The sequence below is a fragment of the Amblyomma mixtum genome, chromosome 1 (genome assembly GCF_055824585.1).
Source record: "Amblyomma mixtum isolate Tamu chromosome 1, ASM5582458v1, whole genome shotgun sequence".
In the NCBI taxonomy this organism is placed as follows: Eukaryota; Metazoa; Arthropoda; class Arachnida; order Ixodida; family Ixodidae; genus Amblyomma; species Amblyomma mixtum.
The window spans coordinates 145,918,970-145,990,564 of record NC_143012.1 but is presented as its reverse complement, the minus strand read 5'-3'; the positions used below and the strand labels follow the sequence as shown (position 1 = coordinate 145,990,564).

At 49.7% G+C, this 71,595-nt stretch overlaps 1 protein-coding gene, 2 long non-coding RNA genes and 1 pseudogene across 5 annotated transcripts; 3 read left to right on the top strand and 1 right to left on the bottom strand.

Moving 5' to 3' along the window:
- Positions 1-14,924: 14,924 nt before the first annotated feature.
- LOC149367853 (uncharacterized) lies at positions 14,925-19,589 on the bottom strand (annotated as a pseudogene).
- A 17,268-nt stretch (positions 19,590-36,857) lies between these two features.
- On the top strand, positions 36,858-39,281 carry LOC149367852 (uncharacterized). Its single transcript, XM_089576667.1, has one exon. The coding sequence runs from the start codon at positions 36,858-36,860 to the stop codon at positions 39,279-39,281; it is 2,424 nt and encodes an 807-aa protein (XP_089432793.1).
- A 13,741-nt stretch (positions 39,282-53,022) lies between these two features.
- Positions 53,023-65,121, top strand: LOC149367851 (uncharacterized). 3 transcript variants are annotated; one of them, XR_016285190.1, is made up of 4 exons: positions 53,046-53,547; positions 54,325-54,534; positions 55,312-55,634; positions 64,732-65,121. It is a non-coding gene; the product is annotated as an uncharacterized LOC149367851 (long non-coding RNA). The 3 variants fall into 3 exon arrangements; XR_016285189.1 differs by having other exon boundaries at positions 53,023-53,547; positions 54,325-55,634; XR_016285188.1 differs by lacking the exon at positions 54,325-54,534 and having other exon boundaries at positions 53,069-53,547.
- Positions 65,122-65,575: 454 nt separating this feature from the next.
- LOC149367850 (uncharacterized) lies at positions 65,576-68,318 on the top strand. The gene is made up of 2 exons (XR_016285187.1): positions 65,576-68,021; positions 68,104-68,318. It is a non-coding gene; the product is annotated as an uncharacterized LOC149367850 (long non-coding RNA).
- The last annotated feature ends 3,277 nt before the right edge of the window (positions 68,319-71,595 follow it).

The following is a 71,595-nucleotide window of genomic DNA, read 5'->3' as shown; positions in this document are numbered from 1 at the left end:
AGTCTCTCTCTACATCTTCCATGCCTTGTGCTTTCGCTTGGAGAAGTTCGACAACGTCTGTGAGAATTCCTGGTGAGAACTTGAGCCATTGGAGGCGACGAGCCAGGGTTCTTTCTGCCGGAAGTGGGTAGCCGAGCTGTCTGAGAGTTCTGTAGCCCGACTTCCCACAAGAAAACTTCAATTAAAGCCCCTGTTTAATAGTCTCGGCGACCACATGCTTCCCTTGTTGCTTTTTCGAGAAAGTGCTCGAACTTGATCTTTATTTAAAAATTTTATCTTTTTTTCGAAGTGCTCTACGGCGCTTTTTAGCTTTCGTACCTTCCTTCTGAGAGAGTTAATAGTCAATCTGGCTTTCCTATGCACTTCTTGAAGTTGTCTGGGGTTCTTTCTCGCATCTTCCAGTTGTTTTCTCAGTTGAGCGCAACACCTACCGGAGGAATGTATATCGCAGCCTTCATTTTGCTCTGTTTGTCCATCGCTAGGCTGATAGACAGCCTCTTCACTCAAGTTCGTTCCCTCAGGCGCTTTTCCGGAGCTAGTTGGCTGTGAAAGATGACCTGATGCCGAAGGCTCATCGCAATCCGCAAAAACGCCAGGTCCTTGTTCCTGCACTGTTGAATTTGATGTAGTTGGTAGAGCGGGTGTGCCTCTCTCCTTAGGAGCCTTTCTTTGGTGGTGAACCATAGCTGCGCAACCAACAGGAAATGTAAGAGTATAAATGAGTGAAGTTTCTCAGAATTGCTCATTGTCGGCACTTATTTCGTAGCTGTGCGAACGATAATCTTAAAGCGAAAAGTTTCAGCTAGAAATGTTTGCACTTAGAAGTCCAGTTTTTAAGCGCTATTATTCTAACTCATGAGTCACAACAGTGATGCACATCATATTTGGCATCAATAATGAAAATATAATGCAGCTTACGTCTGAACGAAAAGATGGCTGGAACAGCGTTTGCCTTTAGCAGCTTCCTTCCATCCGCGCGGTGATTCTCGTAGCAGTTGTCTTCGAAATGGGCCTGCATAAAAAAATTAACTCAGGCGTCCAGTATGTAGTAGAAACAGAAAGAAATCCCCCCTTTCAAAGATACACAAGCTCTGGCACTGCTTCAGCGATATTAAGCAGTCGCGCACACTCGGCAGCTGCATTTATCAAATCCTAAAAGTCAGACTAATAATAGATGTGCATAGGATAAATAGCCGGCACTGCACAATAACTGCGCCAGCGTTAGAAATGCCAGATAGCTAGAAGCACATTCAGTGGAGTTTTACCGAAAGTAACTAATTCCCGGCTTCGTCACACAGCCTCGGAACAAATAAAAACTCTAAAAAACTACTGTCTAAGTTTCTGACTCGTGTCTCTTGATGCGTTTGCTTTTAGGACCATTTGGAAAATTAATCAAGAACCACTCGGCTCTAAGCTAACCGATTAAAAGCAAGCAGTATGTTATTGCATAAATGCCGGGCGCGACTGTATATAACTAATATTACTGTCAGTTGTGGTTATTAGCATTTCCACTGAAATACAAAATGCATGTCCACACCTGCGAGTTATGAAAATGATTCTCCGCCACTCATCTGCTGTATCATTTCGCCTTATATATGTTTCATAAAAGGTGCAGTCACGCAGCGTGCGGAGTTACAGCCTTTCCAGGAACACTAACACAACTTCTAGCGCACATATAAAATGCAAACCTGCAGCGACAGGCATAACTACAAAAACTCTCAAGCGTTCAAATAATCACTGTACTTACACTGCATATGCGCGAAGAGTTTGCAGGCTGCCATTTGTCCCGCTTTATCTTCACCGTCCAGAGGAGCCTTCTTTTGGGGTCTCTTGGGAATGAAAACATCCTCCAGCCATTTCTTGAGTGGTTTGAGCACAGTGGCACGCAACAGCCAGGCATCTTGGCAGTTTTGCAGCCGAAGAAAACTGCGACCGGGCGGACGCGACACCCCGCACGTGCAACTGGCCCGTGGGGAAGCGAGGAGTGGGCTCAAATATGGCTGCCCTCCTCCGCGGCGGCGACACTGACCCTTTCAAAGGAAGTCCCCACCCTGCACGGAGCGGGGGCGAGGGCGCGCATCGAGGCACCCTAGCGCTGGGTAGAGTTACTGTATATGCTAAGCATATACAGTAACTCTAGCGCTGGGATTTCAAGCAGGCGAAGGGGAACAGGAGGGAGAGCGCTGTGCTAATAGGCGCACACCAACGAAAGCCGTGTCCACCACGAAGGCCCGGCTACAACGATGGTGGCAGATGACGTGTCCTATTCCGCGAACTGAACCGACACAGACGTAGTCGCGGTGCACATACGTTGTGACTTCTGGTTGCGTGTGCTTCGTTCTTTTTTATTTCTCTTCGTTATTTTTTCCTTCGGCTAGGACACAAACTCTGTGCTCGCCCGCTACAAAGGGCAATGCCACAATATCATCATCATCATCGGCGGTACCTTTTTGGGGGAACTTTGCTCTTTCCTCGGAGGAGCTGGCTTTGCTGTTGAGCACGTCCAAAGAGCCACGTGCATTCACACATCGTGTTCGTTCACGCGTAGTGTTCGGCCAACATGCACAAGACAACCTTTAACGAGGTATAATTACATGAAGATTATTTTGATTGTAGTGTCCTGTAATTTAAAGGGCATATTATATATGCGGTAACAGATAATTCACCTCGTTGGCAGTTTGTGTTGTCTGGTAACCCGAAAAAAACGCGGCGCGACAGCGCCGCTTCATTTTTCTCGTGCGGGTGCTCGCGCGTCGGCGGCAACGCGGGCGTTTGCCGCGCGTCGCGTTTTTCGCTCGCGAAAAACGCTTCATGCGGTTGCAGCTTCACTCGTTACGCTAAAAAAAAAAGAACGCGTTGCCGCCCTACGTTACCTACAAAAAAAGGTAACGCGTTACCGTTACCGAAAAAAAGTATCGCACGTTACTTTGCCGTTACTCCATGGCCATAAATTTTAATCAGCGCGTCTTCGCTGTAACTGTAACTCGTCTTTTCCTCAAGGCTCGTTTTCCAACCAAAAGATCTCAAACCCTGACGACACGCTCATATTCTTCAAGCGAATGAAAACTCCGGTTGGTCGCACTCTGCTTGCAACAGAGTCTAGGCAGGAAAAAGAGGGAGGTCGTCCTGTGTCACAGTTTTGTGGGAAGTGCGTTGTTCCTTGTTCTGGCTAGGGGAAAAGGGGAGGGGGGGGGAGAGGAGGGGTATGGCTATGAAGGGAGAAAGTTGGAGCAACGGTGTTGTTGAGCAGAAAATTTTTAGAAAGTTTAGTATGAGGTAGTTCACTACTGGCGGCAAAGGAACAAAGGCCCATTTCCTTCTTTTACCTCTACTTCGGTGCTACAGCTGGTTGACTGCAATCCTCTTTTCTCTGCTGTACCATTGTTCTCTTTCGACTATAGTGAACTAGAATACTTCCCACGGCTCTCTAGGGGCCATCTTGAAGTAAACTGGCGACATTCCTGAGTTTACTCAGAAGAGGGAACTGCTTCAACAAAGAATGCGATAGTGTCGCCTGGGAACGAGACCTTTTGGTTGGAAAACAAGCTTAGGAAGAAACTGACTTAAAAATTTCTGCAAATTGTCCATTGGTGGCTCGGCATGCGTCCACTCTTTAGAGAGTTGTGTGTGGGAGGGGTTTGGGAGTGAAAACAAGTGTGTTTTTTTAGTTGAGTGCGTCGTCAAGGGCAGGTGTTTCCTGGCATGCATGCAGGCCGCAACAAGGGTCGTCGAGAGCGCCTGTAGATTTTGTTTATTTGCAACATTATTTTCGGCGTTTTTTTTTTCTGAAAAAGAGGCGGAGGGCGAGGATTTAAAAAAAAGTAACTAATAACGTGACACTTCACATTCCTAGAAAATGCTAACGTAAGTACGTTACCCGTTGCAGTTCCTTAATGTTAACGAGTACGTTACTAAGTAACCGAAAAAAGTAACGCGTTACCGGTAACGCCGCTACCTTTAACGCGTTACCGACAACACTGCCATGGATAAGGATCCCAACCTGGGCCAGGCGGCGCTCCATGCATGAATGGAAGAAGCATACCATATCGATACTGGAAAAAGCAGACCAGGAAGGAATCGTTCTATGATTACTCAAGAGGCAGTGCCCTTCTCTTTGAAGCTAGGTCAGGGTGTCTTAGAACGCGCAGCTACAAAAAGAAATTTAACGAAGAAGATTACGCATGTGCAGTGTGAGGTAGATCTGTAGAAACAATTCAACACCTCATACTCAAATGTGAGGATATCCAACCGGATGTCGGTGCAGGCATGGTAACTCTTCCTGAAGCCCTTGGGTTTAGAGATAAGAATGGTAATGCAAAGAAATCTGGGGTGGAAGTTAGCAAAAAGCGATTGGAAGATTGGTGGCTGAAATGCAGAGCTCGGTGACAGAAGGTTAGAAGTGCAGGAAAAATTATTTGAAGAGAATGGAGAATTTTAGTAATTTACGATACAGTTAAACAAAAATAAATAAGAAAAAAAAGCCGAGCACGGTGGCAGTTGCCACCTCAGCGTTTCAAAGGGGACGCTCCAATCTTCCATCCATACATCTGATTAGAGAACCGAAAGCGCGGGTTTCCGCTACGTAGATTGCAACGACGAGCGGTAAGTGCCGCGGGACAAAGCGCTCGCGTTAGGCCAGCTGCAGACACGCAAGAGAAGGTTTTCGTCGAGGCAGAACCACAGGACTAGTACCACGTACAAGACAACGAACAGCAGGCAGTGCCACGACTCCATCGAAAAACGAAGCGCATGTCCCAGGAATGCAAGACCAAAAAAAGCACGAGGTCACATCCTTCCATTCAACATATCTAAGCAAAACTTTGGTGGCCGTCCTGCGTTTTTTTAGAATGCACTTCGTCCAAACATTTTGCAGCTCAACCTAAGATTAAAGTATCAAACGTTATATCACAGTCAGGTATGTAATACCGCTCGGAAATCAACGGCTCTGCGCAGATACACAGTCCACAGTTATGCAAGGAGCACCGCAGACGCGCCGCAGCTGTCGAGTGGCGCCGAGCCACCGATCACTTCCCCGCGAATGTGCCTGAACTACATGCGGCTCTTCGGTTTCACGAAAGCGCTGCTGTCATTCACTGCTATCCCAGATTATATCGCGGAATCGAGGGGAACTTAACACACGACCAACTTTCGTCGCTGCGCCTGTTTTCTCGGCCGGCACGAGAAAAGGCCGGCTCGAGACCAGGGTAACTGGTCAATGATGTTGGTGGCCATCCTCCCAGGTGATGTCGGCGGCGTACTAGCGCGCCTGTCCGTCGAGGAGGTCGACAATTATGAGTCCGCGAAAAGAGCACATTACAGGTACTTTGGCATTCGTGGAGAGGCGGACTCTAAAGTCCGATGTGATGGAAGCGGACAGCGCTCCCATCTGTGTGTCAGCGATCAGCGTATAGTAATACCGCTTGGTCAGCTGGGAACACAGCCGTTGCTGAGGGAAGTAACGACAGGGCAGGTTCAAGCTCAGAAACAAACGCCAGTTCGGCAGCTGCAGGGGCAGTATTTGTCGACTTAGAGGCGGTGAAAAAAGTTGTAACAAGCTCGCCGTCTACATCTCTGAGGCAGAGGCTGCTTTGACGAGTGGGGCCGATGATCTCCCTCAGGAAGACAGTATAGTGAGCTCGCAGGCCAGTGCAGTGAGGGAATCAAAGGGGACTACCCTTCGATGCGCCTGGTGAACAATAAAAGCCAAGTATTGGTGACGCTTGACTGTAATCAGAATGACAGTGAGTCACCTGAGCGCGCCGCTGAAACCCCAGGCCAGAACGCAGCGTTAACCAAAGAGTGTGGTTCAGGTAGAGTTGCGGGCCAGGTAGCTAGGATCATGGGGTCGGATAGCAAGCCTCAGGAGAGCGTGCAGTGACTAATCGAAAGCGCGAGCCGATAGTTCAAGTGGGAAGTGCGGCTCGGTGCTGAGTCAAAGAGCGGATGTGAAAGGTGAGGGCACCGTGTGAAAGGGGGGTGCGCAAGACAGGACAGGTGGGGCAGTTTCTGGAAAGCGGCCGCACGCAAGGAGAGCCAAGCGAGGTGGTAGTCCACAGAGAAAGTACGACAGATGGGCCCAAAACATTGTAAGCGTGAAGGCCGGTCCGAGACTGACACCGCAGCACTCCAGATGCGATTGGCACCGCACGAAAGCCAGACTGTCTAGACGGGTTCGCACAAAGCGAAAGCCACCTGCTCCATCATGGCGACGTTGTGGAAGTGGTTGCAGTACGAGTTAAGGTACGAACACACTAGAGGAAAAACGCGCGGCACGCGCTGGCTGCGCAACCCCCGCTGCGAAAGGGGCGGCCGAACTCAGCGGCAAAGAGTACGCGGGTAAACGCCGCCGCGCAAAGCTGCCTGCAAAGGTCCGTGATTCTGCAGGAGCGCGCGCGGCATCGCCGCCACCGCTGGCAAGTTACTTCAGTAGGAGCCGAGAGGTGGCGACACAGACGCTCCCCACGTGACAAAGCCGGGCGCCCCTCATTGGTCTCCCCGCTCCGCGGCACGCGGCAAGCCGCCGAAGATGGCTCCTCGACCCATTCGCTGGGCGGCAGATAACCCTCCGCCGCGGCAGGTTTCGCGGCAAGCAGCTTGCCGCGGGCGGCGTGCTGCGCGCTTTTTTCCGCCAGTGTGTCCGTACCTTTAAACTTGCAGTGGGCCGCAGAGAAGCAAGTACAGCTGCCACTCGAAAGAACGCAACAGAACGCGTGCCTGTAAAAAAAAAATTGGCAGAGGTTTAGCTTGGTTAAGCCTAGTGGATTGCGAAAGCAAGCAGCCAGATAAAGAGAGTTGCACGCATTCGCCTGGCTGCATAATATGCACGCCGTTTAGCTAAACGTTGTTCCCGCTCTTCATCCGTTTCTTCCGCACGCCGCCGCTTATTAGCTGCAGCACATCGTTGCAGCTTCACCTTATACACATCATCCGACATATGGTGGAGGATTCGCTAGGACGACTGCGACGAGCCGAGCTGGGGGCCGCTTTTCAACAGCTGGCATGACGTCACGTAGAGAGAGCACCTCCCCTACGGCAGCGGCGCCTGGAGTAGTAGCAGTAGAAAACTTTATTGACAAGGAAAACGAAATGCTCGAGGATAAATGTACAATGGGTGGTGTCTTCATTTCAAAACTCCACTGGCCTTGGCCGCCGCTCTAGCCTGCGCAACGAGTGAGCGCTGCTGATCAAGCTCCGAGCTGTGCAGAGAGGTCTCCCATTGCTCCTTCGTTCCATGTGTTGTGATGTCCGGGGGTTTCGGGCCCTTACATCCCCATGTAATGTGATATGCACCGGGCCGGTCTTCGCACCACGGGCATTCTCCTCAAGCCCAGCTTTGCGGGACATGGCCGTTTCGTTCGGCAGAGTGCCACCACGGGCCGCTTCAGCCAGAACTCCTCCCCTTCATTTCCCCTTTCCTGCCTCGCATAGCCGCACGCGGGCAGGCGGGAGGGAACACCGCGGCGGGGTTGGGCAGGTTGAGCGGTCGGGTTACCCTTTGTTCGGAATACCTTCAACACTGTGGGAGGAATGGGGAGGAGGAAGGGCTTTGTAGTATCAATGTGGCGTGAAGCCTTCTCTGTGTCTGACGAACGCATACTGAGTAATCTGATACTCAGAAAGGCGCCTAGTGGGAAAAGAAAGAGGGGACGGAAAAGGCAAGATGCTTGACGGGTTTGTTGAATTGCTTGAGGAGGCGAGGATGCTTTCCGAGATTCTTTTTGACGAGTTGTAAGGTTTCCAAAAGGCGCCTCAAGGATGTAGAGACGCAGTGATACACAATCAATACAATATCGCTACCCACGCACTGTGCTACACATACGCACGCACGAACGCAAGGTGGAGCATATCGTTAGTTAGAGCATAAAAATATTGTTAGCCTTCTTTATGGTGACAGTTACTGAGGAATAAGGGAGCACGATGTCTGCCTCATCGACCAAGTAAAATTATAGTAACAGAAATAAGAGAGTGAAGGAAAACGAGAATATCGTTTCCTAGACTCCGGCCATGCGATGAGGTGATATATTTTGTTTTTGTGCGATGCTGCTCACTTGTAGCCGTGAGTGTATTGTTCAAGCGTGTATTAATACAGGCATGCATTTCGAGGCTACACCTTCGACTTCACGCAAGAAGTCACCCGAAAAAAAAATAAGCCCAAGTTTCATCGTGTTTCTAATCTGCTTTAAGTGCGCAACCATAAAAGTGTGTGGCTTTGTAAACAGCTCGACTATCACCATAAGTCACCGGTGATTGTATCTAGGAGGCATTTACACTTGCAAAAATTAGCACTCTACGCTGAGCGGTGGGCAGCGACTCCTTCGTGGCAGAAAAGCAACACGAAAAGACTAGAAGCGGAGCCGATAGACATAAACACTAAATGGATGGCCTAGGCTCTACAGAAAAGTAGAGTTGGCGACATGAATGGGAACAGAGGAGGAAGGAGTCCGAAGAGGCGCGCTTTCGCCTGGCGCCACAACGAAGCGACAGCAGGCCGGGGCATACAGGTATGTCGCGGTGAAGAGGCGCCGATACCACCTTCGCAGACAGCGACCGAGAGCTTAGACGCGACGTTCATTTCATGCAGTAGCATTTCCAGCATGTAGTCTAGCCAAGCAATCACCGTTGGACACTTGGCCATAGAAGCCAGAACACAAATTGAGGTTTCTCTTGAAGTTTACCTCACGCAAAAGGCGCCCTTGGCGACAGCACGAAATGCAAGCGCAACGATACAAATTCATAAATGTTTCTGTTGTGACAACGCTCGATATCTCTACATTGCTACAAAACACGGCACACTATGCATGCATTAATGTGGTAGTCCAGGTGTAGCACGGTTTGGAACAGTTTTTAATGCGAGAGCACTATACTACACTTCACTTTCAAGAAGTGACATTTGCTTAAAGTGTCATTGGAGCACTGTCACACTATGAGCTTTAGTGACACTCGCTGCAGAACGCACTTCCCTCGTAGTGAGTTTGGTGGGCTCCCTCCACTTCGTCCGGAAAGGCGAGCGTGTAGCCTCAACAGCAGTTCTAGGCATTCAAAAATTTGTTCTGAGAATTAAAAATCTCCATCTTATTTTCTTGACCGCGCCTTTTAATGAAAGCTTGCGGAAATAATGCGCATACTTGAACAGCTACTCTCGCTTTGCAGACGACGCGACCCCCTTAGGCCTAATGAGTCCACAGGGTGTGTGTACGCAATTTCGGTGATTGGGGAGAGCGAATTCTCAAGTTTCAGCGAACCCAAATGTACAGTTAGTGTAGTTTTGCTAAAGGTGACCTCAAATCGGCTGTCGCTTACATTACAGGACGCGCACGCACTGAACGGGAAGCGCCGGTGGGACTCAGACTGCCGCTCAATGTTTTGGGCAGCCAGCAACAGCCGCTGCCGTCCCTTGTGGATGACAAATAACGCCGTTTGAATGTATGCGAACGGTCACCGAATATGCTTCTGCGTAAACTGATTCAAAACAAGGTATTCGTCTCATCGGAGAAAGCAAGGACGATTACCGACAAGCGTCGGACGTACGCGATGTCAGTAACCAGGCTACCAAGTGTTTCCTTGGCGCGCAGTCGCATCGGCGCTTCCTTCAGTGCTGTCGCACTTTGTAAATAAGCGATGGTACCAGTGTTACAAAAATGAGATTAATTAGGATAACTAATCCGTAGCTCGAGTATTATGCCAAGCAAACGAGCACTAGCAGCTAAAGTGGCTGTCTGGGCTTGTTGGTCAGTGATCATGGTTAAAGAATGCAGCGCGAAAAGACAACGACAAAGGAAGAAGTGGACAGGACAGCGCCAGTCCTGTCCACTTCTTCGTTTGTCCTTGTCTTGAGCACTATAGCAGTTTGTACACAGCGATGTAAACAAGAGTACTGGAGTGCAGTCGTCCTCATCGGTGCATTCCTGGGTAAATTTCGCGCTTATGCGGTGAATATTCAGTCATATACTATGGTCTTCAAGCACTAATTTAGCGTGTACACAAAAATATTTGCTAAAAAAGAAGCAAAAAAGTGAACACACATGAAATTATTACATCTCTGAATGATTGTCTTTGGCTTCGTCACTGACAAGCCGCAATTAAACTACTTGTTTTTTTCGGCCTGTTACTGCTTTATTTTTGTTCTCAACGTACTTCCCGTTCCGTAAGTCCTTTCTCCTTGTGACCACGCTTGCTTTAGTCGTTTTATTGTTAAGCACTGAAGTTGCTTATATAGGGCGAGTGAATGGTATTTACGATTGTTCTCTCTAGCCTCACTCGACTACAATTGTGTATGCATTTTTGTAACTTTTATTCGCTCAGTGAATTTTTTTTGTCCGTTGACTGGAATGTATATCAGCTGAATGCTATTAAAAAAATTTGTCTAGCAGCACAATGCGGCAGTCGAGTCGAATGACATTCAGTTGGAAGGCATTCGAAACTCCCTTGTAGCAGGGGTATTACTTGTCACGGATCGTGATGCTTTTTGTCGTTAACAATTATTCAGATGTGGAAATAAATCTGAAAATTGACTCGAAGTAATCACATTTGCGAAAAAATTGTCTTTTGTACGTATTTACGCGAAAAAGAAAAGAATTTCTCAAAGGTGCTGCAACATCCCTCGCCACTGCCATTCCCCTTTCCTTGTCTGCTTAATTGCTTAACGAGGGCTTCGGTTCTGGCAGCCTTGATGCCTTAGGAAGCATAAGAGGGTTCTCACACAGCTTCCACCCTCGCCGTTCGATGACGTTCTACGTCACATCAGCGGTAACTCAGGACGTACTACTACAGTGCTACGTCCGCCTCTTAAGAACGTGGGTGGCGCTGGTGAACACTCCCAAGGTTAGGTTATTTGTAAACTTAAATACCCCCAAAAGCAGAAGGTTTGACAGCCGTCGCCGTAGCTCAGCGGTAGAGCACCGGACGCGTAATTCGGAGGTCGTGGGTTCGGACCCCACCGGCGGCATGTGGTTGTTTTTTCTTCTGCTTTTATAATTAATTAGCTTTAAGCGATAATACATTTAGTTTAAAAATTCCCTGTGCCCCTTGGTTTCTGTGGCTGTTGGCTTCTCTTACTCCTATTTGCCGTGTGACAGCGCGCACCGAAAGTGTCAATCGTTCAAGAGAAGTGCATTTCGCGAAAGTGTCACTATACCTGCCTGTGTGACAAGGCACTCGGCTCGTTATACGAAAACCCCGATGTAGCCAGAAAGCCGTGGCAGGCCAGAACTACCTAGACTAGAAGGCACGCGTGGCCGAGACTCCGCACGCGAGTGACGTCATCATCATAGTGCGACTCTTCCCTTTCGAGAACGGCAAGACGACTTCCGTGATGAATGGAAACAGGTTTGGGGGCGCCCCACCGCATTCCTGGAGTCGCTATACAATAACCCTCACTCGTGTAACAAAGCAGACCAGGCTCAAGATGGGAGCGGCTGGCCCCTCTCCCGCAGGCACTGGGCGAGATGCCACTGTCACGGCCGCTCAATGGAGGCGCACTTGTGCCACTGTACCGCTTGACTTGATGTGGTACATGTAAAAAATGGCGTGTTGCCTCCGCGAGATACGCCATGAAATACGATTCGCCACTGTCGTATTCATGTAAACGCGGCTAGATACTACACAAAAGGTAAGTTCCCGCCGCCGCCGACCTTAAGCTTTAGGTGAATGAGGTTGCAGTGCTATGGAGCCTTCACCGTCCATTATGAATCGCTGGCGTCTACATCGACAGGCGAGACAGGAAAGCGTGGCCTGAGGTGGCAGTCAGCTGCCGATGAAATGCGCGGCCAACGCAACGCAGGGAAACGTGCGAAGTGAGCTGCTGCAGCGAAGGAACGTTCAGCCTCCAAGCTCCCAGCAACAACTCGGCGAAAAGCAGTCCTCACGCAGTTACACATCGTAAGAATTGCTTAGGTACCCCCTAATTTTTTGTGTGTTTGTATTTCATGTTTTTTTTTGTTGTACCCCTAATTTGCGGAGAAATGTCTATGGACACACGGTTTGCTCTTCAAGACGCGAGAATTGTTATCCATTAACTGTCTCTCCAATGGCGCACTCGGCTACGCATTGTACTAGTTTTATTTGTGTGCACCTTTTTCATAAGATAAATATTCCTCGTTCCACCAAAAAGAAAGAAATGAAGGCCTAATGAACGAAATCCTTTGTGGGAAGTGCCTGACGACATGCACTGATGAAACGAAGAGCAGAAAAATAGAATCAACGTAAGAACTTCGTTCGGAACTTCTTGAGGGAGCACACGGAGCAACTGGTCATCCAGACTGCAACGACCAGAAAGGTACCCTGAGAACACGACCAAATTTCAGTCCAAGTTTTAAGTTCCAACTCCAAGGGCCCTTCCTGGGCGTACGCGCCCAGCGTCTGTTTTCTTGGCGAACCTTGGCGAGACGCCGATGTCTGTCCGTGCTAGATATCAGCGCACGGGCGCTCGCGTACGCGTCGGAAGCTGGGTACGGTTTGCAACACTCGGAGGACCGCGGGAGTCTCGGTGACTTTTTTTCATGACTTGAGCCTCTTTCGGGTTCCTCGAACTTTTTTTCGCGGTTTAATTGGTCCTTTCAGCACCCCGCAACCCTTTTTCTTCAAGGCTTGAAATTCTTTCCCTCGTCTCGAGAGGGGGAACGAGCCAGCACCAGGGACATGGAGGTGCATGCCCCTTTTCGACGCCCGTTCCAGCGTACGCCAAGAGCGCCGACGCCCAGGATGTGTCGTTGGAGTTGGGGCTTTACACTGTGGCAATTCACTTCGCTTACCCAGAACACAAACACTGGGCGAAATTCCAAGACCTGCCTCATGCTGCGCGGAGCGACTCGCGGAAATGAAATAGAGAACAATGAGTGCATGGTATGACTCACAACAACACAAGGCGTCGCCACGCTCCTTCAAGAGCCCCTTCCCCTCGCTCCCGCAACCGGTCGCCCCCGCACCACGTAACAATTGTGCCATTGAATGCCCAACACTCGTTCCTTCCTTCCTCACGCGCATCCAAAGTCGCCTCTGTGTGTTGCAAATTTCCATAACTGCTGAGGTAGGAACCAAAAAGAAAACGTCCACTTCCAATAGACCTTTCCCGGAATACGTCATCGGCGTACGTGTCTGTGGTGTGGCGGGCAAATCATGGGGCTTCTGACCGGGAGGGACACCAGGTGCTACTCATACCCTCCTCATACCAAGGCGCCTCTAATCGGGAGAAGAAAGGCGGCGGGAAAATGATCGACACATACACAACCAGTTTAGAAGCAAAAGTGCGCGATTTTTTCCACAGGGACTTGCTCCTTTGACGTCATGCTCTTTGACCAGGAGAGTTCCCTTTTTTTATTGCCCATCCTAACATATGTTCCCAGTTTTCATTCTTTTAAGATTCTTAACAGTATTTGTATTGGCTTGGGCAGGACTGTTTAGTTGTTCCTTTTCTTCCCCTTCGACATACTCTGACCTGGCTTTTCGCGATCAATTTTTTATTCGGTTTCATTGCATTTTGAGCAGGAAGATGAATCGTAAAATAAAGCTGTGAGCGATAACGCAACTAATCTCGTACACTGGTAATATAGAATAATTTATTTTTTCAAAAATGATTACTGCACAGCTTCAAGAGTACAGATGGAAACGCTCCTAAAAAAAGGCCCTCAAGCCAATGGCATCAACCGATTGACATGACTTCGCGGCTAATCCTGTTAATCCGCGGTTAAGCCTTTTGCACCTTCCAGCCCCCTGCAATGTAACTGTTGGAGGTGCGGTGGAATTAACCGCGGCACCATGACAATCGACCGCTGCCATTCGCTGGAGTGTCTGCTTTGTCGGGCATTTGCCACTGAATTCTTGAGCTGTATCCGACTGTATGCGATCTCCCGACAGGCAGCGTAGCAATATGCTACAGCCGCTATACTTACCATTTATATGTGCCATTTATAAACTGCTTTCTTGCCGAGGCCCATATAAGAGCTCTTTTCCGTAGGACGGAAGTCGACAAAATTAAGTTCACCACTTTCTTCGCAACAATTAAACAAAGTTGGTGATATCTCGTGGTATAAGGGAACTTTGGTGACTCAAAAGCGCAGCCTCATTTCTGCAGTGATACCCCACAGGTAGGATCCTGGCTACACGTCATGCATGCATATGAAAGAATGTTGAATGAAAGGACACCAAAAATAAGTCGCCTATAACTGTTTTTTTAGTGTACGAATGATTATAATGCGCGAAATTGTTCATTGACACTAATATATTTTCGAGGTCTTGAAACGAAAACTCTTTATTAAAATCGGTTGACACAAAAAAGGTTCTCAACACAGGTTAAAACCCCAAGTCCAAACCCCAGTCACCTTATTCCGACAGCGCTACAAATCACTAATTTGAAAGCATCAAGATGGAAGCGACAGTTGACCTTCTAACCAGAGGCCATCTGCTTCTAAACTTATAATTCTCTGTTATTCCCGACGACATGTAATAAGCTGAACAGGTACAGAACGTCTCTGAGTAAAGCTCCGTCAAACTTCTTACATGAGCAATAAGAGAAGAAACTCAAACCCTTTCATCCGACAATACTTTTTGATGCCGGCCGGCTCTTCCAAACTAACAAGAATATCCAAATTCAGACGAGCTAGCTCTCATATCCTATTATACCATGATCACAGACGCAAATATACTTTTTGAATAATAGCACAGGGCTAACAATTCGAGAAGTTGCTCCACTACAAGCGTTATGAACACCCACAAATACTTTTTGCAGCTACGTTAATTTCCATCCTAATAACTTTCTTTGTTTAAAACTCCGGTTCATACACTAGGTTCGAACTCTCGCATGTGTTCTCTTCTATAAGGCATAAGTCACCTGACAAAAAGATAATCATCAAAATGGAAGGAAATTCATCGCTTGCAGCCATTTCTGCAGCGTAACTAGCTACCAGGCGCCATCTTTCGTATGATCGGCATTACCAGGTTTCAGATAAAAAGGCCTCGGGACGCTTCTGGATGAAACCTATGACAGATCGACGCACACCATTTCAAACAGCATATGTTAGGGTACCTAAAACCGAGGGTCATTTTCGATATCTGTCTGTGTTACGGCGCTATACAGTTTTAAAGTTTGAAAAATGGGCGAAATGTGGCCCTCTCCAATAGGCAGCACCGTATAATATTCAAACGCGCTGGGAAGCTCGTGTATTAACAGCACAGAACTGAAACTTCGGCACATTCCTCAGCTAAGTCTATATTATACAAATCCCCGGGTCATTTTTTGTAGGAGCGTTTGTTCACGTTTTACGATTTTTTTGTACCCCTTCCCATTCAGTTACGCGCCGTGTCGCCGCCACTGCCGACAGATGGCGCAAGTAGTACATGTCCCGGAAAGCTGGGCATGTTATAGCGCTCGGGGAAAATGATGTATTTGTGAAGATTCGGGAATGTATCGTTCTGGAGTTGCCTCGAGTCCCGAGATTCCTCAGCGTTAAGCTTTTTATGCGGAGGGGGAAAGTGCTGTCGCTGTGATCTTAGAAAGTGGAGTCGTGTGTTGCATTGTGACGGCAACTTCGGTAAGAGAGCTTGGGTCGGGTTTGGAGCCCGCTCTGTTGGTATGTCCTCGAGCTAGTGCGTCCGCGATCTCGTTGCCCTGTAATCCCGAGTGACCAGGCACCCACGTTATCTGATGCTTTAGGGAGGAATTAGCGCTCATATAGTTGGTTACTATGCCCAACAGCTTTTTAGGTATTCTGCCTGCAAGTAGGAGCCGACAGGCTGCTTGGGAGTCTGTCATGACGTGCACACCCTGGTTACGGGCGTCGCCGTTCTGGATCGCCAGTAGGATTGCTGCCACTTCTGCTTCCATGATCGTCGTGTGTTTCAAAGAGGCGCTGACAACCTCGCTGTGGGAGGAGTTCACAGCAACTGCCGTCGCCCGCATGGCCTCGCTGTGTGTTGCTGCGTCGACGTACACCGTGTGGGGGCTGCGTGCCGCCGTCCGCTTCACGTAGTCGATTCTGGCTGCGCGTCTGCCCGAGCCGGCTTCGCTCGACATGTTTTTGGGAATCGGGGCGACGTGCACCCGCGAGCGATATGTTGTTGGGAGGTTGGTCGTGCTCTGTATTATCTGGACGTCTGCCGGGTAGCCCACCCGCTCCAGAGTCTGCCTACCGGTGTCCGTGCGAAGGAGGCGTGCACGTTGCGAGAGAACAGCCTCCTGGATCTCATCGAACGAGTTGCATAGGCCGAGGGCCTCTAGCTTGGCGTTTGAAGTGTATATAGGAAACCCAGCGCATGTTTGTATGCAGTACGTAACATGGAATTGACTGGTGAATTCTTGTCGGGTTAATTGCAGGTACGGTAGGCCATAGGAAATGCGGCTCACCACAAGTGCTTGGACGAGGCGTAGCGTGTCCTCCTCCCACATGCCTGTCCGGTTGCGTACCACCCTCCTGATCATTTTGGCGACTTGCTGTGTTGTGGAGGATAGCAGCTTGGTAGCGTGGGTGGATTTTCTATTACTCTGGATCCATGAGCCGAGGATGCGGATCTGATGGGTCTCCCGGACGGGGACGCCGTGTAGGAGGGCCTTAATGTCTCCTGGAGACTTGTAGTTACGTCCTTCTATGCGGATGATCTCTGACTTTTCCGGCGGACAGCATAGTCCGCACTGGGCGGCCGCGTTCCCGACAAAGGTGGCAGCTTCCTGCAGAGTTTCTTCTTTGGCCGCCAGAGAGCCTTTGGTAGTCCAGATTGTTATGTCGTCGGCGTAGAGTGTAAATCGGATGTTCGATACTGTTTGAAGGCTGCGGGCCACTCCAACCGTGGCGATGTTGAAAAGGAGAGGGGAGATGACCGAACCCTGAGGCGTGCCTTTCTGCGGCATGTCCTGGGGTTCCGAGCGTGTGCCTCCTATGCCGATCGTAGCTGTTCTGTTGACCTTTGAGATCAAGGGCCATCACAAGGTGCTCCCCTCCGCTGGGAACGTGCGCCATTACCTCCTCCTTGAGTAGAAGGAAGGCGTCTTGAGTAGATAGCCCGGATCGGAAGCCTATCATGGAAGTAGGGAAGAGGTTGCTGTCTTCGATATAGTTCTGCAGACGAGTTTGGATCACCCTCTCGCATAGCTTGCCCAGACACGACGTGGGCGAGATGGGGCGGAGCGCCTCAAGTGTGGGCAGCTTTACCGGCTTTGGAATGACGATGATTTCGGAGTGTTTCCACTCTTGAGGGATGAAATGCTTTTCCCAGAGCTCTTCGTTAATGCATTGAGTTAGATCCTGAATTTGGTCCTTCCTGAGGTTGCGTATTATGGCGTTGGTGATTTTGTCCGCGCGTGCCGCCGTATTACGAACGCAGGATCGCGCCGCAGCGCATACTTCTGCCGTAGTTATGGGGGCGTCCAAAGCTCGATTTGGGGTGCCCTGGTCTCTAGACACACTGTTTCCCTCTCGTGTCGGAAAGGCAGGATTAGTTAGGAGTTCCAGTCCTATCGTGTGTATCGCTTTCACTATAGACTGACCTCTTGCCGTGTTATCGCGATACCCCCGCTCTCTGTGGGGCGCGTTGAAATCTCCCACGATCACGAGCTGATTACGCTGCGCTTCGTGAGAGACAGCCAATAGTAGATCTGTGAATTCCCCTCTTCTAGGCTTGGGGGGCTTGTAGACGTTTATGACAAAGGTACTTGCTCGGCCGCGCTTGTTGGGCACAACCTCGACCGTCAAGTGTTCGGCGTCCGGTACCGGTAGGGCGTGTTCCACGACAGTTATCTCTTTTGCCACAAGGATAGCAACCGATGGCATCAGGGGCTGACTAATCGTGTAGTATCCCGCCAGCGTTGGGGCCTTATCGGCTCCCACTTTTTGTAGGCAGATAAGATCTGGACGGATTGGAGTGGTGGAAATGAACTGTTTCAGGAGACCCGCTTTGCGCTTGTAACCTCTACAATTCCACTGCCATATTTCTATGTGTTCTGCATTTTGGCTGTTTTTAGGCTGCATAGCCATTTTGGGCGTTTCGAACTGAGGTGCGACCCGCATCGCTGCTAACTGAGCTGGTGCGACTGCGTAATTGCGAAGGGCCCTGGCCGTGTTCGTCCGACGAGGCTCGTTTATGGTATTGAGTTTGAAGTGCATGAATTGTAGTTGTGTGTTGATTTCCTCGTTTGCGCGAGTGTATGGTGAATAGTTTCTATTTTCTCCGTCAGTGTTTGGAGAAATGTGGACATTGAGACTTGCAGGGAGTTCATTATCCGTTCTTCAATGTCGCGGAGCGTTTGGACGGTTACATGTTGTGTCGATTTTGCGAGGGGTGGCTCTGCGTCTTTACGTGGGTGCGGGGGTACTTGATTTTGTTGGAGGACCTGTTCTAATTTAGCCGTTAGGGCCTTAATTTTTGTGTTTTGGTCGGTTGTCTTGGCGGCCGTAAGAGCTGGGGGCGGGACTAGTGTCTTCGTCCGGGATCTGGAGTTGGAGCGGCTCCGTGAGCGGCTGCCGCTCTCGCTGCGACCCGTAGTATCCTCGTCGTCCGATGAGAACCATTTGTTGTAGTAGATCTTGGGTCCCATGTCTTTACGGGACTGGTGAGCCGTCTTCTTGTCGCCTTTGTTAGTGGCGGGTCGTGGTGTTCTGGCTGGCTTTAGACGTTTTGGGCACTCCCGGGTTCCCGTCTCGTGCTGGCCGGCGCACAGTCTGCACTTGGGTTGGTATTCGTGTGTTAGGGGTGGGTCCTGGGCCCCGCAAAGGCGGCAGACTTTGACTTTTGGTGTCGGGCAGACGTCCGGGCGGTGTCCGGGGTTGCATACATATTTGGCAGAATTGCCTGGCTGGCCTGTACGTGAAGCACGGGTATTCGCAGCCGTCGTAGTATACGGATCGGGGAGTTTGGGTCCTTCGAGTGTAAGAAGGGCTGTCGTCGAAGAGCCTAGAATTCTGGCGTATAACAGCTCAATGCGATGGTCTCTGATGCGCACCCTCGCCATGATTGTGTCGGGGATCGAGTCCGTGAATGACCCCTCGGAGTGTGGTGGCTGGGAAAGGGACGTACGCTCGTACGGGGTGGGGGCTCTCGTCCAGGCGTGAGGTGGGTGATCTGGCAAAGCTCTGCCGCTGTTTTTTCGAGCGGGGTGCTGACTACAAGGATGTTGGACCCGACATGAGGTCGGAGAATGTACTTGTCTTTTACCTTGGTCATGTCTCGGCAGGAACGAACGAGCGCTGCCGAAATGACCCGAGCCGGATAGGCCTTGAGTGCTAGTCCGCGTGTCGGTCGAATGACTACTTTAATGTCATTTTTCGGTAGTGGTTGAAGCTTGGGGCGGCGAGTTCCCGGTTGATGGATTGCGTTCGATGATTGTCCAGACGTGTTCGGCGGGTTTTTGAATTTTGAATTTGAATTTTTAAAGATGAATTTTGAGTTTGCCTGGCCTGTCTGCAGATCTTCTTTGCCCGTCGCTTGCTGAGTGCGTGCTCCAAGCCTGGGCCACCGCCAAGAGGTGAGCCCGCACTCAACACGGACGAAGAGGACAGAAGATCCTGGTTCTGCGGGGAGTCGTCGTGGAACGGGTTTGGGGAGAATGCATTCGCGGAGGTGCCGCATAGCGGCGTCGCACCGCTCATCGACGATCCAGTGGCCATTTGGTGGTCCTGTGGCCTCATGGGAAATTAGTTCGATGAAAACCGCCAACACGAAGCACGGAGACGAGGCGCGGGAGGCGAGCGCAAGGCCCTCCTGCCGTGGCGCCGTCGATCCGGCAAGCAGGTTCCGCGCCGAACCGGTCGGGTCGGTAGGGAAGCGGTCGAGGCAGCCGGCTCACAGCGGGCGATGGTGGGGAGAGATACTCGCAGCCTTCGGGGTCGGGTGGGAGCCCATCCGCGCACGTCTGCTCCGGTCGGTGGACGCGGAGCGAGTCCCGCGGCGCGTGGAGGATTCGTTGGGACGATCGCGACGAGCCGAGTTGGGGAGGGGGGGGCGGGCGCTTTTCCACAGATGGCATGACGTCACGTACAGCGAGCGCCCCTCGCGGCAGCGGCGCGCAGCTGCGGCATGGAGGATTCGCTGGGGCGATCGCGACAAGCCGAGTTGGGGCCCCGCTTTTCCACAGCTGGTGTGACGTCACAAGCTGTCTATACAGCTTTTTCCCTGGCTGTCCTCGCAACACCCAGTTGCGGAAATAAACCTTCAACCTTCAACCTTCAACATAGATCACACTAAAGGTCAGAGGTGGATTCTCCGGGACGACGGCCAAGAGCGGAAACCTCGAGCAGTATTGCTTTCGCAATAAAAAAAGGGGGGGGGAACGAAGGGTATTCAGGAATCGAGAGAGGAGTACACGGAGGCATTTCTTTTACACTCGATAGGCCCCCTCACGCGTTCTTTTCAAGTCCTGCTAAGGCGTTGCAGACGGGCAGCATGACTCCTCAAGGGAAGCTTATACCTGTTTACATTCCTCTGGCGTCGGTGTGTTCACTCTGCGACTGACCAATGGGCAGCGCCGAGACGGCGCGTGACGTCACGTGGGAGCTGTTGCCGCGGCCACGGCCGATCTCGAGGCGCGCGAGCGAGAGCGCGCGCGCGTCGAGACCAGCCGCGGTAACAGCTCCCACGTGACGTCACGTCACGCGCCGACTCGGCATGGGGTCACGTGGGAGCTGTTCCCGTGGCGTAAGCAAAACTGTTTATTCTAATCAAAACGTACGAAATATTGCCTTGCATCTAAAAACACGCTGGTCATAACATCATCAACACATTCCGTGCAGCGTTTCTGTCGCGTTTAATCTGGGTTGCCTATGCGAACATCGGGCAACCTTGCGTGTCCCTCCGACCGAATTCGCTGGGTACGCGTTGCATGTGAAAGCACTGTGCGAAAATCGCACCGACTAGGCCGACTATTCTCGTTCTAGTCGCAGCATGTGAAACGGCCCTTAGGTGGCCACGACAGCTGACGCACGGCGTAGCGCGCTTTGTGCACGGGCTGCGGTCGAGCTGGGAGATGTAGCAGCCATCCTTGAGTGGCCCGTCCAGGGCGTAGAGATTCAACTGTCCAGTCATGATTTCGCAGTATCTCGGCCTGTCCAACGAGCCCTCGGTCTGCAAGAGTGGGCCGAGGCCGTCCGCGACTTTTGGCTATTTCTACGAGTTACGCGCACTTGAGAAGTTGCTTTGCCTGCAAGCTTCTGGACACCGCATGTAGATGTATTTTGTCGCGATGTTGTCAGAATTTGTTCGGCCACAGTGCTGAGGTAAGAGCATTTTCGAAATTCTAAAATCTGATTGGATATTACTGTGGGATACACGCATCCCAGTATTGCTAACCAGCCTTCTGGTTAGCACATCTTAGCTGTAATGTACTGTATCGCTGACAGTGCTATGTCGAAAAAAAATGCTCTTCTCACCTAAAAAGCCCATTAAAAAAAAAATTGTGTAAAGTCTCAGGTGAAACATACTGTTTGTCCACAGTGCAGCGATGCTGTAGCGCGTACACGCATGAGCCCGTGAGCTGGAATGTCTCAGTGTGCTGAACGGCGCTTGCATGCTCAGGAAGAAAATATTGTAACGTGGCGGCCAGCCGAAGAATGAGGCGTGGTGAACCATGAACAAGAGGTGATTTGATGATGATGATGTCCTCAGGCCGAATGGCACATACCCACGGCGGGAGATTGGCCAGAGTGAGGCGTGGAGAACCATGAACAAGAGGTGACTTAATGGCCGCTGGCCTAGCGCGAGCGCTCCGTCCCGCGCCACTGCCAGCTTCGTCGTTTTCGTCACACTTCCCGGGGCCACCGAGCGATCGTCCCGATCGGTGACAGAGACGCGCAAAATGGTGATGAGCTTCAGACGATGGTGAGACGGAAAGGAGAAAGTGGTGAGGTGCTGGCCGCCACAGTGGATGAGATGATCGAAGGATGAGTCCCGGTCCACGAAGCATCCGGGTCGGAGGGTGCCAGGAGCTGACGGCCGAGGTCCGTGGACGCACCGGACGGCAGGGGCGGGGGGCGGTGTCTTCACGTGTGGGTCTTGGGTCTTGATTCGGTCGGGTCTTAGGTCGTCGCGTCTTGTGGTCCGGGCGGGGGACGGGGCGGGGGTGAGCGGCGAGGTCGGTTCAGGTCGGGCGGGCTGGGGCATGGCCGGGCGGCGCGGACCAGGCACTCACGGCCGACGTCCACGGCAGGCGCAGGACACCGAAGCTCCGGGACCAGGATGGCGATGAAGGGACCCCAGCACCTCACCCCAAATGTAACGTGGCGGCCAGCCGAAGAATGAGGCGTGGAGAACCATGAACAAGAGATGATTTAATGGCCGCTGGCCTAACGCGAGCGCTCCGTCCAGAGCCACTGCCAGCTTCGTCGTCTTCGTCAAACGCACACACGACTGCCGAGTCATGAGCACGTAATGCATTCCGAAACCACGCGTGTGGCAATCGGGTCAAGCAATTTATCCTTGCGCTGAGCCTCTGATTTATCCTAGCGCAAGGCAAGGATAAATCAGCGGAGTCAGCGGGATAACGTCATCGCCGCTCCACAAAAACAGTCGCGCAACTCTGCTCCCTGCGGGAGCATACACGGGAACACTAATCAATCCTAGGGAGCCTGTAGGCTCCTAGGTACATGTAGGCTCCCTAGGTACATGTAGGTTCTCTAATTGGAAGATAGGAGCGCCCACTTTGAAACGGGGTGGTGGCATTTGCCACCATGCTCGGCTTATCTTTCTGTAGTTTTGTTTAACTGTGTTGTAAATCATTAAAATTCGCCATTTTCTTTAAATACGTTTTCCAACACTTCTATCCTTATGTCACCTCTCTGCATTCGAGCCACGAGTCTTCCAATCGCTTTTTGCTGACTTCCACCGCAGATTTATTTGCAGTACCATTGCTACCTGCAATCCCTAGGTTCTCTGGAGAGTGACTGTGCCTGCATCGACATCCGGATGGATACCATCACATTTGAGTGTGAGGTGTTCAATTCTTTTTACAGATTTACCACACACAGCGCATCTGTAATTTTCTTCGTTAAATTTCTTTTTGTAGCTGCGCGTTCTAAGACATTCGACCTAGCTTCAAAGAGAAGGGCACTGCCTCTTGAGTTATCATAGAACGATTCCTTCCTGATCTGCTTTTTCCAGTATCGATATGGTACGCTTCTTCCATTCATGCATGAAGCACCGCCTGGTCCGTGGTGGGATCTCTATCCATGGGAACCGATAGCCGAACCTTGGGAGAGAAAAATGCAATGTACAGTGGGGATGTCTTTCTTTCGCCCTGTTTACTTTTCCGAGAAGTAGGAGAAAGGAGGGGCTCGGCGGCCATGCGCTCTTGTCAGAGACCGGCCGTGTCAGAGCCATGCTGATACCCGGATACCCGGATGTCGTTGCACATGGGGCTTCTCCCTCGCACACTAGAGCCTTCTCACTCTTCTCCCCCCCCTCCCCCCCCCTCCCCCCCCTTGTCTTCGGAGGCCTCTCTCCACACGCGCTTCCACGCCCAGTGGTTGTCGGCAGCTCTGTGGGGACGGCCAGTCGGTGTTCAGTGCCGCCCGCAGTGACGCGACATCGCAGCATCGCTCGCACGTGGACTCTTGGAGAAGACTTTGGCACAGCGCGTCATACGTCTTGCTTGCCAGACCTCCACGGTAAGCGAAAACAAGTTCCCGCCAAAGTGTTCCTCGTTGCGTTGAGTGGTTAAGAGATTTTCTTGTAGCATCCAGGGTTTCTCACGGAGAAATGATGGTTGTGTACTGCACAAACAGATTAAGTTCGCGCTTGGCCGCATTTTTTGCCATTTTGTTGAGCGCGTAGCATCGGCAGTGCCGGCCGGAGCTGGACTCGATAGTATTTTGTACACACCGGTGGCCTTTCGCACTGCTCCATGGGCAGTAAAATGGCGGCTGTTGTGTCCTTGGAAGCGTTAAATGTTTTTGCTCACAGCGCAAGAAGAACGGGACACGAGACGAAAGAATGACACAAAGAAGCGCTGACTATCGACCGGTGTTTATGCTGATAGCGCTAAATGGGCGGTCTAAAACATTCTTCTCGCAATGAAAGGTTTCTTCTGTTTTGCTGCACTTTCTGCATCAGTTCAGCGAGTGCAGCCCCTTGGCATTCCTTTTGGCAGTGCAACGTGCCATCTTCTTTGTGCAAGAGTGCCAACCTAGTGCAGCACGAGTTCTTGGCTTGCTTGCACTCTCCGAAGGAGAAGAGCAGCCGTAGTGCAGCAATATGGCGGCGACCATGTGTAGGTCGGGAAAAGCGAAGACATGGCAGTGATCTCGTAATAAAATGATGACAGTTCTTTGTTGAAATGAGGAGGTCAGTGACTGTTCGCGGCTTCATAACTGTAAACTGAGGCGCTCGAGTCGAGCAGCATGGGCACCATTTTAGCGCGTATTCGTAAATCGTATATATATATATATATATATATATATATATATATATATATATATATATATATATATATATATATATATATATATATATATATATATATATATATATATATATATATATATATATATATATATATTCCAAAGCTGCGCACGACCACACGCTGCGGCACCGCCGCGGAATTAGTGCAGCCAAATTGAAGAGACCTGGCGTCGCGGTCGAAGCACCTTGGCCATACATCCAGCATTCTTACACAAAACTCTTGAATAGTTTTTTCCACAGCTAGCATCGAGCAGCTTAGACGTTGTGACGATAGCGAGAACGTTAGTAGCGAAAAAAAAGCAAGCCTGCTCGAAGGAGGTCTGCGGATGCGGTAGCGTACACAGCTCGTTCGGTCGAAAAGCCGTCGGCGCAGTCGGCAACGCGTGTCGGAAATAATCGTGCGCTGTGTAAAAAAATAAAAAAAATGCATCATGGGAATGTGTGGTTCTAGTGATTTATGATTGACACGTGTGTGAAAGCCGAGGACGAGTTAATGAAATCATTGCAATTAACTGTTTAATTAAGAAAACGAAAAATTAGAAAAAGGGGCTTCAAAGGTGTCAAATTTCCCAGAATTAAAACACAATGCTTGATGCTAATTAGGAAGAAATTTGTGTGTAATTCATCGATTAATTACAACAATCGAAAAAGGTGTCAAACTGCTCAGAATGGAAAGCGCAGGACGTGTTTTTTATTTTTTTAGTTCGTTCTTGCTTATGCATGTGCGCATTAGAGAACAGCGCGGGTTCGCCGTACACCTCGCCGCATACCAACTCCAGTCAGGGTTAGAGCACCGAAGCGCAAATGTCATTCCTGGGCAGAATACAGTCCTGAAGACGTTGACGAAGCCACCACGCTCAAAAGATTATAACCCTTCCTTACAACCCGCCGCGGTGGCTGAGTGGTTATGGTATCGGTTGCTGACCCCGAAGACGCGGGCTCGATCCCGGCCGCGGCGGCTGAATTTCGATGAAGGCGAAATTCTAGAGGCCCGTGTGCTGTGCGATGTCAGTGCACGTTAAAGAATTCCAGGGGGTCGAAATTTCCGGAGCCCTTCACTACGGCGTCTCTCACAGCCTGAGTCGCTTCGGGATGTTAAACCCCAATAAAGCAAACCTTCCTTAAAGATTAGGGAACGACCCGATGGACAATGGATGGGGATATATAGGAGCGCCCCCTTTGAAACGGGGTGGTGTCAATTGCCACCATGCTCAGCTTTTCTTTCTTTATTATTTTTTGTTTAATGTGTTGGCAATTCTCATTAAGAATCGCTATCATCTTTACCTACAGTTTCCTACAATTCTAACCTTATGCCACATCTCTGCTCTTCAGCCACCAATCCTCCAATCGCTTTTTGCTGACTTCCACTGCAGATTTATTTACATGACCATTGTTATCTTTAAACCCTAGGGCCTCAGGAAGAGTGACTGCGCCTGCATCGACATCCGGATGAATACCGTCACATTTGATTATGAGGTGTTCAATTGTTTCCACATATCTACCACACACTGCACATGTGTCATCTTCGTTAAATTTCTTTTTGTAGCTGCGCGTTCTAAGACACCCTGCTTCAAAAAGTAGGGCACTGCCTCTTGAGTTATCATAGAAAAATTCTTTCCTGATCTGCCTTTTCCAGTATCGATATAGTTCTACACTACGTTTCTTTTCCATTGAATTCATCCAATTTTTAACTTCCGCGTTTTTAACCTCTCCTTTAATGCTCTTTCTTTCTCCGTCCTCATGACCTGCATACTTACTGGTTAGTTTTCTAGTTCTTTCCCGCCACTGTGAGTCAACGCTCTTTCTGTATAAATATTTAAATACCTTAGCTGCCCATCTGTTATCGTCCAATTTTCTCAGGCGTTCTTCATATAGTATTTTACTCTAGCTTCCCGTGCTTCGAACGATGCCTAGCCCATATCCCGTTGTACTGCCTCGTTTGTGGTTTTGCCGTGGGCACCTAGTGCTAATCTTCCAACAGCTCTCTGATTTACGTCTAATCTCGACTGAACTTCTGCCCTTAAGCACAGAACTGCATTGCCGAATGTAAGTCCCGGCACCATTATTCCTTTCCAAATACCTCTTAGTACTTCATATTTGTTGTACCCCCATAATGCCCTGTGTTTCACTATCCCGGCGTCTCTTCGTCCTTTTGCCCTAAGAGCCTGTTCGTGCTTTTCCGTGTATATCTGCCCTTCGTTTAGCCATATCCCGAGGTATTTGTATTCGGCCACTTTGGGTATTTCGTGGCCTTGTATTGTAAGCACCTGGTCAGTTGTATCGTTAAAAATCATCACTCCTGATTTAGTTGCGCTAAAACTGAATCCTAGAGCGCCTCCTTCGTCTCCACAGCAATTAACCAAAGTTTGTAAATCTTCCTGGCTATCTGGTATAACAGTACAATATCGTCCGCATACATTAAACCCGGGAGTCGCTGCTCAACTACATTTCCGCCTAATCTGTACGACACATTATAACCTAGATTATTTTTCTTGTTGCCTTCTTTCCATATTTATCACATAAAGCATGAACAGCAGCGGTGATAGGGGACAACATTGCCTGAATTTTTTTGTGCACCCCTCCAGTTGTGGAGTTGTGGTACTTTTTTTCCCTTCCCATGTAATTTCAACTTTATTATCTCGGTAGATTTCCTGTAGAAAATCAATTACCTCATGACCGATACCTAAATCTTTTAATATGCTCCACAGGAGTTCCCTGTTCACGTTATCGCATCCACCGCTTATGTCCAGAAAGGCTAAATACAGCGGTCTGTTTTCCGCCTTAGCTATTTCTATGCATTCGGTAAGCACGAACAGGCTATCATCTAAACGCCTACCCCTTCTGAACCCATTCTGAAGTTCTCCGGGTATCCGATTACCTTCTACCCATGCCTGCATTTTTAATTTCACCGCCTGCATTTCCAGCCCGTACATAACAGACGTTATCGTAATCGGACGGTAGGATTTGATGTTCATCTTATCTCCTTTCCCTTTATAAATCAAATTCATTTTACTGTGTCTCCAGCTGTGCGGAATTTGCTGATTTGTTATGACTGTCTAAAATGCTTTTATGAGCGCTTCCTTGCTTCTTGTGCCAAGTTCATTAATCAGTTTAATTGGAATTTCGTCTATCCCTGCGGATGTGGTTTTCGGAATATTCGCATCCGCCTTTTCCAAGTTAAGACTAGTCAGTTCTAAGCTGTTCTGTATTGTGCTGTCCTGTGTTGCCGCCTCACTTGGGGAGGTTACCCCATTGTCGTTGCTAAAAGACGCAGCTATAAAGGATGTAATGCAGTTCACAGCGTCGTCTCCCTCTACACATTTTCCCTCAACATCTATAATCTGTTCCTGCGTTCCTTTATTTGTTTTTCCTAACCAGCTTATATGGTTCCAGAATTTTCTTGGCGCCCCTTTATTTGCCTCGCGAACTTCAGCCAGCCGTTTATCAGAGGACTGCTTCAGTTTAGCCTGGAGTAGGACCTGAACTTGCTGTTTGTTTTGTCGATAAGATTCCCATTTTTCGCCTATTTCCTCTTCAGATAACTGCGCCTTCTTTGCTTCTCTGTGTTCCCTTGAAGCCACCCGTCGTTGTTCGATGGCCTCCTTAATTTCCATATTCCACCAGCTTCGTGGCTTCCTCTTTCCTCTCCAGCGGTTTACTGCTTTCACTTGTTTCATTTTTGTAGCGATGAGCAGTTCTAACTGATTATAATCCCACTTTTCCATGGGGCGTTTCTCGATTACTTCTTCTATTTCGGCTGATATTAGCGCTATTTGTTAGTCGTTTAATTTTGCGTTGTCTTTTTGACTTCGCTGCATTTCTCTTTTGACTAGGGCTCCCAACAGTAGACTAATACCTTTATGATCACTTCCTAGGCTGTACTTTCCCTCTTCGTCTATTTCCATTATTGCGAGCTTGCTATAGATGCCCTGCGAGATTAGACAGTAGTCAATGGTTGTTTGCCTGTTATGGGATTCCCACGTGATTTGTCCCTCACATTTAGTTTCTCTGTTGACGACAACTAGGTTGTGCCGCTCACACAAGTCTAGCATTAACTTCCCGTTACCAAGCAAAATAATATCGACACCGTCTCCAATCTGCTTTATATCCTCATTGAGGCACTTAACTAGATCCTTGTTTTCTTGTCTGCATTCGTCCCCGGTCCCTAAATAAACTACCCCTAGCCATGTCCTTTTGCCAGCAACTGTACCTGATACCCAGACATGTTCTTTGCAAGTTGATTTTATTCTTTGCCAATTTGTTCCTTGATGTATCAGCATACCTACTCCTCCTCCCTTCTTCTCCGTTGTTGTTCTGTTGCACCCTTCCCAGATATATCCACCGATTAAAGGTGGATCTTCTAGATCCCTCAGATGTGTCTCGCATAGAGCGTAGACACCTACTGCTTCGTCCTTTAACTGCTGTTCTATTTCTAGCCATTTCGCTCTTTTTCTACCCCCTTGCATGTTTATGTAACTGATCCTGGCGTTAAATTTATTTTTCGTAGTTTTCTTTCTGGGCCTCCTAGAGGCCACTTTGTTGAGTTGAGCCGCCATTGCTACATTTACAACATCGCTTCTACCTACCCCTACGCCTTGAGCCGCCGTGGACCCCCTAAAAAAGCTACCGCTCGGCCTCCCAGGCGCCAGCCTATCTCTTCTCCTACCCTTCCACTGAAATGGATGCCATCTCGTCCAAAGTCTCTGCCCGAACCTGCTCTGTGCACTTCCTTGTTTATGTCTACCACCTCAAAGCCTTTCTCGGGGCCTAACTGCCTTATCTCTCGATTAAGATTCACAACGTCTTTAGCAACCTCTACATTCCTTCCTTGTACCTCCGGCACTCTACACACCACGATCTGCGCTTGCTGTGCTATCGCCCTGATACCGTCAACTCCCTAAGCTAATCTTTCCCCTACTTGTGCGGTGTTACCATTCAGGACATCATTTAGCCCCGCCGCTACCGCTACCAAGTTACGCCTTGCAGCCTTCTCGGAACGTTCCCTTTTAGCCGCTCTCAGAACATCGTCCATTGTCCTTCCTGGCAACACACCGACTGCTACCCGCCTATCACCCTTAACCCGGTCCAGAATAGCTCTTTTGCAGCGCCTCATGTTTGAGTCACCAGCGATAAGCACTAGCGTACTCTGCCCCTCCCTCCTAACTTCCCGATCTTGATGCCTCTTATCAGCGACTGTGACCTAATTTCCTAGAATTAGCTCGTTCCCCTTCTCAGCATCGCCTCTCGACTTCCCAGCTGCCACCTGTGCGTAGCTGTTCCTGCCTGAACATGTCTGACCTACTGGCTTCTCGCTGTCCATGCCAGTGCAAGCCCCATCCACGTGGCTGGCGCTGGAATGCCCGCCATTGTGGCTTCGAATGGCGGTGTCAGCCGTTTTTGACTCCAACTGACAAAGCTGTTCTTGAAGCTTGCGCTTCTCTGCCCTCTCTATCTGTAACTCTGTTTCTAGAGCATCCACCCTTAGCACTAGTTCGCTGTTTGCCTGTTCAGCCCTGTCCAGGCGTGCACCTAATACGCAGAATTTGCACATAAAATCTGCGCCTTCGGCCTCCTCCACCGAATCGAACCGCGTTTCTTTTAAATTCACCGACGCCTCACACTCCGTACAACTAACCTTCAGTAGCTTAACCATCTTAGCAACACTCGATTATTGCTTCCACCAAATGCTAAGATAACTACAGGCTCAAGACAAACACACTTGAAAACACGTGCACAAATAAAATAAAATTCTTCCTACTGCAAATGCCGATCGATAACTTAGAAAAAATGGGCATCTTTCTAAAGGATAACGTACAAAGCAACACTGAAAAAAAAAAAACTGCCGGCCGAACGCCATTCTTAAGCTGCCTGAGAACAGCGGAGAAGCTTCTTAGGCAGCTTAAGAATGGCGTTCAGCCGAAAGAAGGCCAAAAGAGGAAAAGGCCGGCAGTGGTCCCATATGCACACTGCTTATCACATGGGCTGAAGAAAGTTGCAGGCAGATACGACATTGACGTCGTCTTTTCTGCGCCCAGGAAGCTAAGCACGATGTGCAAAGAGATCAGCCAGAGGCTAGAAGGCAAGAGGGGTGCCTGCCAGGTGCGGCATTTGTCCCAGGCAGTACCCTGCGAAGTAGGGGTGGTGTACCAGGTTCCCTTTTCATGCGGGGCTATGTACATCGGCCAAACCGGCAGGTGTGTGAATAAGCGCCTGTTGGAGCATGAAAATACGAGAAAAAATGAACCCCTTTCCCACACAGGCGCCCATTGCAGGAACTGTCAATGCGAACATATGAAAGATCATGCTGAAAGCAGGGCAAGAGGTGACCCCCTTGCACAGTCTACGTTTCTGTGCAAGGAATGCAAATGCGTACCGGATTATAAGAACACGCGTATCCTGTTCCGACACGGCGATAAGGTCACACGAGAGATAATGGAGGCCTTTTATATCCATCAGAAAGGCAGTCTATGTATCAGCAGCCCTTCGATTGTCTTATCTGAGAGGGAGTTGAGGTATCTGAACTCCCACGTGCCTTCCAGAGAACGTCTGTGTGCTTGATAAGTGTTTCTATATATACCACTTCTGTTCTTCAATAAAAACTAGTTGATAGTCAGCGCTTGTTTGTGTTACTCTTTCGTTTTTCGTTTTTCCCGTTCTTGTTGCGCTGTGAACAATATCATCAATAGATCTGCATTCTGTTGCATAAAATTATCATAGATGATAGCGCACGTAAAAGGCGACAACAGACGGCACGCCAGCGCAGAAATCTGCTTAGAAGTGCTGGTTTCCAGTCCGTACCCTGCCTGGTGGACTACCTTCTGATGTCACGTTAACGGGTAAATGCGCGCAAGATAACCGCAGTACTGTCTGGTAGAGGTAAAATATGAATAGTGACGCACAGCACACATCCTAATACGTTGGGTGATGGAGCACAACAACGACAGAAGCGAACATGTGAACATGCGTTCTACGTGCGGTGCCGGCGCGACCCGCAGTCCCTTGCGCTGCGCGCGCCGACAGGTGGCGACTGGTGTCGAGAGTAGGAGCGCACTCGCAGCCTCCGTGCGAGGGTAAAATATTGTGGTTTATACAGGAAAGGGATTTTGCCTATACCACTCCCTGCTTTGTCACACTAGCAGGGTTACGAGAATCGGCCAACGCTATTGGCTGAAAGGGGTGTCCTCTGAAGGGGAAAAGCCGCTGAGTTCTTAAGTTCTCTCCCATTATAGCAACACAAGGCTTATTTTATGAGGATTTCACGTCCCAAAGCGAAAGCAAAGCCTCCACGCGACTGCCTGGAAGGCACTCCAAGCGTTGGACGACTACTCCCAACGTCTGCGGGGAATCAAAAAAAAAAAAAAGGCTGGAGACGGGCCTTAATCCCATTTAAATTAGGGAAATCGGCAACGCTGGGCAATAATTCTAAGTTTCTAATAATGGTATGAATGTTAAGATCGAGTTCCAGCGGCAAAAATACCAGTTCAGATTCCTCTTCAGTGCACCTTTAAGCATCCTCTCAAGAGGAGGCCTGATGAGACGCCAGCACAACCCATAGACTTGGAAGCAAAATTTCAGGACTTCGCCAAAAACTTAGAAGCTAGGCTCGCAGAGCGCATTACTGCACAGGTCACTGCACAGTGCCAAATGGATAATGTTAATGTTAATGTTAATGTTTAATGGATACTGTCATAACTAGCATCATGGCCAAGGTAGAGGAGCGTTTACCTCTCCTTGTTCATAGCCTCTCACCGGCCTCTCCTCCCACAGTGCCACCCTCCACACCCCTCCTTCGCCCCTCCACCCTACAGCATGGCCCCTCCGACGGACCATAATTCTTTACATATTATTCAATGGAACTGCAGGGGCTTTCGGCGTAAGCGCGATCCTCTGCTGCAGATTATCGCTACCTCCTCATCCCCACCAGACATCATCGCAATTCAGGACGCAAACGTTTGCAAGCAACTTCCAGGATACGCTCTTATCCCCTCGGACTCTACTGATCTTCCTCGGGTGGTCACATACGTCTGCAACTCTTTGCATTACATGGAACACACAATTACCACACCTATCGCTCACACCTTCATCGAAATTTTACCTCCAACCCCTGCTCAATCTCCCTTGTTCGTTCTTAACTGCTATCTTCTACCACGACAGCCAGTTAATCTACTCCCTCCACTCCTCAAATCCGTGACGCAATTGGCTGGATCAAATCCCCTCCTCATTGCCGGTGACTTCAACTGCGCACACGTGGACTGGGGCTATCGGCGCACAAACCACAGAGGCACAGTTCTCTGCAATGAAATGATGGTGCTCCACTTGTCCATCTTTAATGATTTCAGCCTGCCTACGCGGGTTGGTAACAGTGTTACTACAGATACCAGCCCAGATCTCACGCTTGGAAGAAATGTGGCCCACCTGCAGTGGGAAAGAACCCAAACCACACTAGGCAGCGACCACCACCTAATTCGCATAACACTAAGCTATCGCCGCCCTCAGCGCAAATTTACCGTTAGACAAACTAATTGGGACCAGCTACGAAAATTTCGCCAGGAACATGTACAGTCAACACAGGTACCCTTCGACCTAGACACCTGGACTACCCAGTTACAGGAGGACATTCGCCAACATACCCAAACGCTAGACACTACCCCAGACACCCCCGTAATTGACAGTAAGCTCGCGCACCTCCTTCAAGCTCAAGAACGCATAACACACAGATGGAAAACTCAAAAACACAATAGGAAACTAAAACTCAAACTGGCACAGCTTCAGACCCAAATAGAACACCACAGTACCACTCTTTGCAAAGCTAACTGGAATCAGATTTGTGACAATCTCCGCGGCAATCTCTCCACAACCCGTGCCTGGCACCTCTTACGCCACATGCTAGACCCCACGAAATCTAAAACCCAGACACGCCTTAGCATTCGCCGCCTTACTCATAACCACAGGCAGGACACCTTCCTCGCGCAGGTGAAATCAACATATACCACCCCAGGTGACCCTTGCAAGCACCCCGAGTACACGGGTCCACCTCAACCCCAGCTTGACGCCCCTATTACAGAGGCGGAATTTCGGACAGCCCTTTTGAAATTACGCAATACTGCACCCGGGGAAGATCAAATTACCAATGCTGCTATCCGAAACCTTGACGATGCCTCCATATCTCATCTAGTCACCCACTTTAACGAGTGCTGGAAGTCAGGTACACTCCCTGCCACCTGGAAGCATCGAAAAATCATATTTATTCCTAAACCCCACAAACCCATCAACATAGAGAATATCCGACCAATTTCTCTGACATCTTGTCTCGGCAAGGCATTCGAACACATAATTCTTGCCCGACTAACCACGTACATGGAAGACAACCACCTTTTTCCGCACAGCATGGTGGGCTTTCGTGCGCATCTATCAGCACAGGATGCCCTACTACAAATTACACATGACGTGCTTGATGACACGATCCCCCACCTCACTAAAGCTATTCTGGCGGTTGACCTCACAAAGGCATTTGACAGGATTCGACACGATGCCATTTCGCGAGAACTACAGGCACTACAGGTAGGCTCAAATACCTACAACTACGTTCGCGCCTTTCTCTCGGGCCGCACTGCCTCCCTGCACATAGCTGAGCTGAGCACACCACCTTATACACTCGGCGAACTTGGAACACCCCAAGGCGCGGTCCTCTCCCCCCTTCTATTTAATATTGCTCTCATCCCCCCAGCTCATAAACTCGCTCTCATCCCACACCTAAGGCATACCTTGTACGCTGATGATATTACGGCATGGACCACTCACGGATCTGATGGAGAAATTGAGGAAACTCTTCAATTAGCAGCTGACACCATCTCCGCTCATGCGTCATCTATTGGGCTCGAATGCTCCCCCTCTAAATCCGCGCTTCTCCTCATAAGACCGAAATCTGCAGCTAATTCGCCCATTCAAATCGCTTTACAAGGAACCCCTATCCCCGTCACCCCCACCCTCCGCATCCTTGGCCTTTACTTGCAGGATTCCGGACGCAACGATCATACCCTTAAAACACTCAAGGCCTCCACGCAATCCGTGTTGCAACTTCTACGCCGCGTATCCTCCCTGCATAAAGGTTTAGACGAAGCGGATAGCATGAAAGTAGTGCATGCTTTTACACTTAGCCGCATTTTATACGCCACCCCATATCTTAAGCTGAACCGCATAGAAACAGAGCGAGTGAACGCCATGATTCGTCTAGCAACCAAGGCAGCCTTAAACCTACCCCGCAGCACTAGCACAGCCAAGCTCCTTGAATTAGGCATGCATAACACCATTCAGGAACTAGTAGACGCGCACCTTCAGACACAGTATCTAAGACTTGCCGCGAGCGCAACTGGCAGGCATATCCTCGCTTCCCTTCGCATCAACATTCCCGCTAATCAGACATCCCTTATAGCCATTCCTCGACACATTCATATCCCCCTCGTTGTGAAACCCCTTCCCCGGAACATTCATCCCCAGTACCACATCCCTCGCCGCATGGCTCGCGCTAAGGCCCTACACAAGTATTACGGACAAGCCCAGGACGCCATTTGGGTAGACGCCGCGTGCACAACTCATGAAGCTGTAGCAGTTGGTTACAATCCAGCCCTAGCACAGCCCCTCACACACCGCCTTCCCTCTGGCTGTACTATCGCGCTCAATATGAGTTGCAACGCGCGGTCATCGACCGGGGTTCGTTCCGTGGTGTGCCTCCTCCAAACAGTTGCTCGGAATTCTGGGAGAAACCGCTGTTCCAGGAAACAACAGCACCCCCGCTCAGGAAAAAGTTTCTCCCAGAATTCCGAGCGACTGTTTGGAGGAGGCACACCACGGAACGAACCCCGGTCGATGACCGCGCGTTGCAACTCATATTGAGCGCGATAGTACGTCTGAGGAGGCAGAGGAAACCGCCATCGCCCTAGCCCTTGTACATTCCAATGCAAACTACATCTTTAGCGACTCCAAAACGGCTCTGTTCAACTTCGCGAGAGGCAGGATTCACGCCCCTGCTTGGAAGTTGTTGAACACCCCCTCCAAAAACTTACCACGCAGGGTAGAGCTCCAGTGGGTGCCGGCTCACTCTGGGAATCCAGGAAACGAGGCTGCCGATAAATTGGCCCGAGGTTTGATTTGCCGAGCTCAGGACGGCCTCGGTCCAGGTTTCTCGAGAGAGCGGGCGCACACCTTTGCAGAGCTCACGCAAATGCCCCGCTTGGACCGTCGGACTTACCCTCCTCCACACCCCTGCCTTACCCATTCCCAACAGATCCTCTGGAGACGCCTCCAGACCCGCTCTCTCTCATCCCCTCAGCTGCTATCTCTCTACTGTGGCACCTCCCCTGCATGCACCCTGTGCGGACTGGGAGGACTGGGAGGAGTTGGGAGGACTGGGAGGTCGTGCTCTCGTCTCCGGACCCGCCATCGCAGCTTGCTGCGGTGCTTCGGGGTGCCGACGTCATGGACAAACACCGCATGAACGTTACGACGTAGAGTGGGACCGTGCGGTGGTCCAGGGACCCAAGGGGGGTCTAAACACACTTGCCATGATAAAGTTTTTCTCTCTCTCTCAAGTTGTCTTTCTCATCTCTTCTCTGGATCAATAAATGGCTTGCACGTGGCACCATCGGTTCCATGCTAGTACTGCAGAGATAGATCTTACTGCACAGGGTAGGGAAAGAAGGCGCTGAACGAATTAAGAAAACTCTTAGCTTGACCCATGTTTAGGATTATCATGCCAACATGTTTTCCAGGCAACCTTACACTCCGACTAGGCTGTTGTGGGACACGCCTGTTTGAGCAATCAGATGAATGCTGGACATCATGTCAGTTCCGGACGCGTTACTGTAAAACATGCATGCTGCATGATTTATTTCAAGATGCTGTACAGAGAGAGCGAGAAAGGAATTTTAATGAGAGGAAAGAAGGAGAGGTCGGCCGGTGGTAACATGGCCCTGGCCTGCTACTCCACACAGGGGAAAGGGAAGGCGCGGAAAGGGAAAGTGCGCATGAAGGTTCATGATGGCATTAAACAATAAGCTTTATGGGTGATGTCCACATACACGCACATTGGTTGGCATGCGCATCGCGGTGAGTAGGCGCGCGTGGAATACATTTCTTGAACACATACACTGAAGCAAGTCATAACACATACTGCAGTAAGGACTCCATGAAAACACAAATGTGCACTCTCACGCATGTCGACCCGTAAATAGACTAAACTGTGTAAACAGTGTAGGTAGTGCAAAGACGGGTATCCAATTCTATTTCACATAAAAACTTGAGCGCCGCCTTCGTCACAGCCCACCACTCAGTACGTTTCGTCCTGGCGCTGTACATTCCTCATGTCACCAGCCTGTGCAAGATGAGTAGTAAACGTGTTTAGGGATTTGAGCTGCGCCAACGGCCTTATATATTAATCCTGCGATGCTTTTCGTGCAGGTCAGTTCCATCCGGACGGGGCTGCCATCATGCCCAAGCGGAAGCGCCTTGATGAAAGCGCTGCCGTCAAAGCTGAAAAAGAGGAGGTTTTGGCGCCTAAAAAGGTTCCGGAGTCCGAAGAGGTTCACGTTCCCGTGGAGGTGCCAGTTCCCGAGGAGGCTGATTTTCCCAAACACAAAGTACCCGAATACGAGCAGGTGCCCGCCGAAGTCGAGGCATCCCCAGGCGTTGAGAAGCCCGCAGGCGTAGAGGAGCGCGAAAACGATGAAGCGCTCGAAAGCTTTGAGGTACCCGAAGACTTTCACCCGACAAAGGCCCCGTCACTGCCATTGGAACCGATGGACGGAGTCTGCAGCCGGTACGTTGGTCTAAGAGTCGACCATCGTCGACCATGCACGAGCCGGGAAGACCATCTGTGCCACATCGTAGCCAACATGAAAGCTTGGAACAGCTTCTTCTGGGCAGTCGGGCTGGAACTACAAGAGGACGCTGCCTCCCAGCTCATCCTCGTTCCGGCGAGTGACTGCGCATGCACGAGAAACCCCAACATGACGGAAGAGAAGCACCGAGCCGCGACACTTCTGTACTATCTGCTGACTCAGCACCGGTGCGTTGCGGAAGTCACCATCAACGACGAAATCATCTCCGGCCATGAAGATATCGTGTGCCTCGCAATTCGCAACGCGCTGGGACTGAAGAGGCTTTCGTTGGACTTGAGGTCGCCAGGGGTCGTTATCTCCGGCGCCCTTGCAGCGAGTGTAATTTCCTTGACACGCTTGAAATCGCTCGACCTTTCCGCGAACTTGCACGGGCACTTGATTGCCGATCTTGCGGCTCTTCTTGCCAAAACAGCTTCCTTGGAGACGCTTATAGCCTTGGAGGTCCGTGTGTACCCTGAGCACGCCAACACCTTCCTAGCAGGGCTGTTCCGAAACAGGAGCATCCGAAACCTGTCACTCTCGACATGGATTCTCAACAGTGGCAATGCACCATACGGCATAGGCAACCCACATGTCGCTCTTGGAACGTACCTGAGGCTGAATACGTCCCTGAGATCGCTGTTTATAAAAGAGGCTAAGTATGGTCCAGACATGGATGTCTTGACTATCTGCGATGCCCTGGCTACTCACAAGGTGCTGGTTAGACTTAAGCTAGTGGTGAGCACACTCAGGTTGGAGTACGCCACTGCAATAAAACAGCTTCTGTACAGAAACAAGACGCTGAGGTACTTCAGCTTCATGTGCAGCTACACTGGCGACGGAGTAGTTGAAGGATTCCATCGGCATTCATGCCGATGGTGCTACATTTGGCACAACGGTGACTACGATTATGTAAAGCCCTGGATATCCGCTCTGCTAGAGAATGACACCTCCATCACGGAACTGACATTCTCAATGTGCGGTTTTAGCCTCTTAGAATGTCGGAAATTTTGCCGAGCGGTGGCCGCGAACAAGTCGCTCAAGAAGATCATCCTCGAAGACCTCGGTCGCCACAGATGGGAAATCTGCAAAACGCTCTCTGAATGTGGCCTGCAAGACAGAGTCGTCGTCAAGGGCCACTGTTTGGTGCACTACCCAGACACAGGCTGCCCCTCGTTCGCCGTCCCCCTCGCCCGGCTCCAGACCGCTGTGGACGGAGCGACCGTGTCTAGTAACCTCACGCACATCACGCTACGACTGTACTCGATTTTGTGCTTCAATGGTACGACAGAGCCAGCCTCAACGCCGATCGTTCAGCTGATCCAGAGCGCGACTAGCATCACACACCTGGCGCTGTATCTGGAATTGCAGTGCTGTAACCAGTGCTGGAATGTGTGCGGACCCGCTATATGCGAGGCCGTCTGCCGAAATGCGAGCATCAGAAGCATGACCGCCATCTTCTCGAGGCAGAATTTCTGTGACATGGCACCGCTCGCCAGCCTCCTGCTCCGAAGTCGAGCCCTGCGTAGTTTCACATTACGCGCTCCCAGTCTCAGAGCTTTCAGCGTGTTCATCGCCGAACTCTCAAAGCCGGAGCTTGCGGATAACTACGCTCTTCAGGGCCTACGCTGTTTTCATGGTGGCACTGATGGGATTAGAGAGCGCCTGGCCATCCAAGACATCCTGCGCAGGAACCGAGCCTTGGCGAAGCGCGCTGCTCGCTTCGTCACCGGCACCCGTGTGAAGTACACTGCGGAGGCATTCGAGAAGATCTCCACCTCTCCGACCTTGGTAGACGAGCTTCAGGCGACGGCGTTCGTCGACGAAGCTCAAGCTAAGGAGCTGATTGCTCGGTGTGTGCTCGGACTGAAAGACTTCACAGAGTTCATGCGCCTCGCAGGAGTGGTGCGCAGCGGCATAGAGTGCTGCGCCAGGGATGACGGGAAGACGCAACTGGGTGACCTGCCCGAACTTTGCCTTCGTCGCATACGGCATTTTTTGCTCTTGAGTGACGTGGTCGTTTCACCGGAGTAGAATGATGCCGCACTGAATGTTGTACACGCGTTCCTGCAAAAATATGTGCTACGTCTATGCATTGTTTAAAATATCATGATCACTTGGTTCTGCCATGTGCTTACATTTTTATTCCTTAAAGGCGAAAGCTGTTTAAGTTGGTTTAGCCATATAGGCATGCATTCTGTCATGGTATCCCAGCGTCAGCCGTAAGGCCTTAATTACTGAGCGAATTGAATTAGCGTATCTTGAGTGATTCCATATATTTTCATAATTTAAATTCAGTTCATTGGCCATCACCTGCCCTTGTTGGTAGTTATAGAATTGGAGAGTAATAAATTTCCCTCTCCGTGTTAGGGGAGATTTAGGAGCAGAAGGGAAGATTGAGACTGGGTGGAACACGGCGGGTGGCCAGGTCAGAATTCCCTTATTCGTATTGGCACGCCGAGGCTTTCTCTTCCGGCTGACGATATAGAATCGACGGCCCAATGCAGTAAGAAATGGCTAAACCAAAGCTGTAACAGCTTTCAATTATTAACGCGCTTTGCCGTTAGGCTGAGTTGTACAAATTTTTGCGGGACCATATCCTAGAAAGGAACCGGCAACATGCCTGCTGTGATAATGATCATTTTGTGATGCCAATAAAATGGTGCCTGTATATACCTCACGCAATCGGTGTTCTTTTCGTTAACTGCTCTCTCCCCACGCTCATAATAGAAAGCAGCTGTTCTGAATAATATGTTTCAGCACCAATTAGAGCGCTGCTTGGTCTTTTTGAGATTTTCTAACCGTTGGCTTCAGGTGCGTGAAGACAGGTCGCAAGACGTGATTCATTCATCTGTCAAGCGGGCACTTTCGATCCCCAGGGCGATCCACCACGCCTGGCAGCTTTAAGGCCGACCCACATGGAGCGAACAGACGCTGCGAATTTCATGCGGCGCGGCCGAACGCCGACGCGCTGTCGCCGTGCTGCACCACATACAAGGAAAATCACGCGACCGTCTCCAGACCGCAGCCGTCTTGATTTCAGTGTTGCAAACAACGGCATGGCCTTAATCTTGGTAAACTGCAACAAAAAGATTTTTAAACTTACTCAAAAGGAATTGTTTATTAGAGGGCGGCAAAGGAAACAAATTATTATTTAGATTTGTTTCAATTTTATCAATTTTGTCTTTACTAGTAAAGTTTCACAGGTTCTTCTTCTTCTTTGCACCAGAGGTGCCCCGCCAGAGACGGGTTGGTTTCAACTCGAAGACTGAAGCTCTTCGCACCAGGGGTGCCCCGTCAGAGACGGTCTTGTGTTCAGTTGAGACGCAGGGGTAAGGCGAACACTTCAAATTTTATGTACAGTATTTACAATAGATACAAGTTAAGGCACTAGAGACAAATTAAACAGCAAAGGACAAACAACAAAAAGGCGGAACTGGCTAACACTAGGGGAGGCCCCTACTCGGCAGAGCCGAAGATGCGTAGCATCTCACCTTAGCGCAGAACCCCGCTTCCAGCTCCGGGGTCCAGTTTTAAAGCCCTAAAGGCCCGGCCCACATTCCGTAGCACCCAATCATTCTACATTCTTCATATCATTGGCTAATCGAGAGCATGGTCAGCCCTCCAACTACCGTAGGGTAACACCCTTTCCAGAAAAACAAACGCACGGTCGTGCCAGCATGTGCGGAGTAGAACGTTCTCTCCACCACAAAATAAAAATAAAAACAAACACAAATACACATTCGTGCCAGAACGTGCGCGAATCGGTTCCGCGGGGCGGGTGGACACCCGTACTTCCCGGCGCGTTCGTGAGCGGCCGCGTTCCAAGAAAGGAGACGCTCCGCTTTGAGTGTCCCCAGCCGCGTTCCAATGACCCCCGCGAACGCTACCGATCCCTTACATTATTGATCAGACCGTAGGCTAGAGTAGGCATTCACACTTATTAAAAAATCTGGCGTGCGAAGCGGATCCGCTCGCCGCAAAAACTATTACAGAGGGCAAAATGCTTGTTTAGATGGGCGTGTTTCGGGCTTAACACCCGATATCTAGCGATAGTATTTGGTTAAAAGTGGTTTAGATGTAAGCATGTGCCTTTAACCTCGTGCGATTTCATCGTCAACTACCTGGTCGCGGTGGCTTTCGGAGCTGCGGAGCACACAGTTCGGTCGTTCTAGACCAGCGTTTTGACCTCTGTACCTGTTCTCATCTGTCGACGCCCGAACGAGGCGGAACCGCCGCGCCGCTGCTGTTTCTCGCTTTGCTACACCACGTCGCGGCTTAGAGTGAGAAAAAAGCATAAATTTACGCTGTCTACGTACCATAAGCGTATGCATGCTTACTTAAGCTAAACGCAGGCGCATTCTCACGTTTAGTTCAGCGTATGCTAGCAGAGACGCAAAAATAAACTCAGCCTATAGTGGCGCCATCTGGTTCTCAGGACGGGAACCATTACTGTATACAAACCGAATCTCCTCTTAAGCCTAGAAGTGGGAGAATTGTCACTCTAAATAAAAAAATAAACCAAACCTATCGCTTATACCTTTTCCTATAGGCAAGGTGTGACGAAGTGAAAGACCGATACTCCATTTACGGCCAGTGAACGCAGTGAAAAAGGCAGCGACAACCAGAATTCAGTCCGAAGTGAGTGGTCCGGCTTCGAAGGGCTCCGCTATGTTTGTCGCCGCGCTGACATTCGCCGCTTCCGGTGAGCGGCTGGCCGCCAGGCGAACGTATCTTCTATATAACCTCCTTGATCTAGCACGACTGGCAGGTTTCGCAGGTTTCGGCCGTTCGCAGGTTTTTCGCGAGAAAATCGCTCCATGTGGGTCGGGCTTTTAAAGGGCGACCCACATGGAGCGAACTTGCGCTGCGGATTTTGAGCGGCGTGGCGGAACGCGGACGGACCACCGCTGTGCCGCACCTCAAGAGGCGGTAAACGGGCGGCTGCCGCCAAACCGCTGCCGACAAAAATTTCAGTGTTGCTAGAAACGACGTCTGTCAATTCTCGATAAAATGTCGACAAAAGGCTTTGCATTTGCGACGAATGAATTATTTATTCAATGGCAGCAGCGAAGAGTAGTTATTTTTAAGGATTAACGTTGTTCTGACCGTTATTTTTTTTTAGAACATGCACTGAAACACGTGAAGCAATTGCTTTGCCTGCCAACAGTGTGCATGGGTAGTCGTGATCAGTGCCAGCCGAAGCTGCAACCGGCGGCAGCGTGTTTCTGTGCGAGGTGTGGCAGCTTTTTGTGTGCTGATACATCGCCATGGCGATGCGTGCGGCGGATTTCGCTGAAACTGTTGGTTCTGAGGAAAAAAGAGGAACACAAGAAGAAAAGGAGATTCTGGGTACATCGGGTGGGGCAAAAGAAAAAATCTGAAGGTGGGTTTCACACTGCGGTGAGTACGTCTTTGCGTATATAGTTTGACGCGCGTTCATATTCAACAGTCAGGGAGTTTAAATTTACACGGATTCGCTCTCGATTGGCTGCGTAGTTCACGATCTATGTATTTTTTTACGACTCCCGATTTCCCCGCCACTCTTCTGCAGCAGCAATGAACTCCTTGTGCGCCAGTGATGAGTATGAGCTCGCCGGTGACTCGGCGAGTTCATAGTCATGCATGTAGTCGCCGAGTCACTGTGTTTTCGGCGTTTGCAAAAGAACAGCTACATAGTGCAGCGAAGGTAGTGATCAGTCTTTTTTTGTGCATTTCAATGCTGTGGTCAACTAGTGTTCGAAGTGGAAAATTACGAAGTGACCCGCAGCCCACATACCGGCCTGAGATCCACGACAGAGGGGCTCAGCTACTTATCGCTTCCAAGCAGCCAAGTTTATTACTAATATAACAGCGGCTGGAGAAGCAGCTGGGAGCGTGAAAATAAGAAAGCAGAACTCAGTTTACCCTGAGTACCCAATTTGAGATGAGTGCTCAAAGAAATTGCTGTTTTGACTATTTTTTGCTACCGCAGTGGGGCACAATATGCCCCACTGTTTCTTATGCTTCATTAGTGTAATTGTGATTATATCTGTGAAAGTAACTTGTGCAGCTTCATGAGATTAAGCTACCCCAACAGTGCCTGTTTTGCAGTTACAATAAGCACAAGATTTCCTTTGAATAAACTTTTACATTTAGAAGCATGCATTATGATGCAGTTCTGTTTTTTCATTCAGTTCCAGGTGATGAGGGAAGATCCTGCGTTATTCTTCAAATTTTATAGAATGCCACCACAGAAGTTCGACGAGTTGCACCGCATCGTGAAGAAGCCCCTGACAAAGGTGTTCCTTTGCCGTGAGCCCTAGAACTCTGAAGAGAGGCTAGACATCACTCTCAGGTTCAGTGACGAAATTTGCAATGTTATACATTCTTTTGGATTCATTTCATGCAATATTTTTGTGTTGATCTGCAGGTACCTTTCTTCTGGGAGCCCAATCAAAGATATAGCTTTAGCTTTCAGGTTTGGTATAGAGACATGCCGAACCTGTGTTCATGATACCTGTCGAGTGTTGTGGAATCACTTGAAGGATATCCACATGCCGGTGAGTATATAGCTGCAGAAACACTGCTTTGCACTTCTGATGCGTTAATGTTTGAAGAGTTCTGACCTGCCCGGCCATTGAAAATCTATTACGAGAAAGTCTAGGCCCAGAAAGATTTGAAAAGTGCGTCCAAGAAGTCAGGCTTTGTCTATAACAGAAACATGAAAGTGCCATTATGATGTCTTCCCTTGTTTTACGAAATATAGTCTCTTGTTATCTTGCTTCTTTTTGCACATAAACCTGTTTGAAGTTTGCTTTGTTGTTGTTGTCATCTGGGTTATAGTTAAATGTTGAGATTTGCTATTTACATAACACCCCGAGAATTTTGGAGTTCCAGTACATATTTTGTAAGGGGGCCCTCTGTCCTTCCTGGTGCCAGGAAATGCTGAATGGCAAGCGATTTCCAATAGCTTTTTCAAGCGGTGGAATTTTCCAAACTGTTTGGGTGCCGTTGATGGCAAACATGTTCAGATCATGGCGCCACCAAATTCAGGAAGTAACTACTCCAACTACAAGGTATGAGGTTATTTTATTTAGTGCACATTTTGTAGTTTGTTCCTGTGTATGATAAGGCCGAATACAATGACTGTGTTCTAGCACAAACAGAAGAAAGAATTCTGGGTTTTTTGCGCAAAAGACACGACACAAAAGAAACGAGGAAGACAGGACAAGCGCTTACTCAACTTCTCCTGCACCTTACCTCGTTTCTTTTGTGTCGTGTCTTTTGCGCAAAAAACCCAGAATGCTTAGGCACCAACTAGCCTGCAAAAACATACTCGCAAGAAGAAAGAATTACCGAGCTTTTCTTGTATCTTCAAGTGCCAAGGGAGAAATCACTATTATCCACCTAGGTGCAGCCCTAGGACTGCAATGGAAAGCTGTACAGCTTTCGCAGAAACTTTGTAGTTGACCAAAAAAAAGTTTTGCTTCGGTTATGATAATGAGTAATTACTATGTTAGTACAAATCATCTTCACCTTTTGGCATTCCACTGAACATTAGAGCAACAATATTCAAGTGACGCATGTGCTTCAGGTAGTACAGGATTTTAGGGAAAGTACACAGCTTAGGGTAGCATGCACAAGGCTGCTCATGCCGACAACAGTCATTGAGCAGTCACTCAGCTGCTGACATTGTGAAGTTTCATTTTATGTATTATGCATACTTCGGAACGGTAGAGCTGTTGTATGAGCAGAAACTACATTTTAAATGAGTGAATAACAAATCCATATTTAACCCTTAAAGCAAACAGTGCCATGTGAGCAAAATGTGTTATTTTTCTTCTTTCAGAAAACGTTCTCTATCGTCTTGATGGCAGTGGTTGATGCTAATTACAAGTTCGTCATGGTCGATGTAGGAGCCCCAGGACGCCACAGTGATGGAGGGATTTTCAAAGCATCCTCACTTGGAAAGCGCCTCGGGCGGGAATCCCTAGACATTCCAGGTATGGCAAAACTGCCTAACAGTACCCAGGTGGCCTCTTGTGTGTTTGTTGGTGATGAAGCGTTCCAGTTGAGACGAGACTTTATGCGGCCATTTCCGGGAAGACAAATGGACTCCAAACACAGAGTTTTCAACTACAGATTGAGCAGGGCAAGGTAATTAGGCCCGCATTCTTTTGTACTGAGCTTGAGATTGCTCGAGCAAAATGCAAAAAGATAGTCATAAGTTTTGCAGATTAATAAATTTCGTGCATCTGATTCTTCATTTAAAGTGCTTTTGGTATTGCCGCTCACATGGTAAATGCACCACAAGTTAACTCGTCTTAACTCATTCAAGTATGGCTGTTACAGCAGTGTAATAATTTGTCACTAAAATTTTAAACTTGACTGTTTCGCTATTCATTGAAAGTGTTTTCAAGTTTCAGCTCTCCTTATCTTTTCTTGTAGTTGTGGAAATTCCTCTTTTGTAGTATACAAAACTGCCTTTTTTTATTTGCAGGCGCATTGTGGAGAATGCATTCGGTATTCTTGCATCTCGCTGGAGAGTTCTGTTCAATCGTCTGAACCTTCTGCCCCACAATGCCGAGTTTGTTGTCCTTGTCTGTTGTGTCCTTCACAATTTTATGTGCACAACGGCAAATGAGTATGTGCCAGCTGGCTACGTGGACTGCGAAGATGAATTCGGAAACTCAGTCCCTGGGCATTGGAGGGCGGAAAGAGAAAACAACCAGCTGCTTGAGCTGGAAAGGACAAGATCAAAAAATTTTGCCCAAAGTGCATCGGATGCACGCAATATTTTTGCTGAGTATTTCATGAACAAAGGCTCCGTACCATGGGAGTGGGCCCATGCAGGGGTTCAGGCACCAGCAAAGAAATGATGAGGTGCATGTTGCGATCAGTAGGCTCCAAAACTTGTAAATACAGCAATAAACTGAAATTATCTTTTTCAATTTGCATCCACCTTTTCATTGTGTTGAAGTGTTCCCTAGCGTTTCTCTAAGAGCTTTATCTACCAGAAGCTGAACAGTTACTGGGAAAAAGAAGCTTGTGGTTGTTTTCTGCACACCAGAAGGTATAACTAGTAGGTGAAGAGAAGGATGCAAGAATGAAATCACACTAATTGTTTTGTTTTTTTTAATTCAGTACCTGCATTGCCGATAAGGCATTACAGCTGGGGGGGATTTCATTGAAAAAAAGACCAAAATCTACAAATACATATGCTCAGAGTGACGTAAAAAGCATTAAAAGATGCAATTTGTGCGGCATCAGTCAAAGATTACAGGCACGTGCTGTCTGGACAGAAAAAGAATGTCGCAAAACACTGCCCTTAAAAGGGAGTTCCCTGACCTGCAAAAGGTGATCCTTTGGGATATGTAGGAAGGTGGTTTCAGGAATTTTTTTTTGTTAGTTATCAGAGAACATGAAAGGCTTATTTGGTTCGGTAATTCTAATTTATTCTACACTGTACTTTGTCAGTGCAGTGAGCAGATCTATTTCGATCTGTGGCCACACACTTTTTGGGATTGCGCGCATTCTTTTTGCTATCAGTTGGCCAAAAATCGCAGGCTCATCTTCATCTGTCTGTAGTATTCCTTCAAGCTTTTCTATTTCAATTTGGTTGCGTGTTCTTGTCGCTCTTTTTTGTGAGAGTGGTGGGTTTTGCAGTGGGCTGCGAGTTCTACTTGCAGTAGCATTGACGTTGCTGCTGCTTTGAGTAGCAGCAACTGCTTGCTCATGGATGGCATCATCCGCGGTGTCCTCAGGCGAAGTGGGGTCGTAGTCTGTAAAGTGCGAAGAGAACAAAAAGCAACCTGTAGTCTTTATCAAACAGTGCTGCACATGCTACGTGCTTCATTAGGCATTGCAAAGATATTTTTGGCGCACTTTTAGCAGTGCACACAGCTCATTCTTTCTGACAGACTACTCAGAATTCATTTAGAAGCTGCTGAGTGCAATGTCTATGCTGTTGCGCTCGTGGTCCCTCAAATGGAGTGACTTACCAGTGTTCTCATTGTAAGCTGTCAATAATAGCCCTTCAGCGGTTGCTTCGGCTCGGTCCCCACTTTGTCCGATGTTACTTCTTGTGCTAATTTCAGGCAAGGAAAAACATAGTGTTGTTCAGCCAAACATCTGTTCACTGACTACAACAAACATTCTTCTACTAAACCTGACAACAGGGGCAATCACCTATATATTGCCAGTTTTTTTCGTATGCACATGTACAGAGGGGTTGAAGAAAAAGGCACAAACCTGCCCACTTCCACCTGATCCTTTAAGAACTTCAGTGACCAAAAATATGGCCATCTGATGTCCTGGCAGTCACTGGCTCCAGAACCACTTGGTGCCCCCGCCTTCCATTTTTTATACTTCTCCGTGAAGGTGTCCCTGAGTGTCTTAAATCTGGCTTGTGGATTTGAGCCTGAAATAAAGGAAAGCCAACAGCAATAAATAGACATATATGCCATGCATGATCCAATAATGCCACCGCTCAGGTGTTAGCACCTGCTGCTGGATACCATGTCGGTCCGAGTTGACAGGCCGAGTGGTCCAAATGTAAATGTAGTAAATGTAAACGAAGACATATTTTGTACTATAGCTAAAACTTGTTAGCATTTCTAATGCAAGCTCACATGCTCGCACACTGGCGCAGGTGCACCATATCACGCACGCCGGCCGCTTCTCCAGCTCATCGATCGGTCAACACTGACGCTGTTTGTAGCTGACACACAAAGATTTCGAACCCGCAGACATGGCGCGTTGGTTTTCCCACGCTTTTGGGGCAGGAACTGCCTCGCATTCCTCACGGCTGCGACGTTGGAATCTGCCCAGCTTTGCGGGGGAATGTGCGCTTCGTCGCGACATCGTGCCCGACTTCTGAATAAGGTGCCTGCCGCCATCAGTCGTTTACGGTAACGAAAACAATAACAATGACGATCGTTTTCGCCTCTATTTTTCTGTTTCAATCTACCAGTAAATCGAAGTCCTAGTTACGCAGCATACTCGCTGTAGTTCTTTACGCTACCTTGCAATCGCTTTCGCCGCTGCAAAGAGATACATTTATACACTCCAAACAACAACGCTGCAAAAAAAAAAAAAAAAACATGTCACCTGAGCAGTGCTTATTGCGATTTGCTTTCAAATGTAGCGAGCAATGATATAGTGTAGTTCACCGGGCACTGACAGTTCGCACATATGTAAACACCGCACATGTAGGTCCGGGCACTGCGAAGATGAAATGGTGTATCAGGTGGCAAAGCGTCATTTAGTTAAGGCATCCACCATTAATTGCGTCATTTTGTTTTTCACTTCAAGCCATAATGAAAGATATCGGCGCGGCTTGACATACACGCCGCAGTCCCTATGAACTGCCCGCGCTGATGTCAACAAAAAACACGTGCATGTCGGCGAGGGCGTCGTGGTGATCGTTTGCTTACCTTCAGGGTCCTCTCCTATCTCCGCTTCAAATTCCTGCCACACGGTAACCTTCCTTCTGCTGTCTTTATATGCGGCGTGCGAACAATCCCGTAACGTCGGTCTCGTCTGCACAGCTGAGATAAGCTTGTCGTTGTACGCGATGCGTGCAGCTTTCGTCGCCATATTGAACTGGCTAGCCGAGTCAAATGTTGCGGGCGGAAGTCAGGCGCGGTCGCACCCTGATTGGTCCGCGCTGACAGCTCACGTCAGCCGCTTCCGGCCAGCTATCTGGCCCGGCTTGACCGACGGCGTCCGGCCGCCCGGTGGCCTGCGTCCGGCCGCCGAAAGAGGAACGTGAACTCGTCTTGTTACCGCGGGATCTCGATGTGCGCGCTCCGAGCACTCTTAGAAACGTCGAGTTATTGTCCTGTGCGGCCGATTTCACTAATTTAAATCGGATTAAACGTCGCGGCTCCGGCCTTTTTTTATTTTTTCAACTCACCGCTGAGGTAGGAGGAATTTACTTAGGCGTCGGGCGCCTTTCAGGCAGTCGTGTGGCGGTTTCGCTTTCGCTTTTATTCTGTTTTTTAGCTTTTCTTGAATAAATAGATCCAGTCAGAGACAGCTGCAAATTAGGCCCACGGAAACAAAAAATACGCGTGGACTGTTTGCTGTCGCCGATCGCTACGTATCACTCCGCCGATGGCAGAGCGGCAAGCCGACACGGGACTGGATGAAAGCCACTCCACGCGTGGGTTGACTCCTCTAACCGTCAGCGGCGAGTTCAAAAAAAAGGCGGGAGCCGGAACGTTTCATCCGATTTAAATTACGGAATTCGGCCGCACAGGACAATAATTCGAAGTTTCTAAGAATGCTTGGAAAGTGCACATCAAGTTCATATTCTTCTTCAGTGCGCCTTTAAGAGACCGAAGCACACAGCAGGCAAATTTGTCGATAAGCATCGTGCGGCATGCTGTGCAGCCCTGGGCATCGATAGTGCCTGCTTGAAAGCTGTATGAACCGTCTGCGGCGACCGCTGCGGACGAACCTGAAGCACCGCCGGTTTGCGTGTTGATAGACCGCAACTGACAGACGCTTTTAAATGAGCGTACGCAGGTACTCTGTGGGCAACGAATGCGCGTGCGCAGAAAGCTACGTGCCTCGATGTATCTTGCTGGCACAGGTATAGACCAGAATCCAGAGCCGCTCCTGGGCGCGGCCATTTTCCGCCGACTGGTGCGCAGGGGTGCGGGCGTTTCTTTGGGGACTGCGGGGCTGCGGCAGCTCCGCGGTCGCGCCTGCATATAGCCGCGCTTCGGGCGCTAAAAAAACATTGCCGAGCATACTTCCGCAGCGTGGCTGTGTTGCAGGAAGTATTCACGTTATCAAAGGGAGCACATTGATGCTTTTTAATGACATTTAGTTTGACATTCACGTGAATTGTGCTGACGCTTGAACGCGGTCGTGCTTATATCGCTACCGTCTTGGTGCTCCACTGCAAAAAAAAAAAGCTTTTTGTTCAATATCAAGTATTAGGTGTGCGGCTAGCATGCAGTTTCAATTCCCATGCACTCTTAATCCTTCGGCCATAAAGTACCACCCACAAACAGGGCTTTCTTGTCGCATGCGTGGTGCGCCAGCTTATCAACAAATTACCGCTGTGGGCTTACCTGAGTCGCGGCGCCAACAAAAAACAAAATTTGTCATGGTTTATGTAACCTGGTGCATCAAAACGTACTTTTGCTCAAATTATCAAAGCATGAATAGATATTAGCAGCGAATCCAGCTTTCACGAATTCTGAGGTCCGAAGTCGCGTTCATTTTATTCGGTAGCTCTCGCCGCGTGTGACAGCGTTGCGTAGGCGTTTGGCTAAGTGTGAATGAATGTATTAAAATCGCGCATATTTCCCTAGGATTAAGGCAGGTAGCAAAAGCAGAGAGACACTACGGTAAACCCTTTACCTCCCCTTGATCTCGATGACATGCGTGCGGAAAGAGCAACTGAAATCAGTAGCGGTCGTGCTTACAATCCTGTGCATGAAATGTGTTTAATGGGAACTAGAGCAAGCTCAGCGCAAGGAGGTAATCGAAAACACGCGCTTCGTCGAGACAACCTTCAGTCTGCAGCTCGCCTATCCAGTTACTACACCACTGAATCAAATCAATAAATCCACATTCCTGTGCCTAAAATTATCATAGATGATAGCGCACGTAAAAGACGGCAACAAACGACACGCCAGCGCAGAAATCTGCTTAGAAGTGCCGATTTCCAGTCCGTACGCTACCTGACCGACTACTCCGCGGGCAAAATCCTTGCTGTTTGCAATACTTTTCCAGAATTTCCCTGAGCAGCGCCGCCGCACCAGCGGCTCGGTGGAGCAGCGTCGCCGCTGCGGTGCCAGCGTTTAGAATCCTGAGCCAGCAGAATATCATCATTGAAAGACGTAGCGCGAAAAACGAGACACAGAAAAGGTGAAGACAGGACACAAGCGCTAATCATCAATATCAATATCATCATGGTGGGCACAAACAACGAGAGAGACGCGCACTGCCTCGCCGCACTTACTCACATCTAAATGAACGGGAAAAAACTCGGATAAGTCACGTTAACGACTAACTGCGCGCAAGATAACCGCAGTACTGTCTGGTAGAGGGAAAATGTGAGTAGTGACGCACAGCACACACCCTCATACGTTATGATGAAGCACTACAACGACAGAAGCGAACAGGTAAACATGCATTCTACGCGCGGCGCCGGCGCGATCCGCAGTCCATCGGGCCGCGCGCGCCGCTAGATGGCGATTGGTGTCGAGAGTAGGGGCGCGCCAGCAGCCTGCGTGTGAGGGTAAAAGAATCTGGTCTATACGCTATAAACAACCGCGCGCGGCCGCCGCGGTGGCGCAGTTATTATGGCGCTCGGCTGCTGATCCGAAGACGCGGGTTCGATCCCGGCCGCGGTGGTCGAACTTCGATGGAGGCGAAATAGGGGATGTTCAAACTTCCGCAGTTGCGCTTTCCTGCATAACAATGTTTTCCGAGACAAGATGGCTGACCATGCGTTTCCTGCTCAAACAAAGCAAGAAAGGCTAGTTTTTTGTTTGACTCTTCCAAAATTCGCTTCTTACATTCTGTCCACACCCTTAGCGCCTGTCCTGTAGCCCATGCAGTGCCTTTATAGAGAAGTCGGCCATCTTGTCTTGTGCAACAAAATTATGTGGGAAAGCATACTTGCGGAATTTTGAATGTGCACTGTCCAGAGGCCCGTGTAGTGTGCGATCTCAGTGCACGCTAAAGAACCCCAGGTGATCGAAATTTCCGGAGCCCTTCACTACGGCGTCGCTCATAGCCTGAGCCGCTATGGGACGTTGAACCCCTTTAAATGAAACCGAACCAAGCCATAGCGTGCGCGCCGTACGGGCACGTTACGGGATGCATTGACAAGATGGCGGCGCCCTGCTCGCCCGCTTCGAATAAATACGATCGTCGCTGCGTTGTTCGACGTGATAGCTCACTCCACCGTGATTTTTCGCCCTCATCTGCCCTCAAATAATTACAAATGACTTCCCTCGCCACTCGCCGGCAACCAGAATCGTTAACATTTTTGCACCATGTCGCTCATTTGCAGCACCGACTCTGAAGCGACAGGTATACCACGAATCCCATACCGTCATCAACAATAATTATCATAATCTTAATCTCGCAGCTTACTTTTCTCGCACGAACGTTTCTGGTAATAGTTTCTTTCCTGCTACCATTGAGCATTGGACTATACTGCCCGCTCCAGTGCGTTCCCTCCCAACAGACCGTTTTATGCGTGCCATAATTCACTCATAATCTTACCGTTCCCACGCTCCCAATTTGTGTAGTGTCCCCTATGTTTCCAACTTCGGTGTTTTAATTTTTGCTCCTATGTCTTACAGTTTTGACTGTATCTACGATGTTCTGTAATGCCCACTCCCGCGATAGCCCCAGTAGGGGCTGCAGTATGTACAAATAAAATAAATTACCATTTCAAACGGGTGGGGTGCGCGTTTATTTCGAACACTCTCGCCCACATGTCGAGGTATGAGCGACTAACGACGAATTTAACGGCGGCCATCTTGGACAAGGCTTTCAACCACCAGGGCGGCTCCACTTGTCCGTGGAAGCGAAAAAGCGCTCCTCCGAGAGGGTCTGGTCCTCCTCTCTGCGTTACCTTGACCTCCTCTCTCTCGCATTGTGGCAGAAGGAGGCGGTTAGTCACGGAGGGGGGATAAACGCCCCGACAATGACGACCGCGCTCGAACGTGTTTGGCACACTCGTACCGGAGGGCGTAATCAGAGGAAGGTGATCCTCGTTGCGATTGGCCAACCGAGAACAGACGTCACTGCTCTACTCTACGTCACTCTGTGGGGACTTTTGGGGAACACTGCGCTTCAAACGACAGGGAAAATCTCAACTCTTCGTGAAAATCCTTGCTCAATATCCCGAGGTATCCCAAGGTGCATTTCTTGCTCGCTTGTTTATTTTTTTGCCTTGAGCATGGAGACGGATGCGTGCGATGGCGTTGCTTCAGCGGTTTGCGACAAGGCGTTCTTCAATACTAGTAATTTAAAAACACCCATCAAGGATATTCATGGGGAAGGACGCAGTTGTTGCTGCGACGCGTCTTTTCTTTTTCTCTTTCCTCTGATCTCTTCTCTATCTGTACGCGGCAGCGGTGGTGGCTCGGCTCCAGCCAGTAGGCAGGCCCATGCAATTTCCTTTTCATCCTTCTCCCAGTCGCAACAATAACAACATGTAGTAAGGCACGGCCGTTCTTGTGCGACTTACGTCCGAAGCATTTTGTCGCCCTTCGTGACCTGCGACGGCACCACAACTTCGAGGAAGAGGTGGAGAATCTAGTCTTCGACTCGAATAAAGGTAAGAAACGAAGTCTATACTACTGCGTGCACGCACGCAGTGATCAAAGCAATAAAGGGCCAAAGCGGGATGCAGTCGCGCGCTTAGATTACCGATTGAAAAGTTGCAGTTTATTGACTTTTAGAGCGCGCGCATTTTAAGTTTGTAAACACAAAGCGCGTTCTTTTTTTTTTATTTACGGGCTTACACACACCTGGGGAAACTTGCACGTGGTTTTGTGCACAAAAACTTAGCGATGTCATGCTCGTTTTTTAAAGGAACCATGAAGATTTCAATGGGCTTAGTCTAGTGCAGCAGATCTGCAGAGGTAGCCTTTGCGGGCATTCGAGTGAAATGTGAAACGTAACGTACTATAACCTTTGAAAGCCATGACTTGTCATAGTCATTTTGCACTTATTTGTAATGTAAGGTGTATAGTTTGTACAAAGTTTAGGTAGTCATAGTTTTGACTCCTAATCATTCTGAAGTGTAGCATGACTCAGCACTTTACTAGTAACATAAGGTGTGCAGAGTTTGTACAAAGTTGCGTAGTCATGCATTGCACTCATGACTCGTCATTCTGCTACATAGCATGACTGTGCACTTTAATGCTTTGGCATTCTCTCTGGTAAGCAGTCTTATGTGTGTCTGCAGAATTTTTTTTTGGTGTCCTAGCTCCTCCATAAGCAAAGTGACAAGCAGTGCACTCTCTTTCATATTTAAAGTGGCCACTGCAGGAAAAAAACTGGTCCTTGCAGCAGACTCGCTGCTACAGGCCTTGCTTATGCTTTGTTGCAGGTACCTGCAATGTCTCGACAGGACACACAACATTGCCGCGGCATGCACTGGCTTAGCAGCGCTGAAGCCATGGCAATCGCAACACGCTGAAGTGTGTAGGAAGAATGTCCAGTATTGTTCTGCCTATAGAAGTCAACAGCGCTGACCTGAATTTGTGGTCAAAGGACAGGGCCATGTAAAAGGTTGCTGTGCAGGAATGAGTTTTCGCAGGTTGTAGTAAAATTGAAATACTTCCATGTAACAGTCCGTGTAATAACAACCTGAACTTAATAATTTTCGCCAAAAATTGTTTCCCATGCGCTATAGCAGGAAAAAAAACAGTAAGCGAATGACTGATAAATTTTTAACAATAAAAAAGCTGGGAAATGCAGTTCTGCACTGCAGGCAAACGGCTAAAAATTTGAAGCTAAATCTGTGTTGTCATGCGCACTTGGCAGAGGCAGAGCGCCAGTAGTAGTGCGAGAGTACTGCATATGTGCCCACTCCATAGCACATGCATTTTTCATTAGTGTATGTAAAAAGTACAAACTTTAATTTGGCCTTGCTTTTCAAAAAATGAAAGTAGTGTGATACACAAAAAATTGACAGAGAAGTTGCAAAAGCAGAATTTCATGAACATTGCCTTGTCTTGTTACTTTACTGTTGGCTTTCTAAGGATGCCTTATGCCGTTATCCATGTGCTATGATTGTGTACACGTTTTTATCAAAATGGAGCCCACCTTTGTTCACGCCTCAATTTTTAAAAATTTCTTTTTAGTCATGAGTGGTCAGGGACTTAACATCATATGTTGGCATCGTGTCATAACTATGTTACAATGCTGCTGTGAGGCTGTGGTTGCTATGTCGCCGTTGCTATGCTCTTGGCACAAACCCACATACATCGCAGGATCTTGCTCGGGGTTTACCGTTCGGAATTGTGCTTTCACACTAATAATTAACTAATACTATGTGGAGTGCTTAGTTATGTTTACAATCTTTCCGTTTCAGGATTTTGCACCTGGAAAGACGGAGAAGAAAGCAAAACTTGCTACCATTTTATAGCTTCTACAGGAAAGAAGGAATGTGCACCAAGGGTTTTTAAACGCTACCGGCACTTACACCGTTTCGGCTCGTACGAAGAGCTTCCTATATAACAGCGCCAAAGGCAGGAAAAGGAGCAAGGAAGCTGCAAAATCGGCGAACACTGCTTTGCTACTCTAGCATGAAGAAAGAGGGCAAGGTATATTTAGTGTTTCAAAAGAAACACTACGGACACTTCAATGAGGCCTGCCACCAAAGGCTGTCCCAGGATGATGCCAGAGTACTTGCAGGTTAGCCACTCCTCTTGTACAAAGCATTTGTGCATGCTGTGTTGACTGTACCGGAATGTGAAAACGTTTAGAAGCTACACTCCAGCAACCTTTCATAAATGGGAGACGAAAGTGCAATAGAAATGTATTTTAGGGGAAGATATTACTCATTAACTCGAGTGATCATTTCAATGATTTTTATTCTCCTGTGATGCATCTGTGGCACAAAAGAGGTGGGACAACACGAAAATGCCTATTGTAAAGTGGGAGAAGGCATGTCCCACAAAACGAGGGGGCGGAAGAATTTGTAGTAGGGCACAGCTTAAGAACCCAGCGGCCCAATGCCCCTCAAAGGAAGCCTGCCATCCAATGGCGTCGACCGATTCTCATGATGTCCTGGTTAATCCTAGGGGGTAGCATTGCAGGAGGGTGGCAGGTGAAAGGGGATTAGTTATGGCTTTAATTGGATTAACTGATGAAAATCAGCTGACGCCATTGACTGGGGGGTCTTCTTTAAGGGGCATCTGCCACTTCGTTCTCGAGTTGTATCTGACTGTAGTGCAATTCACTTGAGCCTACTTGGTCGCATCGAAGGGTGAAAAACAATTGATCCACGGCACATTGCATGCACAGCACAGTCTGTACGAACTTCATGCCGTTTAGTTTAGAGATGCTTTGTGGAAGGGGTCCAGTCTTTCGAACTGAACATAATTAGGAATGCCATCTAGCACTGAACTACTCCAATGTCTGTTCTTTTGTTTTTCTGCTGGTTTCATTGACTATCCTAGGTCTGTCGCTCAATCGGCTGACGTTGAACTTCATCCGTAAGAAGTCGGCTTGAGCTCCATGAAACGTGTCTTGAATGACTGACAGTTGCACTCGATGCTAGCCTCTTTTTTTGGCTGCCTGTCAAAAGTGTAGGCATTTTGTTGCTGATCAAACCAACGCCACCAGTCTAATGGTTGTATAAGAGCCATGTTTTTTCTCATAAGAGAGATCATCTGCAGTGGACTTTCATTAATTAGAATTATTTGGCTGTTTTGGCACTTCATCAGTAATGCTCGCAGGAACGGCTGTGGTTTGAGTGTTCAGCTACTAAGCTGGAGTACCCGGGTTAGAACCCGGCTGCGGCAGCTGAGTTTCGATGGAGGCAAGATGTGCCCACGTGCTGCGCAGTGTCAGTGCCCAAAGATCCCCAGGCGGTCGAAATTGTTATGGAGCCCTCCACTACAGCACCTCTTTCTCTCTTGCTTCTTTCACTCCTTCTTTCCTTCGTGGCATCGTTGAGGCAGTTACTGCACCATTTCCTTTCCTCAAAAACCACTAATATAAAACACAAGCCTGCACAAGAGTTGAAATCGCAAAAAAAACGAACAAGCAGCATTTATATTTCAGTTTATGTATGACTGGCATGCCCTCCAATTGTCTCTGACTTAGCAGCAGTCATTCAGGTGTTGAAACTGAAACAGCATGAGAAAAATATTCCCTTAAAAATTATTCACTTGGCATAAGTGAATTCTACATTGTGACTCGTGCACACTATTGTCTTGTGCACAAGTCCAAAGAAACGAAGATCGCGTTCAAAAATTTGGTGTCTCTACTCCTTTAAAGGTTGCTGTCAGGCGAATCGGTGCATTTTTTGAATATGCGGAATGAAATGGGACAGGATGTGAAGCACATGTCCTTATTCTTTTCTTGTCCACATTTTCAGTGCTGTTATATTCTGCATTTATAACACGCTGTATATAACTTCCCTGTTTTGCATTGCAGTATGCAAGTTGTGGGGATTCATGTTGCCCCTCGCCCGCCGGATGCACCCTTCTCTCTCTCGTGGCCTACCACGGCTCTTCCTCTGGCGGCCCCCGACATGGAGCGGAGGGGAGGCGCCCGCGACTACGCGTCGTCACGTGGGCAGCCCTCCTTACCCAGCCCTCTCGGTTTCGGCGGCCGCGCGGGCCGCGCGCACGGGACAGTCTGATGGAGAGTTGACAGCGAGCCTTGAGAGAGAGCGGACGCGAGACCAGCGGCGGCCCAGGTGACCTGAACTGCTCTGTGCCTGTATCCTGTGCCTGTGTCCTGTGCCTGTTGCCTGCCGCTGCTGCCTGCGCGCGACCGAGGAAATACATTGGGAGATCCCAATTAAAGGTTTTGCCTGCGGGCTTATTCCTCGGTGGTGTTGTTCTTCGCGGCCGCAGGTGTGGTCGAGCTAGCGGAGTGGCGTTGGCCCTGAGTTCAGGGTCCGAACCGTGCCAGTAACCCCACATTTTGGCGCCCAACGTGGGGCCCCTCTGGAGTTCCAGGTGGGGTGCTAGCTCACGAAGAACAGCATGACCAGCCCGCGCTACGGGCTGCCGGACCTAATGATGTTGGCTGATGTATGCGGCGAAGCACGGGAGATCTCGAGCATCGTTTCCGTGGCCACATCTAAACAGACCGCGGATGCGGTAACGCAAGGTCCGTCGGGCGCTATGCATGAAGCCGCAGGCGCGGCTGGCGTCCGAAATATTTCGCCAGGAGTTCCTGGTGAATACTCCGAGCTGGAGCAGCCAGATGGCTGTGGCTACAGGAGTTCCGTTCTGCTGAACGTGTCCCCAGGCGCTCCCGCAGATGCGGGTCGCGCAACTGGTTACGCGCCGGGAGATCCCGGCCAGCAAGGAAAGCCAAAGTCAGGTGTCAGTGGCTTCCAAACGCTCCGCTACGTCTCAGGCGCGTCCGCAGATGCGGTTCGCAAACCGAGTTTCCACCCAGGAGATCCTGGACTGCTCGTAGAGCCATTGCCAGTTGGCGTCGGCTACTCGCTCCTTCCAACTCCTACGCACGCATTCAGACCAGGTGGTCTAACTGCGTCGACGCCCGCAGATGCGGGCAGCGCTCCCCGCCAGATGGCAGAGGGTGACGCAGCGCACCTTGCTCCGGGAGGTCCCGAGCACCACTACAAGCCACCGCCAGTTGGCGAAGGCAACCCTTTTCCCGCCTCAGACAAAAGCTGGCCAGTTGGCCCCGCTCTAACTACGCCCGCAAATGTGGGACGCGCACCCAGCCAGGTGGCTGAAGAGCGCGCAGTGTGTCCGGCGGAAGGAGAGAACATCGCAAACGTCCTCGCAAACGCTTTGCAGCAGATGTTGCAATTAGCGCGCTCGCCCGGCCCTCGGATCGGAGTGCCGATACCGAATTACAGTGGCTACAGCGACAAGCAAAGTGCGAATGACTTTCTGCTGGCCCTGCGCCGGTACGAGCTAGCGAGTGACCTGAGCGAGAGCGAGATTCTGAGACGAGTTCTCCCCGTCGCACTCGTTGATCAAGCCGCCCGGTGGTACCAGTTGGTTGGCCACACAGCAGGCAACATGGCTGATTTTCGACCTTGTTCAGGGAGGAGTTCCTTCCACACGATTACAAGCTGCGTATGCGACGAGAGCTTGAACTGCGGACACAGGCCCCGGACGAATCGCTTGTCGAGTTCGTACGAGCGATGCAAGAGCTGTATGAATATGCAGACCCAGGAGCTCCGAGTTCGGAGCGAGTGGAACGTGTCATCCGGCAGAGCCATCCGACATTTTCCCTCTACTTGAGGGGCTGCAGATGCAGCGATTTGAACGAGCTTGCCATTGAAGCGCGCCGAGTCCAGGCTCAAATTTCAGCGGCCCGTAAATACCGGCCCCCACCGCCGGCTGAGGAGTGCCTCGAGCCAAGGTGTGCCTGGAGCGGCGTTGCAGCGTTAAGGGGTGAGATCACTCCCACGGCAGGTGCGTTCACGAACGAGCGGATGCCGTTCGAAATATCGGATCGTGCTCTGGATCCCTACAGGTACGGGCTGCGGAGTGCTGATACACAACCCCCGCAGATCTGCGGGGTACCGCGACAAAAGCCCACACCTGCTCAGAAAGCACCCACGGAGATCCGTGTACGGCTGGATGGCCGAGGTGCCACTGAGACCCCCCGAGCTTCGCAGCGAGAAGCATGGAGATCTGTGCGCTGCTTTAATTGTGGCCAGAGTGGTCACATAGCCAGAAACTGCCCCTCGAGATCGGGAAACGAGGCAGGCCGCCGGTAGCAGCACCGGCGGAGGCTACCAACGCTCGGGAGCCCATCCCCGTCACGTCCGCGTTCAAAGTTGGAGAACCAACTAACACGCCTGCGCCTTTCATGGACCTCGCAGTTGCGGGGAGAACCTTTAAGGCGTTGCTGGACACGGGGGCAAGCATCTCGCTAATAGGAGACGAGGTCGTTTCCCAGCTCCGGCGGAGATCCGTTCGGTTGCGACAGCGAAGGACGCCACTCCAGCTAGCTAGCGGAGAGGTGCGGTCCTGTGGTGACGTTCGCCTCGCAGTGCGCTGGGATCAGCGTGTGCGCAGAATGCGTTTCGTTCACCTGCCTGGTCTCACAGTGCCAGTTATTCTAGGCCGAGAGTTCTTGGCGAAAACTGGACTGGTTGTAGACATCGCCCGTGGCGGTTATCGGGAGAACCCGTGCGCCCCACTGAGGCCCTTTGTCGACCCGCCGACTGCAACGAGATCGTTGTCAGAACGCACGGCCGACACGCCCGCGGAGGAGCGAAATACCTCCCACGAGCAAAGCCCGCACCGCCAAATGCCGGGATCGGCAGCAGCGGCCCGCTCCAATGCGCCCTCTCCGAGGTCGGAGAAGGGAAAGCAGGCTGTACCGACAGATGTCGGCGAGCTAAGAGACAGCGGGTTTCCCCGTCCAATGCCGAGAGCGGCAGCGGCGGCCTGTCAGCACCGTTTTCCTCCGAGATCGGGGGAGAAAATGCACAACTTACTGGCGGATGCCGGTGCGCTGACACAGCTCGAACGTGACCGCCTCTTTTCGTTGTTGGATGACTTTGACGAGATATTCACGGACCAGCCGGGATGCACTAGTTTGGTGCAGCACCGCATAGATACGAGTGACGCGCTGCCCTGGAAATGTAACCCAAGGCCCGTCAGTGCTGCCAGACGGCAAGCTATCGACGAGGCGCTCCAGGAGTTGCTCGATGCTGGTCTCATATGCCGCTCTTCCAGTCCCTGGGGGTTTGGTTCTTGTGCCGAAGAAAGATCGCACGTGGCGCTTGTGCGTTGACTATCGGCGGCTGAATGCGGTCACAAAGAAAGATGCGTACCCCTTCCCGAGAATAGACGAGATCGTCTCAAATCTCGGCGGCGCTAAGTTCTTCTCGATTCTTGACGCAAGCAAGGGGTACCTGCAGGTCGAAATGCGACCGGGCGATGAGTGCAAAACGGCCTTCACGTGTCACAGAGGTCTGTTTCACTTCACGAGAATGCCTTTCGGTTTGTCCGGAGCTCCGAGCACATTCCAAAGGCTGATGGACCGTGTACTCGGAGACGCCAGATGGCATCACGCTCTCGCATACCTGGACGATGTGATCGTCTACTCTCAAACTTTCGAGGAGCACCTCGATCACCTGAGAGATGTCCTGGGAAATCTCAGGGCGGCTGGCATCACGCTCAATACCGCAAAGGTGCAAATCTGCCAGGCTCAGGTGAGCTTGCTTGGATATCGAGTAAAACGGGGACAGGTGTCTCCTGATCCAGAGAAGCTTCGGGGGATCCTGGAGTTTCCTGCGCCTAAAGATGTGAGCGGTGTTCGCCGTTATCTTGGCATGGTGGGATACTATCGCCATTTCATTCCTAACTGTGTGCGACTGCAAGCGCCCTTGGCAAGATTGCTAAGAAAGTCTTCTCCGTGGATATGGGGAGACGAGCAGGAAAAGAGCTTTCATCAGCTCTCGCACGCTATCGCTGAGACGGCGGCTTTGAAGCTGCCCGACCTGAACCGCCCATTTGTTATCCAGACAGATGCCTGTGATATCGGGGTGGGAGCAGTACTCCTTCAGATGGAGGGGCATGAACTCCTACCTGTGGCATTTGCGAGCCGCGCCCTGACGCCGGCAGAACGCAATTACTCAGCGACAGAAAAGGAAAGCCTGGCCATCATCTACGCACTTCGAAGGTTCGAGATGTACGTAGAGGGAACAAAGTTCACGGTCGAGACCGACCATATGGCCTTAACCTGGCTGAAACGCCTGCGTGAGCCCAGCGGGAGGCTTGCGCGATGGGCCCTGACACTGCAACGCTTCGAGTTCGAAGTGCGTTACCGCAAAGGCACTGCAAATGTAGTCGCCGATGCGCTGTCACGGGCGCCGGTCACTGACACCCAACCGGCCGGCCAGGACGAGGAGGAGGCAGAGTGGCAGCTGTCTCCCCCTCTGCGGAAGGAGCTCGTTGCGGGGAGTGCCCCGTTTTCGAAGCCCCGAGAGCACGTGCACCTCGTTGGAGCGGGGATCCCTCTCGAGGTTGCGTTCAGCAGAGAAGAGCTTGTCAAGGCTCAGCAGGAAGACTCATTCTGTCAGGAGTTGATCAATAGTCTTAGTGAAGAGACAGACACCCCGACGAGTCAGGCCAAATTGCGCTGTGAAGCCACTGGTAGTGTGGTTGGCGCTAACTCTAGTGTCGCTGGTATTGCGGCGAGTGAGTTGGAGAACTTCCTGCTGGACCGTGATGGAGCTTTGCTAAAATACGTGCCAGGCAAAGAGGCCTCGGATGAGAGTTTCAAAGCCGTTATTCCGCGCAAACTGCGGCGCGCCGCTATGCGGCACTATCACGACGCAGACGGTCACGGGAGCGCTCCAAAGACATGGCAGAAGCTTTGTCGGTTTGCTACCTGGCCGGGAATGAAGGCTGACGTATGTAGATATGTACGAACATGCCACGTATGCCAAGAGAGAAAGCCTAGAGGTGGAAAGGCACCCGGCTTACTCCAACCCGTCATAAGCACCAAACCCTGGGAGATCCTGGCGTGCGATTTGATGGGGCCGCTGCCGCGCAGCAAACGAGGGTACAAATACGTGCTGGTAGTCACGTGTCACTTCAGTGGGATCGCTGAATTGTACCCGCTGCGAAAAGCGACTGCCCGGGAGATCCTGGCAAAGCTGTGTGAAGTGTTTTGCCGCTACGGCTTCCCAAAGCGGCTGATCACTGACAATGCCACGTATTTCACATCGAAAGTTTTCCGTGATACGTGTGCAGCAATGGGTGTCCGGCAGCAGAAAACCACGTGCTACCATCCCCAGTCCAATGTGAGCGAGCGCCGAAATCGAGATATCAAGCCGCTCCTGGGCGCATATGCGAGATCGCACAATGATTGGGACGAGCACTTGGACGCCATCTCCTTCGCTCTGCACACGAGCACAAATCGCTCGACCGGCTTCACGCCGGCTTTTCTCATGTTTGGCAGAGAGCTGAACACGCCTATGGACACAATTCTCATGGAAGGGTCGGAGAGTGTCCGCGAAGTCACGGCAGATGTTGACGACTACGCAAGGCGATTGCGCGAGCGTTTGGCAAATGCCATTAAGGAGGCGAACCGCAGCCGCGCGAAGGCCAGGGCAAGTCAAAAGGCCACTTATGATCGCGCACACAGAGACGTGGACTTTCAGATGGGAGACCTCGTTCTCAAGCGCAATCACGCACTCAGCGATGCAACCGCAGGTTTCGCGGCCAGTCTAGCGCCCAAATGGGTGGGACCCTTCCTGATCGCTGAGAAGCTGTCGCGGCTCAACTACCGGCTGAAAGACCCGAGATCGGGCCGAATCAGCGGACCCATTCACGTGGGAGAGCTGAAACAGTACTTCCAGAGGGAGGTTGCTGTGGAAGCAGAAACGCCACCCGCGCCGGATTGTGCAGAGGCGAGCGAAGCCCAGAGAGATCCCTACAGGCATCGCTATAATACCCGAAGCCAGCGAGCTCGCTGGGGCAACGGGAGAATGCCGAAAGCGTGAGATCACGCACACGGCGGCGTCGGTTGCCAAAACAGCTCGAGATCGAGCAAACGGCGAAGGAACGCCAGACGCGCAAGATCGCGCACGGTGGACCTCATGCAAGGAGATCCTTGCCCCCGACGTCACAATATCCGAACTGGGCGAGATCGCCGAATGTGACCCATGCCGACCACGGCAAAGCCTGGTGCGAGAGGTCTCGTGCCCACCCTGCCTGTGTGGATACACAAGCCGGTGTAGTTCCTGTGCCCGGAACACTGCAAGACGCCCGCTCGGAGGAGCTGAGCCCCCTCCGGCTGCCCTGATTTACGGCCCTGGCTTCAGCGACGGCACGTAGAGCGGCGCGCGGCTGGGGTCGAGCCGCCGAACTTCGCCCCCACACCATCGCACGGGGCCTCGGCGGCGGTTCCGGAACAGCGCGGGGCGAGCTGACGATGGGCGGCCTGAATGCGGAGCAGGCCGGCTTTCGCGGGCGCCATCCTGGTCTGGCCCGCGCCCCAGGCGCAGAGCTACCATCCCGGGGCCCAGTCTCCGGAAAGGCGGCATGGACCTGCTGATCCGCCGAGTTCGCTTCAGCGGGTGGAGGTCACTATTGAGAGAGGGAGGGTGTGGGGATCCACGTTGTCCCTCGCCCGCCGGATGCACCCTTCTCTCTCTCGTGGCCTGCCGCGGCTCTTCCTCTGGAGGCGCGGCGGCGGAGGGAGCGGAGGGGAGGCGCCCGCGACTACGCGTCGTCACGTGGGCAGCCCTCCTTACCCACCCCTCTCTCGGTTTCGGCGGCCGCGCGGGCCGCGCGCACGGGACAGCCTGATGGAGAGTTGACAGCGAGCCTTGAGAGAGAGCGGACGCGAGACCAGCGGCGGCCCAGGTGACCTGAACTGCTCTGTGCCTGTATCCTGTGCCTTTGCCCTGTGCCTGTTGCCTGCCGCTGCTGCCTGCGCGCGACCGAGGAAATACATTGGGAGATCCCAATTAAAGGTTTTGCCTGCGGGCTAATTCCTCGGTGGGGTATGTTCTTCGCGGCCGCAGGTGTGGTCGAGCTAGCGGAGTGGCGTTGGCCCTGAGTTCAGGGTCCGAACCGTGCCAGTAACCCCACAAAGTTTAAACTCATAAAAATAAAGTCTATCTGGCTTTGAAACAACCATTTTGTCGTGTGCTTTGCAGTGCCACAAAAGTTAAATGAAAGTAAGATGAACTGTGTGTCACCTGTGAAAAGGAACAAAGTGGAAGATGAAGGAATCTGACCAGAAGTATTTGTCACTTTATTACATGGCTGTAGGCAGATGAACCAGAGATGTTAACAGTTTTTTTCTGTACAATTTTCAGGCCGGTTAGCAGAAGGAGTGCCAGAAAAAACCATTGTGCACAACATCCGAGCAGGTACAAGTGGATCAAGCCCACGGATGCAACTTGTGACCACTAAGGACCTCCGTAACATTGCAGATAAGTTTAGGATTGGCAAAACAGAGCAGAGAGATCCAGACGATTTTAAGAGTGTTGAATTATGGGTCGAAGAAATGAGGGCAGAAAATGAGTCGCCATTGTTGTATTACAGGAAGAAGGGTGACCCCAACAGTCAAGATAGTGACTTTGAGTTAGCATTAATGACGTTCCCACAACGAGAGCTCCTTTATGAATTGGGGGCAGCGAAACTGTGCATTGACTCCACCCATGGCATAAATAAGTACTGATTCCAACTGACAACCCTGCTCACAATTTCTCAAGATGGCTTTGGTATCCAGTGTGCCTACTTGATTTCAAAAAGGGTGAACACGGGCACTGTGTCGAGGTTTTTCGAGGCCATCAAAGAAAAAACACAGTACCATGTCAGGCATTTATGTCTGATGATGCCCCTGTTTATGGCAGTGCATGGGAGCAGGTGATGGGTCCCTTGAGGAGTCGACTGCTTTGCAGCTGGCAGGTGCTACACAACTGGAGCACGCACCTGAATACAGTCACAAACAAGGACTGCAGGAGTACAACAAGGGACATGCTGCGCACTCTGATGAAGTGGACAGATGAGACTGAGTCTCAACAGTTGCTCCCTGCACTTCTTGGTATCCACTCCAAAGAGCATCGGCTTAATTGCCTTTGACTTTGTCAGATATTTTGAGAAAACATACGCAAAGAGGGCATGTCAGTGGGCCTACTGCTATCGATAGTACATTGGATTAACAACAAATAATCACTTGGAGTCAATGCACAAGGCACTGAAGTACTCTCACTTTGGTGGCAAGGTAAATGGGTGATTGGATACATTAATCAAAGTACTCGTCAGTTTCACACCCAAAAAACTTTACAACAGGTGTCAAAGGAGGAGCAGACCACCGCAAATCTGCCCTGTTTAGGAAGCATAAAGTGGGGATTGAGCTTTCTAAGTCCAGTACTGAGAGAGTTGGAGATGGCCAGTGGCGTGTAAAGTCACAAAGTTTGGTGAACTTCAAGCACACAGTGGAAAGAACTAGCAAATCGTGCAGTGGCTGCAAGCTTCATTGTGAGCAGTGCGAGGCTTGCCACAACATGTACACATGTACGTGTTGACCATGCAACGCATGTGCACATGAGCAAGCACATGCATGCTGTTGCTATAATGGAGCTACACTCGTGCCAGATGCACAGCAGCCAGAAAGTAGCATCTGACTGTGCTGGCGTTTGTAGGCCCTGCCAGCTGAAGATGGCAGATTTCAGGTGAGGGATTAGGATTGTGTTATGAGCTAGTTGGCGGGCTATTCTGACAAAGTGCTTTAGCATAGCAAGCTCAAGACACAGCAGCGAAGAGGAGTGCCATTTGCTAATTTTCTTGAAGCCCACATGGTCATGAGAAAGGTGCGCCATCATATCCCATATCAAGCAGCACCATTGACGGTACACTACAGGCCTCTGGCATTTCTTTTCTAGTCATTCCTTTTTCCTGAAACTTTCCTCCTAGGAATGGAGAACTCATCCCGCCACGGCGCCTCAGTGGCTCTGGCATTCTTAGACTGCTTACCCGAAGGCTGTGGGTTTGATCCGGCCATGGCGGCCACATTTCAGTGGAGGCAAAATACAAAGATGGCCATGTGCTGTGCAAAGTCAGCGTGCATTAAAGGGCCCCAGGTGGTGTAAATTAATCCATAGACCTCCATTATGGTGTCCCTCATTGCCCATGTGTCGCTCCCGAATGTTAAACCCGACAATTAAGAAATTGAGATATTTCAGGCCCCTCATTTCCTACTCAGAATCTGCTTGTGTGAGTACGCCCTCTCTGGCACTGCTCAACAGAGAACTTCTGACAATTGGCAAAAATTTTTATCTGGGGGAATTAGTGCACTCATTTTCTTGTTCATACCTGCCTTGCATTCACTATAATTTTATTTCTTCGTCATCCCTGCTTGATTTCATTTTGTCTGCATGTGATGCACTCATAGAGGCATGCGCTCTTCAATAAAATTAGTATGAAGTGTCGCTCCATGCTGCATTCCTCTTTGTTGCGTCGTGCTGTCACAGTGCACCGCCCTTTTAGGACATCTTGAGAAAAACAGCGCTTGCAGACAAAGGACCAGAACAAGAAGGGCACAAAAAAAAAACAGCGCAGTTGTGTGTCCTTCTCGTTCTGGTCCTTTGTCTGCAAGCACTGTTTTTCTCAAGATGTACCCCAGCCAACTCGCCCAGCAACACACCTTGCCTTTTAGGACAGTTGACAATATGTGGTTCTACAGTTCTGCAATGCATATGAGAAAAAGTATTCTTGACAAAAGGCTAAGCCGTAGCTGTCATCTTGCACACTGAAAGCTGCAGCGCAAAACTACTATTCATCTTATTTTGCAAAGAGAATACTGCTGCAACAGAAAAACAGTATTACTCATTTTTCAGAGCATTGCTGGTGCAATTTGTGACACGAACTTATATTGCCATGGTAGAAACAGCCGTGAATAGCCTTCCCTCACATGATAAAGCACTTCATAAATGAACTTGCTAGGCTCTTACACAGTGTCTCTCCACCAGCCTTCCAAGCAATGAGCCTTCTGTTGTGTGATGGGAACACTGTGCTAATTTTGTTGCCTAGAAATTCTAAAATGCCCCTATTTGTCGAGAAGGCAGCTTAGATGAAACATATAGTGCCCAGTTAATGTCATTTCCTTTTTACTCATTAATGAAGAATGCTTCAAAACCCAACTGCAACGAAATTATAATTTGGCTAGAATGCCTGTTAATGTGCTGGGTGTGTCATAAAACTAATTGCAACAAAGTTTCATACTTCTGAGATAACTGACTCTGTTGCTACAAGTGTTTAAAAAGCTGTGTAGTAGACAACGTGGCATGTCCATATAGGCAGATACGGATACCTGAGTGCCATACGGCCTCATGTCTGGCCCATTGGGAATGAACAGATTAGGGACAGTGTAGAGTGAAAGGCTAGGGGCTAAAATGTGGCTTGGCAGTCATGGGTATGGTGCTGTGGCAGAGTTGTTAGGAATTTGTTTCAATCCTGCAGATGCTGATTTCTGTTTCCATTCCAGGTTTCTGTACACCATATTTACTTAAATAATGGATGCATTTGCATAATAAATGCTTTCCCTACATCAATCATCAAAATCTGGGGAAAGTTCAACTGACCACACCATGTTTTACACCATGTAATAAATGCACCAAACTTACCATTCTAATTTTTTCCCACAATAAACTGCATCCATGATGCAAGTAACTGCGGTATTACAGGTTACAGAATGAAGCACTGTCAGCCGTATTATGTGGCCGCAAGACTGCCTGGCGCCATGTGAAGAGGAATGCTCCCAAGGCTCATCACATCACATTTACTCCAGTATCCAGATATGGCACCCGTTTCATCCTGCACATCACATTCACCTCGGGCTGGTGATAGCCTGCCAGCTAGATTAAGAATGTCGCAAATAAAATGTCTACCTAACTGAAAACTGCGGTTGTATATGTCGGATATTTTTATTGACTTGAGGCAGTCTACCTGGACAGGTTATGGTAATGCAAGGCAGCCCATTATGCACAGCATATGAGTGCATAGGCACCACAACTTCGCATCTTTTCTAAGGGTTCATGTTTTGCACTATTGGGTGTGACCCGACCCATCTCTCCACAATCCTCGCGTAATTAATAATAAAGTGCTCCTAATCCTTTTTTGACAGCCAAAATGTATTTTCCTAGGCATATTGGCAATCTGCAATTTGTATTTCTCCACAGATTTGGTACTTCTGAGAAGTTGGACGGTCATTTTTATAAATGATATATTTTTAATAAGCTAGCAGATACCATTCTTGATTTAAACATTTGCAGGCATATATACGCTGCCATTGTTTGCCTTGATAAATACCGTGTCCATTGTGTAATCATAGTACAAACACGTTAATTGATTCTAAAGGATGTTAATGGTGCTTAATTACGCCGTACAAGCCCAGCTGTGGCTTTGGAAAGCTGCCCTTCCTTGGACTCTGACATTAAATACAACTTGTACGTGGGAAAGACTAATCTTACTGTGAGTGTAACGACAAAATTAAACAAATTCCATTAGACGCTGGTATGATCCCGGCTGCGGCAGTTGTATTCCGATGGTGACACACTACAGGCCCAGATGCTGTGCGATGTGGGAGCACGTTAAGGGCCACTGTTGGTCGAAATTACTGGATCCCTCCACTGTGGCGCCTCTCATAGCCTGAGTCGCTTTGGGACGTTAAACCCCATAAGCCAAAGTTAGCACTATGTTCCTGCCGGACCGAGCAGCCGCTGACAGGGTAAGACTGTACGAATGGGTACCATCAATCACTACGTGACACCCCCACTCCACTCACCCGATGAAATCCCATCCATCAGTGACACATCCACTCTCTCCACCCTTCGACTCAGATTTGCAACCGCTTGCCAACCGCCTCTTCCCGCCCTCTCTTCTTCCCTCTTCTCTACAATTTCGTGAAGGTGGATTTCACTCCCTCCACTCTGTCACCTGAGGCTTCAGACCGACGGATTATTCCAACATGGGGGGTTCTGATGCTGATGCACTAAAATGATATTTTTGAAAGGCAGCTACAGTTTGTTACATGTTAAGGAGAAGGGTACTCGCTGCACCATGCAAAATGCGAGATCATTCCCTGGTGTGCACACACTGCATCACAAGAGAAGTACATTTGGCACCTAAATTTAAATGTGCAGTATAGCGAGCAGTTAGCACCAGGTGCTGTACACAGACACGAGCACAAAATGAGCACGCTTATTACCAGGCCCTCTCTGTGCACCCTCCCTATACATAGTACGAAGACTGCTTTTGAAGCTAAGGTTGGTCACATTACAAAGAAATAAAGACAGCACGAACACGAGAACCGGACACGCAGCACTGACAGAAATCTCGATAGTCGGTGCTGTGTGTCTGGTTCCCGTGTCGTCCCTTTCTGTTCGGCGACCAACCTTAACTAGAACAAACAACTTGCCCGAACCCTTGCTTTTGAAGCATTGCACATTGCATACAGTAAGTAGCACACAGTACAATGCACAGACTGAGCCATGTGTGTTATTGTATCAGCAGTAAACCACGTGCAAAAAAAAAAATCTACAGCCAATAACTACAGTCGGTAAAGCGAAATTTGAGCGCAGCTCTTCACATATTTTAGTTTTGCAGTATGCTGAAGTAAAGAATTCCAGAGGGCCACCTGCCCCGGCGAGAGGCAGTGATAGGTGACATTTCGCCCTGAGCACTTGGCTATCACATACTTTGTACACAAGTTCTGTCCCGCCTCATACGAACACCAAAACACTGTCTTGAATATCTTTTTCAATGAAGGCAAATACACTGGCTTACACAAACATCGAAATTACTTGCTATTACATCTTAATAAAGTGTTCAGTGTCACACTGTCACGGTGCTATATATCAATTTATGCATGCCAGCACATCATCTCTGGCTGACAAAGATCTGACAAATCTTGCTTTTTGACAGTATGTGGGCACAGAGTCATTGATTGCACAGACCAAATATGACTATACCAGCAGAACGAGAACTCGGAGGATTACCTTAGAACTCGTGTGCCTTTGAAAACATGCAGTGAACATGGAAACAATTTTATTTTTAAGGTGCGCCGCCCAGCGTATGCACATGCGTTCAGTGCACTCTTTCTGCGCCATGAAGGACGACTCGGTCTCAAGAGCAGAAGTACACACTGCCAGTGCATTCCAGAACATTTAATTCAGATAGGTACTACATGAGACGTAAGCAACGTATCTATAGCGTTCGCACCGTGCAGCTTTATTGCTTCGCTCTGTCCCGAGCATTTTTCAGTCCACTGAGGTGGTTGCGAGCCACAGGTGGGTTAGTCTTGCGATTATTCTGCCGGCAATTGCTTCTCTCTGTAATCTAGCAGATCGACGCCACCTTGCACCCACAACAGTCGTCAACTGGTACTGTCGCCATTCGGTGTCCAGATCAGTGTCTTGAAGGATCGAAGGCTGGCTGGAAATGACATGCTGCAATGTTCTCCAACCCTTGCATCACGAGAAAGTCAATGCGACGACATATCACAGCCCACGCACTGCATCGTGATGATTATAACAAGAGTTATATGCACAGATATTTTCCAGAATGAGCTGGAAACACCCAGATCAGGGACGCCAGTACTGGACGGCGCGGGCTTGCGTCCTGCTCACTCACCTTTAGGGACGCATGGGAGGTAAACACGCATTCCATAGGCGGTCTACTGGTTACAAACAAAAAAGTGGCAAATTTAAAGAACTACACACGCCACAAAGACGAGACACCGACGAATACTTCACTCGCAACAGCCGCCGACCGCGATTCGAACGTTCGTAAACAACCGCCATGTTGTTTTTTTTCTTCTTTGCTAACTGACTGTAGGGGGCGCTGTAAGAGCGCTAGCATCATCATCATCGCGAGCTCCCTCAAAGAAAATTAAATACAAATAGCCGAAACCAGCAATAAACTAGAAAAAAAAGCATTAAACGTTAAAAATTGCAACATAAATAAGAAAGTCATTTATGCAGTTGACGAAAATCAACACACTCATTCAAAGGAAACGCCAATAAAATTGATTCATAAAAATAAAACAAAAATATAAATATGCATGTTTTCTTTTCCTTGGTTTTGACTAAAGCTAGGACGTGCGACTATTTTTTGGCAGTTTTCTAAATCGGGTCGCCCAGTGCGACCATAAGAAAATTAAGGCAAGAAAACTGAAA

Coding starts and splice junctions, on each gene's coding strand:
- LOC149367852 (XM_089576667.1), top strand. CDS start 36,858: ATGCCCAAGCGGAAGCGCCTTGATGAAAGCGCTGCCGTCAAAGCTGAA.